This window comes from Nomascus leucogenys, chromosome 1a (assembly GCF_006542625.1).
Source record: "Nomascus leucogenys isolate Asia chromosome 1a, Asia_NLE_v1, whole genome shotgun sequence".
Taxonomy (NCBI): Eukaryota; Metazoa; Chordata; class Mammalia; order Primates; family Hylobatidae; genus Nomascus; species Nomascus leucogenys.
Window position 1 is genome coordinate 55,353,635 of NC_044381.1, and position 72,089 is coordinate 55,425,723.

At 44.6% G+C, this 72,089-nt stretch overlaps 1 protein-coding gene across 3 annotated transcripts; it reads right to left on the reverse strand.

Annotated features, from left to right (window-relative positions):
* Window positions 1-25,140: 25,140 nt before the first annotated feature.
* On the reverse strand, window positions 25,141-59,152 carry PSAT1 (phosphoserine aminotransferase 1). Of its 3 annotated transcripts, none has more exons than XM_003267445.4 (9): window positions 58,957-59,152; window positions 55,254-55,314; window positions 53,904-53,973; window positions 50,996-51,201; window positions 49,467-49,639; window positions 47,304-47,473; window positions 37,397-37,525; window positions 27,035-27,172; window positions 25,141-26,257 (listed from the first exon to the last, which is right to left on the reverse strand). In XM_003267445.4, the coding sequence occupies exons 1-9, from the start codon at window positions 59,149-59,151 to the stop codon at window positions 26,152-26,154; spliced, it is 1,248 nt and encodes a 415-aa protein (XP_003267493.2). In that variant the 5' UTR covers window position 59,152; the 3' UTR covers window positions 25,141-26,151. The 3 variants fall into 3 exon arrangements, with proteins under 3 accessions (XP_003267493.2, XP_030665474.1, XP_030665477.1); XM_030809614.1 differs by having other exon boundaries at window positions 58,999-59,077; XM_030809617.1 differs by lacking the exon at window positions 58,957-59,152 and adding an exon at window positions 58,772-58,832.
* Window positions 59,153-72,089: the final 12,937 nt, after the last annotated feature.

Genomic DNA, 72,089 nt, shown 5'->3' on the forward strand with positions numbered 1-72,089 from the left:
TGACCTGCTGGGCTTGTTCTGCCCACTTAGCCTGGCAGGCTGGACTCAGCTCACGCTACTGGCCTGGATCCCATGCCTGCCAAAGGTGAGCCGGACGCAAAGTGGCGAGGGGTGTGTGAGCATGCGTGGGGTCTGGGCCACTGTGCACAGCCAGGCATACCGGCTGCAGCAGGGCGGGCAGCTCCAGGCACTGGCACAAGCGCCAGCTCCCTGCGAAGCTGCGGCCGAACCAGGCATACCACAAGCAGCTTCCATAGCTGACACCAGGGAACATGGTGGCACCCAGAAGCTTGGAGACTCCAGGAACCGCAGAGCCTTAAAGAGGGTGTCACATCCCTGGCTCAAGGAGCTCCTAGGTCTGGGCTCCTGGAAAAGCCGCAGCTCTTCTCTCCTTCTCTCTTCTCTCCTTGTCACCCTCAATGTGGTGAACAAGGGGTGTATTTCAGCCTTGTTTGTGTTACAGCTCTTTCATTCCCGCCATTTGGCGGGTCCCAAGTTCTTGTCCTGCATCCAGGAAGAATGAGGTACAAAGACAAGTGGGGATGAGCAAGACGAAGAGGAGCTTTATTGAATGATAGAGCAGCTCAGAGGAGACCTGCAGTGGGTAGTTCTTCTCTGTAGCCAGGGTGTCCAGACAAGTATTCAGCTCTCAGCAGAGACGGTAGCTCCTCTCTGCAGGCAGGTCATCCCATCATCTCTTCAGCACTCAACAGAGAGAAGACCCTGGGGTAGATAGTTCCTCTCTGCAGCTGGTTGGCCCAGCATCTCTTCTGGTCTGACTGAATCTGGGGCTTTTTATGGGCTTCAGAGGGGAGGAAGTGTGTGCTGATTGGTCCATGGGAGGCCATGGTCGTGCCTGGGAAAAGCACCACACGTTCCCGCTCTTGTTCGAGGGACCAGCAGCCAGGCCTCCAGGCTTCAGGCACTCCCCAGCTTGAAGGTGGGACTTCCCTGGGGACCCGCTCCCTTCCCCCCAGGAGCCATCTGCCTCCCGCCACCGTTCATGGCGCCCAGGCTGTTCGTGCCAAGGGGCGCCTGCAGGCCCACACCAAACTGCCCTCAGCCCTTGCTAGGCCTTCCTCCCATGCTAGTTGGTGCCCAAAATCTGGAGGGGGCCAAGGTGGCAGGGGGCTGGCATGTCAGCGCTGCCTCAATACTGTGCACACCCGGCCAGGCTGCAACAGTGCCCAGTCTTGGGCCCAGCCTTGCTCTGAGATTGGAGCAGGCACCAGGAGTGGGGAGGGGCCAGGCACCTCGGAGCCTGTTGGGGGAAACGGGGGCCCTTTCCAGACCCTCGAGAGTGCAGAGATGCCTGGGTCCACAGCCGTGACTTGGGTGGCTGCAGCTGCACCTGGGAGGGTGGGGCTACTGCCTGCTCCTGGCTCGTACCGGCTCGGTGGAGTGTAGCACTGCTCTGGGCCCAGCTCCACCTCGGGGCCCCTCACTGCCCACCCCTCCATGCTCGACCACGCTGCTCCCACAGCCACTCCTGCCGTCACTGCCTGTGCCTCCCTGCTGCAGCCAGTGTGATGGTAGTGGCCGCTCTGGATGGGTTGCCACTGCCATCAAGAGTACCCAAAATATGAATGTGAAAGGAGGCCTAGATTAGCTAACACCTATGTGGTGTTTACTACATGCCAAAAGCTGCTCTGGATACATCACATGTATTAACTCAATCCCCACCAAAACCATATGACATGGGCACTATTGTAATCAACCCCATTTTACAGATGAGAAAACAGGCACAGAGAGTTTCAGTGAACAGGCCATGCATCTGGCAAGTGGAAAAGCTGGGACTGAAACCCAGTCACCAGCTGGAGAATTCTCTGTTGTGTCTCAAAATTACTGCCCCGTGCCCCAGTTGATTATCCACAAAACCTTCCAAAACGGGTCTTGGAGGCAATGTGGAAGGCAAATCTGAGGATACTCTGTCCCGCTCTTCAGAGTCAAGGAATCACAAGTTGGGAAGGTTTGGAAAGACAAGGAAAGCCGGTTCATCTCAGAGGCCACAGGATGAAAAGAAGAGACACCCGAGCCTGATGAACTGAGGTCCCCAGGACAGGAAGCCTTTTCCCAGGATGGCTGCCACCCTGATCCTCCGCCCTGCCAGGGACATGGGCCTGTTGTCAGGTGGCCTTATGTTCCTCTGGGCATGTTGGCCCCTGCAGGCACTTAGGGTGCGCCATGGGCTGCTAAGGCATAATCTGTCAGAAATGGTTCACATCCTCTCCAGCAGTCATTTATCCAGGACAAGCAGAGAAGAGATGTCAGACTGAGACACAGAGAACCTTGCCTTTATCCTCTGGACCAGAGCTTCTCCACCTCAGCACTAGTGTCATTGTGCGCTGGGTAATTCTTTGTCGTGGGAGGTTGCCGTTCACACTGTAGGATGCTTCATAGCATCCCCAGCCTCTACCAACTAGATGCAAGAAGCACATTGCCTACTTGTGACACCAAAAATGTCTCTAGACATGGCCAAATGTCCCCTAGGGGACAAAATAACTCCTGTTGAGAAACACTCTTCTACATTATAAGAGAAACAGAAGAAAAAATACTACTTTAAGACATTTATTTCCATCTGTCAGAAAGTTATAAGATTTGTAAACATTCCTTGTTGTTTTTTTTGAGACAGGGTCTTGTTCTGTCACCCAGGCTGGAGTGCAGTGGCATGACCTCATTGCACTCATTGCAACCTCGGCATCCCAGGTTCAACTGATCCTCCCACCTCAGCCTCCAGAGTAGTTGGGACTACAGGCACACAACACCACGCCCGGCTAATTTTTGTATTTTTTGTAGAGACAGGGTTTCTTCATGTTGCCCAGGCTGGTCTCAAACTCCTGAGCTCAAGCAATCCACCTGCCTTGGCCTCCCAAAGTGCTGGGATTACAGGCGTGAACCACCATGCCTGGCAAGATATGTAAACATTCTACATCTATGGTACAAATTCGGCTGTCTTAGAGGCACCCCCCCAACCCCCCTGCCCTTGCACAGTGCACAACCTGCCCAATTGTATGCGGCAGTCCTCCCCTTCTCTCTCTCCTCAAGCCTGAAAGGAGAATGAGGCTAATTTGCCCTGCCTTTGATCATTTCTTTCTGCTTCACAAATTTCTAAGATGCGAAAGGAAACCCAGGAGCTGACAATACCATCAAAATTCAAGCCTCCTTGGGGTTTGGTTTGGGATTGACCTTTCTCCACTCTGGGGTAAAGATCCAGAAAATAAATCCCATACTGATCCTTCTGATTTTCTAGTCCAGCCACAAATGTGTGACAGGCGTGAGATACTAATAACATTTTTTTCTCCCTCATTGCTGAAGCAATAGATAAAACAATTTTATAGCTGTGTTCTGCTATCCCTAAAGCAGGCAATATTAATTAGGAAATAAAGCAGTGACAGGGTGTGCGTTAATGGGCTATTAATGCCTGCCATGGGTGCCCCGCACGGCCTGAAGCCAAAGGTCGAGTGATTTCCACCACCCAGTAAGTGCTCTAATAGCCAATTAAAGCCTATCCTGAACTGGCTCCTTTCTCTTGGTCAGGAATTTTTTCAATTTAAAAAGTCATGAAGTTTCCAAGTAAGCATAGATTTAGTTTTAATGCAAGTTCCTTCTCTCTTCCTGCAATAAAAGGGAAATCCACCCACAGAGGATAAAGGAGAGAAATCAAAAGGAAGGCCTGGGGTGACAGGGACTGACATACCTGCCCTTGTAGCAATGCTTAGACCCTGTTTGCTGGAGGCAAGAGGTCCCTAGTGTGGGGTTATTTACTCCAGCCATTCCCTTCCTGTTTGTGCAAGCTTCAGGAAGAAAGGAGACTGATATTTTTGTAGGAGCTTTTGTTTTAGAGTATATTTAGTCCTGTTTACACTGTATCTTCTAACAATACCTGTCTCCTAATAAAAATAAGAGCTGAGATAACATACACTGGATGCTTACTTTGTTCTGGTGCTGCTACGGGCATGCATCTATTATCTCACTTAATTTCAATAATCCAGCCTCCTGGGGGAAGGCCTATTATTATGCCCATGCTGCTGATGGAGAGAAAGGCACAGAAAGGTTAAATAACTTACCCAAGATCACACAGCTGGCAATTGGGAGAATCAGTTTTTAAACCCAGATCATCTACCTCTAATTCTAGCAGCCTGGAGCTGGAGTCAAGGCCTGCAGAGCTCTTCTGCTTACCTTGACTTTGTAGTACAGGCCAATGCTCATGAAGCAAGTGGATTATAGTATTCACATTGCAGATATTTTCTGCTCCTGGGGTCAGAATGCAAAATCAACACACAAAAATCAGTTGCATTTCTATACACTAACAATGAACAATCTGAAAAAGGAAATTAAGAAAATAAAGCCATCTATAATTACATCAAAAAGAACAAAACACCTAGGATTAACCAAGGAGACAAAACTCTTGTATTCTAAAAACTACAAAACAAAGCTGAATGAAATTAAAGAAGACACAAATAAGTGGAAAGATATCCCATGTTCACAAATTGAAAGACTTAATATTGCTAAAATATCCATATTACCCAAAGCAACCTGTAGATCTAACACAACTCCTACGAAAACCTCAATGGCATTTTTTTTTGGCATTAATGGGGGAATATTGTTAAAATTCATCTGGAATCCCAAAGAACCCTGAATAATCAAAACAATCTTGAGAAAGAAAAACAACCCAGAGGCCAGACATTTCATGATTTCAAAACATATTACAAATCTACAGTAATCAAAACAGTATGGTACTAGAATAAGGACAAATACATAGACCAATGGAACAGAATAAAGAATCCAAAAATAAGCCCTCACATATATGGTGAAATGATCTTCCACAATGGTGCCAAACTACATAATGCAGAAAGGATAGTCTCTTTAACAAATGATGTTGTAAAAATGGAATATTCCCATGCAAAAGAATGAAAGTGAACGCTTATCTTATACCATATGCAAAAATTAACTTAAAATTAAAGTCCTGGCTGGGCGCGGTGGCTCATGCCTGTAATCCCAGCACTTTGGGAGGTCGAGGAGGGCAGATCACAAGGTCAGGAGTTCGGGACCAGCCTGGCCAATACAGTGAAACACAGTCTCTACTAAAAATACAAAAATTAGCCAGGCGTGGTGGTGGGATCCTGTAATCCCAGCTACTCAGGAGGATGAGGCAGGAGAATCGCTTGAACCCTGGGAGTGGAGGTTGCAGTGAGCTGAGATTGTGCCACTGCACTCCAGCCTGGGCGACAAGAGTGAGATTCCGTCTCAAAAAAAAAAAAAAATTAAAGTCCTAAGTATAAGATGTGAAACTATAAAACTTCTAGAAGAAAACATAGGAGAAAGGACTCATGACATTGGATTTGGTTTGGCATAATTTTTTGTATACAACACCAAAAGCACAGGCAACAAAAGCAAAATAGATAAATGTGATTACATAAACTTTAAAACTTCTGCCCATCAAAATAAACAGCAAAAAGGCAGTACAAAATGGTAAGAAATATTTGCAAACCATATAATATGGTAAATAACTGGATTAATATCCAGATTACTTAAACTATAACTGAGCAACAAGAACAAAAATAACCTGGCTGGGCATGGTGGTTCACGCCTGTAATCCCAACACTGTGGGAGGCCAAGGCAGGTGGATCACCTGAGGTCAGGAGTTCGAGACCAGCCTGGCCAACATGGTGAAACCCCATCTCTACTGAAAATACAAAACTTAGCTGGGCATGTGGTGGCACATGCCTGTAATCCCAGCTACTTGGGAGGCTGAGGCAGGAGAACTGCTTGAACCTGGTAGGCGGAGGTTGCAGTGAGCCGAGATCATGCCACTGCACTCCAGCCTGAGCGACAAGAATGAAACTCTGTCTCAAAAATAAAAATTAAAAAAAAACAAAACATTTTAACAATGAACAAACAACTTACATAGATATTTTTCCAAATAAAATATACAAATGAACAGCAAGCATATGAAAAAATGCTAAATATCCCTAACAATCCAGGAAATGCAAAGGTAAACCACAATGAGATATAACTTCACACAAACACAAAAAAAAAAAAAAAAAAGAAACAGAAAAACAGAAAACAACAAGTATTGGAGAGGATGCACAAAAACTGGAACCCTTGTGAACTATTAGTGGGAATGTAAAATGGTGCAGTTGATATAGAAAACAGTATGAACGTTCCTAGGAAAATTAAAAATAGAATTACTATATGATCCAACAATCCCAGTTCTGGAATATATCCAAGAGTTAAAAGCAGGGTTTTGAAGAGACGTTTTACACCCATGTTCATAGCAGCATTATTCATAATAGCCAAGATGTGGAAGCAACCCAAATGTTATTGAGGGATGAATGGATAAACAAAATGGGGTCTCTACATACAATGGAATATTATTTTGCCTTTAAAAGGAAGAAAATTCTATCACATGCAACAACATGGATGAAACTTGAGGACATTTTGCTAAGTGAAATAAGCAGATCATTAAAAACAAATACCGCATATGAAGTACCTAACACAGTCAAACTCTTAGAAACAGGAAGTAGGGTGGTGGTTGCCAGGGGTTGAGAGGGAAGGGAAGAAGGATGGTGGTTGTTCGATGGGCATAGAGTTTCAGTTTAGCAAGATGAAAAAGTTCTAGAGATCTGTAGTACAGCACTGTGCGTATAGTTAACCCTACTATTCGAGACACTTAAAAATAGTTACGATGGTAAATTTTGTTATGTGTTTTTTACCACAATAAAAAAACTGACATTAAAAAAGAGCACAAGGCAAATGTGAGAAATGAATTCATATTGTGGAGTCTCTGAATTTGGAGACTTAAAGAAAAAGGAATCTGTTTTTCTGGGTTGCTTAAAACACAGTACCACCAGGTGTAGTAGGGAGTGAACAGAGGGCATCTCAAGGTCCCTTCTGGACTTAGGATTTAATGCCCATTTATTGAGAACCTCTTGGTGCGTTTGCTCAGTACTACATCAAGATGGAGTTGTTCTATGTGCCCTAAAAGCTTATGATCTAAAAAGGCCAGAGAAACGGGGGAGACATAAAAAATGCCAGAACAATGCAACAACCTTAATCAGACTGTCTTTGCTTTTCTTTGCTTCTAAGTCCCTGGCTTTAAATTTAATATTGTGTCATGTCTTTATTTTTCTTGAGTTTTCTTAAAAGATCATATAAAGATTTTCTTCCATGCTAAGGCTTTTATATTGTATTTTTCTTAAAATGGAGTATGGTACATTTACCCTTCATCCAAGGATTGCTTATAACTCAACTTGCTTTATTAAGAATGCTGCTAGAGGCTTCTATGCCCCTAGTAATAAAAATGCATTTTCAGGCCCATTCAAACCAATGAAATTCTGAGTTTTCAGAGCACAAGATAATGAAAATTCTCTAGATCGGTGTCTTTTAGTACTTTTAATCTGTTAAAAGACCCTGAGTGTCTCGGATGAAAGGGACACTAGCGTGAATTGCTATCATTAATAGCATTCCATCCAGGTAACTCTTGATTATTCCAATTTCTCACAAATTTGGACACTTTTACTGTCTCTATAACATCTCTAGGGGGTGAGAAAGAAAAGGGACCAGTGCAATTTATTTCTCAAAATATACACAGAAATATAATTGCACATACATACAGGAAAGCATTATAAATAATGGATGAGTAGCAAGGGAATGCCAATAATAGAACTACTCATGTAGCAAGACAACACTCATCACTAAATGTCCCCTCACAAAAATGGACTGAGAATTCTTAGGGGCCACCAAGCCAGAGATGGAGATTTATAGAAGTCTGGGATGTTTGAAAAGTGAGAGGTTGTGTGACCTCCTTGAATAAGATAGCAGTTATCTTCCAAAATTTCAAAAATGGTTCCAACTAGTCTCCTCCTTATATCCTTCCCTTTAGCAATGTGACTTTACAGCTTCTCCCATCAAGGGGTGGAGTCTGTTTCCCCATCCTGTGAATCTGGGTTGACTCTGACTTGCTTTGGCCAATAGAATGCAGCAGAAATGGCCAGGTGTAGTGGCTTACATCTGTAGTCCCAGCATTTTGGGAGGCTGAGGCGGGCAGCTGGCTTGAGCCCAAGCGGTCAAGACCAGCCTGGGCAACATGACAAAACCCCATATCTAGAAAAAATACAAAAAAAAAAAAAAATAGCAGGGCATGGTGGCACGCACCTGTAGTCCCAGCTGCTTGGGATGCTGAGGTGGAAGGATCCCTTGAGCCGGGGAGGTCGAGGCTGCAGTGAGCTGAGATCACACCATTTCACTCTAGCCTGGGTGACAGCGAGATCCTGTCTCAAAAAAGAAAAAAAAAAAAAAAGAATGTAGCAGAAATGATGGTGGGCCACTTGGGAGCCTAGGCCTTTGGAAGACTTGCATCTTCTCCTCTCCCACCTGGAGCCCTGCTGCAGCCACAAGCACAAGCCCCTGCGACCTGCTGGATGATGACAGACATGTGGCTCATCAGCCCCATGAGCTGCGCTGACAGCCAACCCCTAGCTGACCCCACAGATGCAGAAGCAATTCCAGCCAGAATCAGCTAGGTTTTGGGAAAGAATTAAGAATTCACTCTGTGGCCGGGTGCGGTGGCTCACGCCTGTTAATCCCAGCACTTTGGGAGGCCGAGGCAGGTGGATCACGAGGTCAGGAGATCAAGACCATTCTGGCTAACACGGTGAAACTCTGTCTTTACTAAAAATACAAAAAATTAGCCCACCGTGGTGGCAGGCACCTGTAGTCCCAGCTACTCCGGAGGCTGAGGCAGGAGAATGGCATGAACCCGGGAGGCGGAGGTTGCAGTGAGCCGAGATCGCGCCACTGCACTCCAGCCTGGGCGACAGAGTGAGACTCTGTCTCAAAAAAAAAAAAAACAAAAAGAATTCACTCTTGTATGTGAATATGCTGTATGAGCTCCTCTGCAAACAGACTATTTTTCAAAAGCATTTTTGTTATTGTGAATCCCTGTATGAACATAACAAAAATAGCACTTCAATGATTATTAGAGAGTAATGATGTAAATTGAAATTGAGGGTGAAATATAATGATCTATCCAAACTCACAAAATTTTGCATATATTTATATAAATATATATAAATTTTCTTCAGACAATCATCTGAAGAAAAACAGACTTGGATGAAAAAACAGTCCAAAGAATAAGAGCAGTAAAGAAACAAGTTAATTTAACCCAACTGGTGCCTCTAGAGTATAATGGGAAGTATATGTTTGGTTCTTTGTATAATTTTGATCACACATGCATTTTATGAGTTGTAGATATTCAGAAGAAAACACAGCATTAAGATCATCAATAAAAAAGGATGCCAGGAAGGTAGCCTAGGGCAGGAAGTCACTCCCCATGTTAAACTGATTGACAGGGCAACCCAAGGAGGTGGATATGAAGTTTAACTAGGGCTTGGCAGTAGGAAGAATCAGGGGACTATCCCTGGGCTGGTACTGACCTTCCTAAGAAACGAAAGGACAGAAACCTGACTGGAGTCAAAACAGAGAACCGCAAAGGGCAAGGCTGGGTGTGTAACATGTGGATCCCAGCATGTGTGTCTCTACACCTCTGAGGCTCTGTGTGGCTGCTAATTTTTCCATCCTCCATGATGCCCATCAGTATAAATAACTCAGGGTTGGCTCACTCGGGTGGCCTCATCACTTCCACCTATCCATGGAGTTGACAGCCACTTGCTCAAAGTCCATCTCCCTGGGCTTACAGCCACCAGGGAGGGATGAGACCACCACAAGTCAGGGAGAAACACAGATTGTCACCAACAACCAGATGAGAAGGAGGAAGACACGCTCAGTGGAGCAGCTGGGTGGACTGATGACATGGGGTTGAGTTCTGAAGGCCCAGAGGAGGTGGACGTAGGAAAAGAACAAGGGAAGGGCGATCATGAGGATACAGACAAGCCCCATAATATGGATATTTAATTTATATATCTTATATAAACTCAATTAAATTTGTTCTGAATTAAAAAGAGAGAAAATGATCATTGAAACCATGTCCATGATTTCACTCACCAATCTGCTCAATGAGTTCAGAGCCTAGAGTCAGAGGGAAATGGGAAGTGTCAATCTGCTCTTTTCTCAAGAAGTCCCAGTCCTCTGAATGTCTCATACGGACACTTGAAACTCAACTCACCCATATTAGTCAATGTTTGGTCAGAAAAACAGCCCACGAAAGGTCGTTCAATGAAGCATATTTCACCTGATGACGGAAAAGCCAAAAGGCCAAACGGGAGGTCGAGACAACCCAAAGAGTCACAACAGCTGGAAGCCACAGCCACCCCATGGCTGGGGATGAACAAAGGAGATGGTGTGGCCAGAGCCCTAGCACAGAGCTGCCCGGTGAGGTAGGGACTCCAGAGATAGAGCAGCCAGTAGCCTGCGGCAGGTGCAGCTGCTGGAACAGCCTGAGTAGACAGAGAGGAAGAAACACTCTGGCTTCTTCTCTCTTGCTCCTGTTCTCCAGCGTCCTGCCAATGCTTTCCATTGGCTGAACCTACCTGGAAGAGTTGACAAAGAGCTCTGGGAGGTGACATTTTCAGGGCCAGCCCCCTGTGACACTGAGCAGAGCAGTGGAAAGCCAGGGAGTGCATCTGAATCAAACAGGCAAATGATGCACAATACCCACTTCTTCCTTTGTCCCCTATTCCAGTGAATGGACCATCTTACAGTTGCATGGTGTTAATATTTCATTTTGTGAATGTACCATAGTTTGTTGAACCCATTTCCTCTGTTTGAGCATTTTGGGTAGTTTCTAATGTGTGGCAAGTATCAATAATGCTGCAGTCAAATAACTTTTTGTGCATAAGTATTTTCATATTGTTAGAATTATATCTTTAGGATAAGTTCCTAGACATGGGATTGCCAGGTCAAATGTTAAATACACATATATTTGTTAAGATATTGCCAAATTGTCTTTCATCAGAGTTATACCTTTTTGTATTCCCATCAACAATATATGAGAGTGCTTGTTCTGTGGCCACTTGCAAGAATGTCAGCCTCTGGAGGGTACCATATTGCTTGTATATTTTGAGTATCACATACCAACTCTCTTAAGAGAAAGTCAAATGAAAAATGTCCTTTCAAAGATTCCCAAATTGCTCATCTCTCCTTAATCGCTTTTCAAAAAAATTAACTCCTGCTCTACCGTTCAGATCTTAGCTCAGATGTTACCTCCCACATCCCAGTTTGGATGGTGCCCCTCTGACATACAGTCTCACAGCTCTGTATTGCTTTACTTCGTATTTTACATCCAATTGTTTACTTGTTAATGTCTGGCTCCCCAACTAGGCTGTAAGCTCTAAGAGAGCAAAAGAAAGCAGAGTTTATTTGGCAAACTACCCAGGCTTCCATATGGTTTAAGTGTGCTTGACTCCACACCCAGCTACAAGGTGGGCCCTGATTTTTATTCCTGCCAATTAGCATAGCCCTTCCTCATTGGTTTAGAAATGAGAACCTGACCTAAGACGGTCCAATCAGAATGAGCCTCGACATCATCACTGGGAAGGCTGAGATACCCGTTTTCGTCACCTGGGCAACCTCATATGAAGAGGCAATGTCAGGAATGTCTGTGCCCTGTGGTTAGAATAAAACAAGACATGAAGAAGGGCAAAGTCACTGAGCCCTAAAAAAGCAGGCCCTTTGGAGCGAACCATACCTGGGGCTGGCCCTGAGTTCTGATTTAGATATGGTGTGTCTTTGCAAAATTCATGTTGAAATTTAATTGCCAGTGTAAATGTGTTGAGAGGTGGTGGGATCTTTTTGGTTAGTTTGTTTGTTTGTTTGTTTAGATCCAGGGACAAACTGGAAAAGAGGCATTTGAGTCTTGAAGGATCCACCCTCATGAGGGATTAATTCAGTCTCTCCAGAGAGTGAGTTCTTGCTCTTGTGGGACTGGATCATTGACCGCAAGAGCAGATTATATCAATCAACAATTTTTCTTCTTCTTTTTTTGGCTTTAGGTAGTTTGGATCAAGTTTTCTATTTATTGTGAACATCAAATCCTAATTGATACAAAACATTCATTGTTTTGCTTGTCCCTGTATCCACAAGAACCCTGCTCATGGAAGATGCTGAGTAACTACTGTATCTGTTGTATAATGTGCAGCCAGGAGAATTTGGGGTGGCTTAACACAGGGGGTGACAGCTGAAGCCTTCATTTGAACCTATTTCCTTAGAAAGTGTGTAACATTGCCCTAGATTTAAATGCATCTGAAATCCTAAAGTGTTTCCCTGTGTATTTTATAGCAGAATGTTTGCTACCTGAGATTAACCTGCTCACCTGTCGTTTCCCAATAACTCCTGAATATATTTCTGCTTCAGCCCTGGACTTTCAACCTCAAGAAACTAGGCTTTTAAACTTGGGGAAGGGAGCAGAAAGGAATGATTTGGCTCTATCTGCTGTTCACTCTGCTGGATAAGATAATCTTTTTTTTTCTCCCCCAAAATGACCTGTAAATTCTTAGATTTCAACTTCAAGTCTCATTTGTCAGGCATTTAAGATGCCTTGGGCTTTTTACCCGGCTAGATGGAAGCCAAGATTTTATTATTCTCTTGGGGACTATTCTGCTGAGCCAGAGCCATCAGAGGCAGCTTTAACTTTAGGCTGTTATATGATACCTTTCAAAGTATAATCAGGCTGTATGGCTCATGATCTGGCTATTCAATTAAAGGTATGTGTTGCCAAAGGGCTGCACTTCTGAAAATACTGAGAGATAAACAAACTTGACCAGATGGGGAATGAAAATTCTACAAGTTGAGTCCCTATATTTTGATCAGGGAATTCTTTTCCTCCTTTCCTGGTTCACCAAAAACCACACTTGCCCAGAATATTTACATTCTCAAATGCATTTGTTACTCTCAGGGTTGCTGGAATATATATCCTATAACTACCGATTTTTTACTTCCCAATGTATCTTTTGCACACTTTTGCTTCTACTTTAAGGTGTTTTTTTTGGGAGGAGGAAGAATAGGTTGCAAGAAATACTGGTAGAAAAGCAGTAATAAATCACTTCACCTTTCCCGTCAAATAATTCCTCTTGTATTATCCTTTTTGTGGGACGTCTATGCAATTTGTTTGGTGACTATCAGGATATTTAGAGTCTTAAAACATCTCCTTATAATCACTTATTAATTACAAAGAGACAAGTAATACCTTGATAGTGGAGAAACCTCATGGACACCACATGAACCAAGACACCAGGGACTATATCACCAATAAGACGAACCAACATCAGGTGCCTCCTCCCAGGATGCACTGAGGAGGACACAGTATTGCTTCCATGGTAACCCTGCCAAAAATGCTTAACCTGAAACAGTCATGAAGAACTAAATTTGAACAAACCCAAACTGAGAGATGCCACAACTTGCCTATACTTTTTCTTTTCTTTTCTTCTTCACTTTTTTTTTCTTTTCTTTCTTTCTTTTTTTTTTTTTTTTTTTTTTTTAAGACGGAGTCTCACTCTGTCACCCAGGCTGGAGTGCAGTGGAGCAATATGCAGCCCCAACCTCCTGGGCTCAGGTAATCCTCCAACCTCAGCCTCCAGAGTAGCTGGGACTACGGGCACACGCCACACCTAAGCCCAGCTAATTTTTTTTTTTGGAGAGATGGGATCTCATTATGTTGCCCAAGCCAGTCTCAAACTCCTGGGCTCAAGGAATCCTGCCACCTTGGCCTCCCAAAGCGCTGGGATTACAGGTGTGAGCCACTGTGCCCAGCCTGGCCTATACTTTTCAAAAATCGTCAATAAAATGAAGAGTGAAGAAGGTGATGAACTAATTCATATTTAGATTAAGAGACATGAGAGGTAGGTGCAACGCATGACTGTGAACTGCATACTGAGCTGAAAAAATAGCTACAAAAGATGTTACTAGGATAATTGGCTAGTTTTGAATATGGACTGTAGATTAGTTAAATGTATCAATGTTAAATTTCTCATTTAGATAATTGTGCTGTAATTACATAGGAGAATGTCCTTGTTCTTAGGAAAAAAACACTATTTGGAGATAAAAGGCCACAATGTCTTCAACTTATCCTTAAACAGTTCAGGAAAAAAATATATATATATGAAAAGAGTAAATGCAAAAGGCAATGAAGCTAGATGTTAATAATTGGTGAATATGGGTGAAGTAAACAATAAGAGGTATTTGCACTAATCTTGCAAATTTTCTCTAAGTTTGAAATTATATCTGTATAATATATAGAGATACAGATAGCTGCAAATATGTAATATACACACCATTCAAAATAAGTTGATAACCCAGTGCGTCAACCTAAAATCCAACCTAGTCCTCAGGTTAAGATATTCTTTTTTAAAAAACAATTTTTTAAAATTATTATACTTTAAGTTCTAGGGTACATGTGCACAACTTGCAGGTTTGATACATAGGTATACATGTGCCATGTTGGTTTCCTGCACCCACCAACTCATCATTTTCATTAGGTATTTCTCCTAATGCTATCCCTCCCCCAGCCTCCCACCCCATGACAGGCCCTGGTGTGTGATGTTCCCCACTCCGTGTCCAAGTGATCTCATTGTTCAATTCCCACCTATGAGTGAGAACATGCGGTGTTTGGTTTTCGGTCCTTGTGATAGATTGCTGAGAATGATGGTTTCCAGCTTCATTCACGTCCCTGCAAAGTACATGAACTCATCCTTTTTTATGGCTGCATAGTAATCCCTGGTGTATAAGTGCCACATTTTCTTTGTACAGTCTATCATTGATGGACATTTGGGTTGGTTCCAAGTCTTTGCTGTTGTGAATAGCGCTGCAATAAACATACGTGTGCATGTGTCTTTACAGTAGCATGCTTTATAGTCCTTTGGGTATATACCCAGTAATGGGATCGCTGGGTCAAATGGTAATTCTATTTCTAGATCGTTGAGGAATTGCCACACTGTCTTCCACAATGGTTGAACTAATTTACACTCCCACCAACAGTGTAAAAGCATTCTTATTTCTCCACATCCTCTCCAGCATCTGTTGTTTCCTGACTTTTTAATGATTGCCATTCTACTGGCGTGAGATGGTATCTCATTGTGGTTTTGATTTGCATTTCTCTGATGACCAGTGATGATGAGCATTTTTTCATCTGTCTGTTGGCTACACAGATGTCTTCTTTTGAAAAGTGTATTCATGTCCTTTGCCCACTTTTTGATGGGGTTATTTGGTTTTCTCCTTGTAAATTTGTCTGAGTTCTTTGTAGATTCCGGATATTAGCCCTTTGTCAGATGAGTAGATTGCAAAAATTTTCTCCCATTCTGTAGGTTGCCTGTTCACTCTGATGGTAGTTTCTTTTGCTGTGCAGAAACTCTTTAGTTTAATTAGATCCCATTTGTCTATTTTGGTTTTTGTTGCCATTGTTTTTGGTGTTTTAGTCATGAAGTCCTTGCCCATGCCTATGTCCTGAATGGTATTGCCTAGGTTTTCTTCCAGGGTTTTTATGGTTTTAGGTCTAACATGTAAGTCTTTAATCCATCTTGAATTAATTTTTGTATAAGGTGTAAGGAAGGGATCCAGTTTCACCTTTCTACATATGGCTAGCCAGTTTTCCCAGCACCATTTATTAAATAGAGAATCCTTTCCCCATTTCTTGTTTTTGTCAGGTTTGTCAAAGATCAGATGATTGTAGACGTGTGGCATTATTTCTGAGACCTCTGTTCTGTTCCATTGGTCTATATCTGTCTTTTGGTACAAGTACCATGCTGTTTTGGTTACTGTAGCCTTGTAGTATAATTTGAAGTCAGGTAGTATGATGCCTCCCACTTTGTTCTTTTGGCTTAGGATTGTCTTGGCAATGTGGGCTCTTTTTTGGTTCCATATGAACTTTCAAGTAGTTTTTTCCAATTCTGTGAAGAAAGTCATTGGTAGCTTGATGGGGATGGCATTGAATCTATAAGTTACTTTGGGCAGTATGGCCATTTTCATGATATTGATTCTTCCTATCCATGAGCATGGAATATTCTTCCATTTGTTTGTGTCCTCTTTTATTTCACTGAGAAGTGGTTTGTAGTTCTCCTTGAAGAGGTCCTTTACATCCCTTATAAGTTAGATTCCTAGGTATTTTATTCTCTTTGTAGTAATTGTGAATGGGAGTTCACTCATGATTTGGCTCTCTGTCTGTTAATGGTGTATAGGAATGCTTGTCATTTTTGCACATTGATTTTATATCCTGAGACTGCTGAAGTTGCTTATCAGCTCAAGGAGATTTTGGGCTGAGACAATGGGGTTTTCTAAATATACAATCATGTCATCTGCAAACAGGGACAATTTAACTTCCTCGTTTCCTAATTGAATATCCTTTATTTCTTTCTCTTACCTGATTGCCCTGGCCAGAACTTCCAACACTATATTGAATAGGAGTGGTGAGAGATGGCATCCTTGTCTTGTGCCAGTTTTCAAAGGGAATGCTTCCAGTTTTTGCCCATTCAGTATGATATTGGCTGTGGGCTTGTCATAAATAGCTCTTATTATTTTGAGATATGTTCCATCAATACCTAATTTATTGAGAGTTTTTAGCATGAAAGGCTGTTGAATTTTGATGAAGACCTTTTCTGCCTCTAGTGAGATAATCATGTGGTTTTTGTCGTTGGTTCTGTTTATGTGATGGATTACCTTTGTTGATTTGCATATGTTGAACCAGCCTTGCATTCCAGGGATGAAGCCAACTTGATCATCGTGGATAAGCCTTTTGATGTGCTGCTGGATTCAGTTTACCAGTATTTTATTGAGGATTTTTGCATCAATGTTCATCAGGGATATTGGTCTAAAATTCTCTCTCTTTTTTGTTATGTCTCTAGGTAGGCTTTGGTATCAGGATGATGTTGGCCTCATAAAATGAGTTAGGGAGGATTCCCTCTTTTACTCTTGATTGGAATAGTTTCAGAAGGAATGGTACCAGCTCCTCTTTGTACCTCTGGTAGAATTCAGCTGTGAATCCACCTGGTCCTGGACTTTTTTTGGTTGGTAGGCTATTAATTATTGCCTCAGTTTCAGAGCCTGTTATTCGTCTATTCAGAGATTCAGCTTCTTCCTGGTTTAGTCTTGGGAGAGTATATGTGTCCAGGAATTTACTCATTTCTTCTAGATTTTCTAGTTTATTTGTGTAGAGGTGTTTATAGTATTCTCTGATGGTAGTTTGTATTGCTGTGGGATTGGTGGTGATATGCCCTTCCGCATTTTTTATTGCATCTATTTGATTCTTCTCTCTTTTCTTCTTTATTAGTCTTGCTAGCTGTCTATCAATTTTGTTGATCTTTTCAAAAGACCAGCTCCTGGATTCATTGATTTTTTTGAAGGGTTTTTTGTGTTTCTATCTCCTTCAATTCTGCTCTGATCTTAGTTATTTCTTGTCTTCTGCTAGCTTTTGAATTTGTTTTCTCTTGCTTCTCTAGTTCTTTTAATTGTGATGTTAAGGTGTTGATTTCAGATCTTTCCTGCTTTCTCTTGTGGGCATTTAGTGCTATAAATTTCCCTCTACACACTGCTTTAAATGTGTCCCAGAGATTCTGGTACGTTGTGTCTTTGTTCTCACTGGTTTCAAAGAACATCTTTTTTTTTTTTTTTTTTTTTGAGACGGAGTCTTTCTCTGTCCCCCAGGCTGGAGTGCAGTGGCACGATCTCGGCTCACTGCAAGCGCCACCTCCCGGGTTCAAAGAACATCTTTATTTCTGCCTTCATTTCATTATTTACCGAGTAGTCATTCGGGAGCAAGTTTTTCAGTTTCCATGTAGTTGTGCAGTTTTGAGTGAATTTCTTAATCCTGAGTTCTAATTTGATTGCACTGTGGTCTGAAAGACAGTTTATTGAAATTTCTATTCTTTTACATTTGCTGATGAGTGCTTTACTTCCAATTATGTGGTCAATTTTAGAATAAGTGCAATGTGGTGCTGACAAGAATGTATATTCTGTTGATTGGAGTGGGGAACTCTGTAGATGTCTGTTAGGTCTGCTTGTTGCAGAGCTGAGTTCAGGTCCTGAATATCTTTGTTAACCTTCTGTCTCGTTGATCTGTCTAATATTGACAGTGGGGTGTTAAAGTCTCCCATTATTATTGTGTTGGAGTCTAAGTCTTTGTGTAGTTCTCTAAGGACTTGCTTTACGAATCTGGGTGCTCCTGTATTGGGTATATATATATTTATGATAGTTAGCTCTTCTTGTTGAATTGATCCCTTTACCATTATGTAATGGCCTTCTTTGTCTCTTTGATCTTTGTTGGTTTAAAGTCTGTTTTATCAGAGACTAGGATTGCAACCCCTGCTTCTTTTTGCTTTCCATTTTCTTGGTAGGTCTTCCTCCACCCCTTTATTTTTGAGCCTATGTGGTCTTTGCACATGAGATGGGTCTTGACTCTTTATCCAATTTACCAGTCTGTGTCTTTTAATTGGGGCATTTAGCCGATTTACATTTAAAGTTAATATTGTTATTTGTGAATTTGATCCTGTCATTATGATGTTCACTGGTTATTTTGCCCATTAATTGATGAGGTTTCTTCATAGCATTGATGGTCTTTACAATTTGGCATGTTTTTGCAGTGGCTGGTACCAGTTGTTTCTTTCCATGGTTAGTGCTTCCTTCAGGAGCTCCTGTAAGGCAGGCCTGGTGGTGACAAAATCTCTCAGCATTTGCTTGTCTGTATAGGATTTTATTTATCCTTCACTTGTGAACTTAGTTTGGTGAGATATGAAATTCTGGGTTGAAAATTCTTTTCTTTAAGAACATTGAGCTGGGTGCAGTGGCTTATGCCTGTAATCCCAGCACTTTGGGAGGCTGAGGCAGGTGGATCACGAGGTCAGGAGATCGAGACCATCCTAGCAAACACAGTGAAACCCCATCTCTACTAAAAAATACAAAAAAAAAAAAATTAGCTGGGCATGGTGGCAGGTGCCTGTAGCCCCAGCTACTTGGGAGGCTGAGGCAGGAGAATGGTGTGAACCTGGGAGGCAGAGCTTGCAGTGAGCAGAGATCACACCACCGTACTCCAGCCTGGATGACAGAGTGAGACTCTGTCTCAAAAAAAAAAAAAAAGAATGTTGAATATTGGTACCCACTCTCTTCTGGCTTGTAGGGTTTCTGCTGAGATATCTGAACTTAGTCTGATGGGCTTCTCTCTGTGGGTAACTCGACCTTTCTCTCTGGCTGCCCTTAACACTTTTTCCTTCGTTTCAACCTTAGTGAATCTGACAATTATGTGTCTTGGGGTTGCTCTTCTCGAGGAGTATCTTTGTGGTGTTCTCTGTATTTCCTGAATTTGAATGTTGTCCTGCCTTGCTAGCTTGGGGAAGCTTTCCTGGATAATATCCTGAAGGGTGTTTTCCAACTTGGTTCCATTCTCCCCACCAATTTCAGGTACACCAATCAAACGTAGATTTGGTATTTTCACATAGTCCCATATTTATTGGAGGCTTTGTTCATTTCTTTTTACTCTTTTTTCTCTAACCTTGTCTTCTCACTTTATTTCATTAATTTCATCTTCAGTCACTGATATCCTTTCTTCCACCTGATCCAATCAGGTATTGAAGCTTGTGCATGTGTCATGAAGTTCTCATGCCATGGTTTTCAGCTCCATCAGGTCATTTAAGGTCTTCTCTACACTGTTTATTCTAGTTAGCCATTTCATCTAATCTTTTTTCAACGTTTTTAGCTTCCTTGCAATGGGTTCAAACATCCTCCTTTAGCTCAGAGAAGTTTGTAATTACTGACCTTCTGACCTACTTCTGTCAACTCGTCAAAGCCATTCTCCATCCAGCTTTGTTCCATTGCTGTCGAGGAGCTGCAATCCTTTGGAGGAGAAGTGGTGCTCTGATTTTTAGAATTTTTAGCTTTTCTGCTTGATTTCTCCCCATCTTTGTGATTTTTATCTACCTTTGGTCTTTGATGTTGGTGACCTACAGATGGGTTTTTGGTGTAGATGAACTTTTTGTTGATGTTGATGCTGTTCCTTTCTGTTCATTAGTTTTCCTTCTAATAGTCAGGTCCCTCAGCTGCAGGTCTGTTGGAGTTTGCTCGAGTTCCACTCCAGACCCTGTTTGCCTGGGTATCACCAGCGGAGGCTGCAGAGCAGCAAATATTGCAGAAGAGCAAATATTGCTGCCTGATCCTTCCTCTGGAAGCTTCATCCCAGAGGGGCAGCCACTTATATGAGGTGTCTGTCATTCCCTACTGGGAGGTGTCTCCCTGTTAGGCTACACAGGGTTCAGGGACCCACTTGAGGAGGCAGTCTGTCCGTTCTCAGAGCTCAAATGCGGTGCTGGGAGAGCCACTGCTCTCTTTAGAGCTGTCAGACAGGGATGTTTAAGTCTGCAGAAGTTGTCTGCTGCCTTTTGTTCAGCTGTGCCCTGCCCATGGAGGTGGAGTCTAGAGGCAGTAGGCCTTGTTGAGCTGTGGTGGTCTCCACCCAGTTTGAGCTTCCTGGCCACTTTTTTTACCTACTCAAGCCTCAGCAATGGCGGACGCCTCTCCCCTAGCCAGGCTGCCGCCTCACAGATTGATCTCAGACTGCTGCACTAGCAGTGAGCAAGGCTCTGTGGGCATGGGACCCACCAAGCCAGGCATGGGAGAGAATAGTTTTGTCTGCTGGTTGCTAAGACCTTGGGGAAAGTGCAGTATTTGGGTGGGGAGTGTCTCATTTTCCCAAGCAGTCTGTCATGGCTTCCCTTGGCTAGGAAAGGGAAATCCCCCGACCTCTTGTGCTTCCCAGGTGAGGTAATGCCCTGCCCTGCTTCAGCTCACCCTCCATGGGCTGCATGCACTGTCCAACCAGTCCCAATGAGATGAACCAAGTACCTCAGTTGGAAATGCAGAAATCACCCGTCTTCTGCGTCAATCATACTGGGAGCAGCAGACCAGAGCTGTTCCTATTAGGCCATCTTGGAACACCCCCCAGGTTCAGTTATTCTTAGGCAATGTATATAGAAACAAAGGCAGGCTACCCATAGAGACAGGGTCAGTGGATACATTAATCAGGGCCCTGCCTATATTCCTATTAACTTATTTTGTCACTAGTCTAAAACATTTTACACTTCCTTAAACCTAATGCAGATTTCTTATATGTTTAAACACTCAAAGCACAAATTCCATACTTGTCCGTAAGTGAAGTCTAAGTTTGTTAATATTCTTGTGTGTGCTAACAAATAAGCAGAGCTTTCTGCATAACCTAACTTTTGCAAACATAAACTTCTTCTAATATGCCCTATTTCCTATTTTCTTAGAAAATCCAATCAACATCTCTAGGATTTCAGATACCACGGGCTCTTATTTCTGTCACATCAAATGAACAATTTTATTCTTTAGCTTCTTAAAATAAATTCAATAAGCCTTTGCTCATTGCTAGCTTTTCTCTCTTCCAATCTCTTTGATCAGGATCAAGATCAAGATTCTGTCCACTCTGGAATAATAATCCAGGGGTAATTAGAACTTCTTACCTTCTTTAGCCCAAAAGAAGCCAATTTATCACAAACTGTCAGGAATTCCATCTTTAAATTACCAAGAGCCCAATTACTGACAGAAACCAGGAATATCTTCCTCCCAATTAAAATGATTGATTTCTTAGCAGACTCAGTAGCATTTCACTTTTTAATTATACTCATTCCCATCAAATGTGAAAAACTTCTTCCTCGTTTTATTTTCCTTCCAAAGAATGTGATACAACAAACATTAATCATGGGGGGCAAGGCCAGACCTGGTAATGCCTTTGGCAGAATTGGACAACATCTAATGTTTTGTCCATTTTTATGCGTCTTCAGCTTGTAGAGCCCCTTCAGCTCTAAAAGGAGGGAGGAGGGACTACTTCTTTGTTACCTCACATAATTCACTTAAGTGCTTGCCAAACCTACCAGCTTCGGGTAAGTTATGATGAGACAGCATTAGGCATTTCAATCAATGGGCTCTAGCAGGGGATTCAGGCCTTAGGGACAGAAGATGATTTTATTTCTCATGCAAAGAACAGAATTGCAGTATTGGAGACAAAGCAGTGCATAGAGGTAAACACAAGGAACACAAGAAAAAAATTTGTTTTTTCTTGGTTGTATGGCATTATAATGATTACATGTTGTAAATGGTTGTATTTTATTTAATTAATTTATTTTTTTGAGACAGAGTTTCGCTCTTCTTGCTCAGGCTAGAGTGTAACGGCACAATCTTGGCTCACTGCAACCTCTGCCTCCCAAGTTCAAGTGATTCTCTTGTCTCAGCCTCCTGAGTAGCTGGGATTATAGGCATGTGCCACCACCCCAACTAATTTTGTATTTTTAGTAGAGACGGGGTTTCACCATGTTGGTCAGGCTGGTCTCGAACTCCTGACCTCAGGTGATCCGCCCACCTCAGCCTCCCAAAGTGCTGGGATTACAGGCGTGGGCCACTGCACCCAGCCTTAACCAATTTTAAAAGAAAAAAAAATTTCCAAGTTCCTTTTGGGGAAGAAGTACAATTTAGAGGCTCCAAAGGAACATGAGGCAGCCCCTCTCCCAGCCTCTGCAAGGCTGCAAAGACACCTGTCAGTCTACCTTGCTTTCCATTTTAATCTTCAAGGAAAGACCAACCAGTTCTGGCTCCTGCAGCTTGCTGACCTAGAAGCCTGTATGTTTATTTCCCCTTTTCACCCCTCTCTGCGTGATCAGCAGGTTGGCATCAGTTCATTCCCTCGAGACATACAAAGGTCAAGTTTTTTGCTCTGATGAATATTTTCCAGCAATATCTATTCCAGAACCTCCCTGTTTGGCCAGACACCAGTGATTACCCCTTGTCCATATGTGGTAGTTAACCATTTTCCAAAAGCTTTCAGATTTATAAAGATGGTTCTGGGGGAACTCACAAGATACTAAATTTCCTCATTCAACCACAGAATCATATTTGACCATTTTAGTAGAAAATGAAATTGGGTACTAAGCTCTTGAAAAAAAATATATATTAAAAGTCCATGTATGTGATGGTGGCTCATGCCTGTAATCACAGCACTTTGGGAGGACAAAGCAGGTGGATCACTTGAGATCAGGAGTTCGAGACCAGCCTGGCCAACAGGGTAAAACCCTGTCTCTACTAGAAATACAAAAGTTAGCAAGGCGTCGTGGCAAGTGCCTGTAATCCTAGCTACTTGGGAGGCTGAGGCTGGAGAATCACTTGAGCCCAGGAGGCAGAGGTTGCAGTGAGCCAAGATCACACCACTGTACTCTCTAGCCTGCGCAACAGAGACAGACTCCATCAAAAAAAAAAAAAAGGTCCATGTTATGTGACAGATCATACCTCTCTGCCTTTATTCCAAGCTCAGTTTACAATACTCAGGAAGACCAACGTGACCTACATTAAGATTTTTCATTCAGTCAGATGCAGTGGTTCTTGCCTGTAATCCCAGCACTTTGGGAGGCCAAGATAAAAGGATCGCTTGAAGCCAGGAATTCAAGACTAGTCTGGGTAACACAGCGAGACCCTGTCTCTACCAAAAATTTAAAAAGTTAGCCGGGCACAGTGACATACACCTGTAGTCCTAGCTACTGGGGAGGCTGAGGCAGGAGGATCACTTGAGCCTAGGAGGTTGAAGCTGCAGTGAGCTAGTATCACATCACTGTACTCCAGCCTGGGTGACAAAGTGAGACCCTGTCTCTAAAAAGAACAGACTTCACTGGGTGAATAGGCCTTACTGAGCACCTTGCAGGGCAAGGCAGGACACTAGGTGCCGGAGGTAGGGAACCATCGTTCTTTCCATGCTGCTCTATGGGGAAGGATTATATGCAGCCACCTTGGCACAGTAAAGACCAAAACAGAGATGGTATAATGGGAGAAAAGGATCCCCCTGGTGAGAACAAAGGAAAAGAACATTGTCCCAATGGAAAGGACGCAAATGAGTTTAGGAAGAGATTGGCGGGTGTCATCTGGTTTTCCTGAGCGGGCACAGAAACTCCAGGCTTATGTCATAGTGTGGGCAAATGCATGCCACTTTCCAAGAATCACAAACACAGGAGAGGTGCAAGAGGCCAGGTCCCATGCTACAAAGTCCTGACTGCCAGGCTAGGAGTACTGGACTTTGTATGCATCAACAAAGAGCACAAGGGGAAGTCATAGTTCAACTGGCTGTGGTGGGAGGGGAATATGGGGGCAGAGAAGAGGCTGCTGAATAATCCACTGAGGGCTGACATAGCAGAGCTAATGTGGCAATGGAATGAAAATAAGCAGATATTTAAGAAGCACAGGTGTGATACAGATGACAGGGATGTGCAACCACATATGAAAGGGTGAGGAAGGAGGGGAGGCTGACTCTGAGCATGACTTTTACGTGTGAACACTTAGTTGGATTCCATGGACTGCCTGGCTTTTGTTACTTAAGACTTCACTGTGGTTATTATTCACATCCTGAATCGAGCCCTTGTTTTAAACTTTTAAACATCCTTAAGTGGGGAAGTTATTTCAACCTTCCTATTACGGATGACAGAACCAAGCCTTGGAGGCTGTGACCTGAACAGAGGAGCCAACTAACCAGTGCAGAGATGGGACAAGACACTGGTGGAATCCTCATTATGCAATCAAATAAACCAGGAAGATAGCTCAAAACAGTCCTAGTGGCATGTTTCTGGGGCAAATGGGACAGAGCTCACAGAACTTTACACCTTCACAGCCAGGCACGGTGGCTCACGCCTGTAATCCCAGCACTTCGGGAGGCTGAGGCGGGCAGATCACCTAAAGTCGGGAGTTTGAGACCAGCGTGACCAACATGGTGAAACCCTGTCTCTACTAAAAATACAAAAATTAGCCAGGCATGGTGGCCGGCACCTGTAGTCCCAGCTACACGGGAGGCTGAGGCAGGAGAATTGCTTGAACCCGGGAGGGGAGGTTGCAGTGAGTTGAGATTGTGCCACTGCACTCCAGCCTGGGCGACAGAGTGAGACTCCATCTAAAAAAAAAAAAAAAAACCAAGAACTTCACACCTTCAGCTGCAATGGAAGGTGGTTTGCTGATAATGCCCATTCCAAAAGCAAATGGAAAGCTCCCACACTGTGTTGAATTTTTTTAAATGGATGCGCAAGAATTAAGTCTTAGATCTTTGGTTGAACTAAATTACCCTTAGCAGGTGCTATTTTTAGACCTCAAGCTTTCCCATCATAAAGTTTTTAAAAGAACAATTTGTCTAAAAAGCAGGTAGAGAAATTCATCGAAAAGGGCTTAGACGTTATAGGACTTTAATGTTCTTTACATATTCAACATACAATACTGACAATAGATAAACAATAGGGGAAAGACTCTTCAGCAAAGTATCACTCTCGTCGTCAAACATTACAAAGAAAACAGTCAAGAGAACAAAGGATAGGGTAATTTAACAGAAATGTTTAGTTCAATGGCATAATTGAAAAACAACCAACCAATCACCTTTCTCTTCTACCTATGGAAAGAACGGTAAAAATGAATCAAGAAGTTCTAGACCTTTTTCATAAAACAGCTTAAAAAGAGGAAGGGGAAGACTGGGGAAGGGGGTACAACTGTTGCTAATGGAATGCTATAATGCACAAGGCCAAGGATTTAATAAATTCTAAAAGTGTCTACATATATCAGTGATAACTGGATTATTAGAAATATAAATGTATAGAAATATAAAGTATATGGTATTAAAAACAGACCTTGCTAATATAAACATATATAAAGTATGTCACTTCTCTTGCAATAACAGTATAAAGATCGATCTACAGTTTGCCCTTTGCCTGGCACTCTTAAACCACTCCTCCAGTGGTCAATGTTGACCTTGAATCAACAGCCGCTGAACCCAGGAGACCCCACAGATGTCTAGATTCAGCACCTAGAGGGCCCCACCTACCCTCTATGCTGTGTGTTCCCATGACTTCAGAAATAATTAATTGCAACTTGCATTATTAAGTCCACAGGCAAGTTTGAAATCTAACTAGAAAAAGTAGCAGCAAAGGCAAAATAAGCAGGAATTTGTTAGAAAAGCAACAAGATTTCTTAAAATGCTTCCAGTTCAAGTCAGAATTAAGGTGACATTAGGTCCCACCAGCTTTACAGAGTTGTAGATGTTTTGCTGTTGTTCTTTCAAAAAAGAAGAATCTACAATAAACATGTTCATTTGAGAAAAATACTGTGTTAACTTTTTGTAGCCATCCCCAAGTTACTTTAAACTTTGTATGTTGTTCAAGAACAGAGTATATCCTGGTTAGGATGTGTTCATAGCTGATGCATCTCCAAAAATTTTTTCATGAAGGCAGCCAGCTTCTGAACATCTTCAATTGTGACAGCATTATAGAGAGAGGCCCGGATGCCTCCCACAGACCTAGAATGACCAAAGATCCAGGCATTGAGAACAAAAACATCTAATTTAGCATCAAAACGACTTTTTCTAGCCACTAGCTCCTGAGAGTTGCAGCACCTGAGACCATCATTTCCGGTCTCCTACCTAAAAACTCCTGACACCTGGCACAGAGCTTCACACGTCTCAGTCATCAGAAAATTCTCCCTTAAGCTGTGAAGGTTCACCATGTTCACATTTAGAGTCATTAGAACTATTCACTCTTGGCAAAGAAAGAAAACAAGATGGGGGGAAGAGAAGGTAAGTTGGAAGAAAATAGCAATTCTGTTCACCATTCATGAGCCTGCCGTGACAGTGCCAGCAAGATGGAGGCTGGGCATCTCCCTGCTGCTATTCTCATGTGAGGACATTTATTTTTCATAGAGCATGCAAGACTAGCTACTAATTTGATGTTCACTTGGAATAATAATGATGCTCTACCTCCAGAACAGAGTGGTGCTGGCCTCATCAGAGATGGAATGGCAACCTCTATGCTATACGAGCAGTGTAAGAGATTTTCAAAGGTAATTTTGCCAAAACCCTCATGGAAGATGGAGCTCCATTATACTCTCAGCTGGGGAATTATGCAAAGGGTTCCATAAACAACAGGAAGAAGGCACATCCTTATAACAGCTAGGTTGGCCCAACAAATTACATAACTGCTACTCCAAGCTAAGCAGGCTCCTATAAGATTTGTTTTATTCTGCATTTGAAAAACTAAGCTAATTCTTTGCCAAGCTGGTGCATTGCAGATGTACTCACCTATGCCCTTTCAAGGACAACATATTGAGTTCAAGAGCTTTATCAAGAAATCTTTTTTCTAAAGCATCATCTCCTTTGGCATTGCCAATGCGGAATGGAATATTCATCTTGCTTCTATTTTGGGGCTCCACTGGACATCTGAAAAACATGTTTATTATTCCACCTACTTTTCTGAAATGTACGGGTTGTCATAAACAAATCGACAGATTTTTTTTCTTAACACTTCCTAGATGCAAGCAGAAGATTTTTTAAAAAACAAAAAATCTGCCCCAGCACATTTATTGTTTACTTAGGGAAAACAAACTCTTGCATATGGAACAGTGGGTTATCATCCCCTGGTATGACTTGTACTTAATTTCCATCAGCCTCAGTTTCCTCACCTGAATACTGGGAATAATAACATCTCCATTTCAGACTAGTTGTGATGGTTTAGTGGTACTACATATATGAAGCTTCCAACACATGGCAGCTGCACGGCAAATGTGACTGACCTCTTTCTCTGCAAGGCTGCAGAGAAATAATAAGTTGGTCCTATAGTGGCTGTAAGGCAAAAATAATGAGCAGCAACTTCCAAAGGACTTACCATGGTGTATTGCCCCAAGCTGTGTGACCCTGAGCAAGTTACTTAACCTCTCTGCTATGCCTCACCTTCCTCATCTGAACAGTGGGAGTAATAGAGGAACCTACCTCAACCACCTCAAGTTGTTGTAAGCATTAAATAAGTCAGTCTTTATAGAGAATTTTTGCGGCCCATTTAAAAATAAGAAGAGGTGGAATCTAGTTTTCCATCTTTTGAATCTGGGCTGGCCTTTTGACTGGCTTTGGCCAAGAGATTTACAACAGACTCTTTGCACCGTCCAAGCCGAGGCCTCAAAAGACCTTACAGCCTCTCTTCCCGCTCTCTTAAAATATCACTGTCATGGCCAAGCGCAGTGGCTCACATCTGTAATCCCGGCACTTTGGGAGGCCGAGGCAGGTGGATCACGAGGTCAGGAGTTTGAGATCAGCCTGACCAACATCGTGAAACCCCATCTTGATTAAAAAAAAAATACAAAAATTAGCTGGGCATGGTGGCACACGCCTGTAATCCCAGCTACTCAGGAGGCTGAGGCAGGAGAATTGCTTGAACTCGGGAGGCGGAGATTGCAGTGAGCCAAGATTGCACCACAGCACTCTAGCCTGGGCAACAGAGCAAGACTCTGTCTCGAAAAAGTAAATAAATAAATAAATAAATATTGCTGTCACTTAAGCATGTCTGAGCTAGAGTGCTGGAGATAAGTGTCCCAGCCAACAGCCAGCACCAATTGCCAGATATGTGAAACCACTGTGGACCATCTGGCTCCAAATGAATAACCAGATGATGACTTCAGTAGAATGAGGCATCCCAAGACCAGGAGAAGAACCCGCTAGCTGAGCTCAGCCTAACCTGCTGACCCAAAAAACTATGAGCAAGCGAATGGTGGTTGTTTTCAGTCACTTAAGTTTTAAGGTGTTCTATGACGCAGAAATAAACAACTGACACAATTTAAAACTATGTCTGCAACATATTAAATGCTATATAAGTACCTGTTAATACATCTGTCTTTTTAAAAATTTTTATTTTAAATTTTTCTGGGTACATAGTAGGTATATGTATTTATGGGAATAAATTCATCTTTTTATTCCCAGCACTTTGCATAAGGTACATATCGACTCTCAAAAATGATTATGAGTGAATTTTTGTCTAGTAAAGTTTCGTGCTTGACTTCAGTTTCTGCTTTGGAAAATAAGCAGCCAAAATTATTTTTCACTGGCAACCAAAGGAGACAAATGGAAGAATAGCTGACATTACTCTGCAATTTTTTTAAAAAAAGGTACAATGTGTAATAACCCTCTCTTTCCCTTTGCTCAAGTATATCCTCTTTTTTTCTTAAACTTCGACGGGTAGAATTCATTAAAATTACAGCAAATAAAGGCAGTGTGAAAGGCCCCCTGAGGGCACATCCGTAATTCTTGTTAAAGTTAATGAGGGTCTAGTACACAGCTTCAAGCAAAAGAGAGGCCAAAGGGGGAAACAAACATGGGGAAAAGACTTCGAGCCTGAATTCCAGGCCCCACTATTTGAAGTGGTAGGTTTCATGGCTGACATTGAAATTAAACATTCAGCGGCTACCCCGTTTTGATATTCCACTGCCTCAGGCTCCCAATGTGAGGCCCCAATTAGAGAGGTGGAGCAACAAAAAGCACATTTAAGAGAAAAAAATTGAAAGCAGGAAGAATTAAGCATCTGTATTTACAGTTCCTCCCCCTCCAATTTACCCATCCTATCATGAAAGTAGAAGATATCACAAAGCAATAATGTCATAAAAGTGAGAAATTAAAGACTAAGTTGTCATGCAACAAATATTTATGCACTACCCATGGGAGAGCGTCTCTAGTATGGGGCTGCGGGGAGAAAAGATTAAGGGAAATTAACTGCTCCCAATCTACAGAGAGATGGCTCCAGAGGGAATCACAATTACACGTAAAAAGTGCTGTAACAGCCAAGGGCTGCAAAGGCAGACAAGCCAGATAAGGAATCCTGCAGAGGCAAGGTTGACAGGTTTCAGGGGAGGGGACGAGGCGTGGTTACAACAGATGAGAAGGAAGGGCATCTGGCAGACAGCTGCATCTGCAAAGGCACAAAGGCTTCCGGCAAGTCCGCTGACTTAACTGGAGCACTGGCTTCCTGGCTGGGGTGGCTGGAAGAACTACACGGCCGGGACTGTGGAGTGCCCTGCTGGGAACTGGACTGGATCCTCGAGCAATGAGGAGTAATCCAGTTTGTACAACAAAATGTGGTCTGTGTTTTAGAAAAATAATTATAGCACACAGAGGAGAGACTGGGGGGTGAAGAAACTGGGAACCCACAGACCTGCTGGAAAGCTCTTACGAAGAACTTTCTAGGGTTCCAGTATCTAATATGGCCACAGTAGTCTTGACGACCAAAATCATTTTTTTTCATCTTTAGGAAGCTACATGGGAACACCCAAATCATACAGCCCTGAAGCTACTGTGCAGGTGAATGAACCTGTCTTCTGCTTCATTCCTGAAGGCTGCACATCTATTTTGGATTGTATATTGCGTTTGTGTATTTACACTTTGATTCATAGTAACGTCTCATGCTATGGGTTTGCACTGAACGCAAACTGTAAATTAAACAAAGGAAATGGCTGGAAACAAAAAAAAACTTTCTAGGTCAAAAGAGCTAGGGCCTGTACCAAGGTGCCGGCACTGAGGAGCTTCAAGCATGGGCGGCAAACTCTAAGCCAGCAGGTCCCCACACCACTCACATAAATGAGTAGGACAGGCCGGTGTGGAAGGTGCAAACAAGCTCTCTCACATTTTAAATGTGGAGGACTAGTCTGAAAAAGAGGCTCTCCCCTTTTTTTTTCCTGAAACATATGGCTGTCCCTGTCAAAGTTTCTTTTTCCCATTTTCACAGGCACACGGATTACGGAATAAGAAACCAGATCTCTAAGTATCTTCCAAGAGCCCAATATTGGCTCAAATTGTGTTTTTAAACATGGGTGACCCCCGTCAAGCACCACTGTGGGCTGGATCTAGCCCCTGCTCCCCAGTGAGCGATCAATCCCTGGAGTTAACACCAAATTTCAGAGGTGACCAGGTCTGTTGTTTGAATGGGTTGAGGGGCGAGGTAGGAGAAGGGGCCAAGGCAGACTGAGAGGCTACGTGGGCTATGGATGGGCATGGAACCAACTGGTAATGCCAGGGCTGCAAAGATTTAAGGAGAAAGTCGAAGTGGGAACCAGGGAAAGAGCCGCGCTTCCCAACGTCTTGGTGGAGCACGGAGAAGATGTCAACAGGCATTCTGGGAAAGCAGTTCCATGGCCAGAGAAACTTAGGAAAGCTGCATTCACAGAGCTAGGCAGGCCTCCTCACTCCTGACTTCCTGAAGCCTCTCAACAGCTCACCGACCACGTAAATGAGGAACCCCAGGAGGTCAGACAGGAACGCAGTGTTCCCCCATGACTGAAAAACCCTCCCTATTGTGGGGATGAGAGTTCCAGACAGTCCCCTCGGAGACACGCTGCTCAGGGACACACAGGACTTCCCAAGGTACTGGAGGAGGGGAACATGGCGGAGGTACACCTTCAGCCAGGGACACCCATCCCACGAAGGTGGTAAGGCTCAGAAGGGAACACAAGAAAGTCACGGGAGATGAGCAGGCGGTGAAGAAACTTCACTCCACAGTCAGGCCCCTCTGAAAGGATGTGTCAGATACACAGGGAACGCGAAAGAAGTGTGAAGAGAAGCCTACCAAATGCAACCCTACGCAGGCCTCTCCTTACTGCCTGGTTTTGTCAACAAAAAATTAATTTTAAATTTGTACATGATTATGAAAATCTAGAATAAAAATATGAAGATCTGCCACCCCTCTTCCCACAAGAGATGGCTACCCTAATGGTCTGCTGTGCATTCCTCAAGATCCTTTTAGATATACACATGTACGTCTGTGTGTATATGCGTGTATACATGTATACGTGTCTATATATATATATGTATGTATATATAACTGTTGTAGGTTTTTTGTTTTTGTTTTTGTTTGAGACAGGGTCTCACTCTGTCACCCAGGCTGGAGTGCAGTGGTCCAATCTCAGCTTACTGCAGCCTTGACCTCCTGGGATCAAGCGATCCCCCTGCCTCAGCTTCCCAAGTAGCTGGCACTACAGGAGTGCACACCACACCCAGCTAATTTATTATTATTATTATTTGTAGAGACGAGGTCTCACTATGTTGCCCAGGCTGGTCTCGAACTCCTTGGGGTCAAACAATTCTCTCACCTTGGCCTCCCAAAGTGCTAGGATTACAAGCATCAGCCACTGCGCCTGGCTTTGTTGTAGTTTTTAAAGACTAATAGATTTGTCTTTTTCTACACTTGCTCTTGCTCCTTTTGGTCTGATGACATAACACAGTCATCTTCCCATGTCTGCTAAGAGACCCGCTTCATCCTTCTCAATGCAGTTATTCCATATTACCCACAGATCCCAATTTTTTTCATCAGACCCCTACTGATGGGCACATCTCCATATTTTCACCACTATATCCTACATTGGACTTGTTGGTCCCTAATTTTGTGCACATCACTGTACCCAGGCAGAGTGCTGGGGAAGGGTAAATGTGTAGACTTAAAAATCCTTGGTCAAAGCGCATGTAAGTTTTGAATTATAATGAGTGCTGCAATCTTTGCTCCAAATTTGTCCAGATTTATACTCTCACCAAAAGTGCATTCCCTTGCTGGCACCAGATGTTATCAATCCTTTTAATGTCTGCAGATCAAAGGCAAAACATATCTCATGGGTTTAATCTGCATTTCCTAAGGAACTAATGAAGGTGGCATCTTTCCATTTGTCTATGAGGCAGCTTGCATTTCTTCTGAGTTGTTTCCTCATACTGTTAGCAACCACTACATCCCCACTTTTATGTCCTTATCCTTTTTCATTCATCGGTGGGTTCTTGCCTATATTAAGGATAGTAACGTTTATGTTTTATATACTACAAAATCTTTCTCATTCTGTCATTTTTAATTCTGTTTATGATGTCTTAAGCCATATACAATTTTAAAATTTTCATGTAATTAAATATGTCATTCTTTTACTTTATGGCTTGAGTTGTATGGCCTCTTTAAGGCCTTCTGCACTCTTAGACATAGACAGCAGCAGAGGTTCTGGAATGAGCCTTCCACCCCCATGTTCGTAGCCTGGCTGGTCCCACTTCCCAGCTGCATCCTTGTCCTATCTGTGCTTCTGCTGCATAGGCTCAACGTCTACTTCACAGGGTTGTGATGACAACAAAATGCATTCACATGTGTAAGGTGCCTAGGATTCTGCCTGCTTCATTTTATTTTAGCGTCTTCACTAGACCCATCACGTGCCTCCTTCTCTTTCCTAAGGCCTGGTACCCACATAAGGTGATAAAGGTGACCTCAGATCCAGACATGGAATCTGTCACTTGGACATCCCTATATAATAAAATTAATATCTATTATATACCTATATAATTAATTATATTACATAAGCTTATATTATATAAGCACTGTGTGTCAGGAATATCATAATTGCTTTACATAACAATAGCCACAAATAATGATATTAAGAGCTAACATGCAAGGAATGCTTCCTATGTGCCAACCACTGTTTCTAGCACTTTATACAAATTAACCAGCACAAGAGTCCTCAATCCTTAATGTAAAAATGCTCTCAATCCTTATATTATATACTCTTGACTCAGAAGCATTTCCTTTAAATTCTCTTGACAATTTTAAGAAGTATGTATCATTGTACAGATGAGAAAACTGTGGCTTAGAGCAGTTAGGTCATTTGCACGAGGTCACATGCACCACAGTGGCAAAATGGGGCTTCTAAGCCCAAGGTGCTAAACTGCCCACGTGGGCTCAACATGGGGTCAGTCAGCACAGTGTGGGTGACTGGGCTATGGAATCAACTCGGAGGCTTTGATGGTTGTCTTATCTAGTCCCAGAATTCCCTGCCAAGGTCACTGGCAGGGCTGGTGAAACCCCCAGCAAACAACCTGGAACTATGTTAAGTAAAGGGGCTGGCTTACGAGTCAGGGGGCATGGAAGTGGGGAGGAGGTGTATCTTCTCAGAGACAAAAATGAGGAGCAAAGGTGGTGGTAAATTGCAAATTCTAATTCTAGGTATTCCTCTTTAAAAGTGCCCACCTCCCGTGGGGCCATGTTGCTCAATTATTTCCATAGTTCCAAAGAAAAGAAGAATTTCCTGAAAATCTAAGTGAGTTCAGGCACAGCCTGGGAGTCTCCAGCTATAAACAGAGAAGAGACAGAGTATAGCCTCCTCTCTACTCCAGTAACAAGGTCCCACAGGACACCAAGCGCCTGGGATGACACTTTCCAGGCAGGCAATCGAGGGGGTGGTGGGAGTTCCTAGAAAGAGGTTTATTCTTAAAAGGACTGGAAGTCCTGGGTCAAGGCAGTTCATAAATGAGTGAAGAGCTCTGGCGGTGAAGGGTGACCAGATTCCCCAGGAGATGACCCACCTGCCACATTAGTTTGGCAGGCTGCCTTCTGGGAGAGGCCCAGGTTTAGTGCTTGGAGTTAAAGGACCTAGGGGCAGCAGGGGGGATTCAGAGAGTCCCAGAATTCCTTCTATGCTTTCTTATTTTGTTCCTGATGCCCTTAATTTTCTTCCCAGTGGTATCACCATTCTTTCTGTCCTCTAACATCATGTCTACACATCTCCTGAGAAATATATAGAGCTAAAAGCTAAAAGAAAAATTGGTCTCCCGTCCACTGTACCCACCAAGTGCTTTTACTCACATTGTTTCTCAGCACTTTTTAGGGAGCCAGGGAAGACGATTTATTCTTCTCAGTCTTCCAGGAGCCTAGGACAAGGCTAGTCTATGGAGCAGGTCCTCAGGAGCCATTTTATGAATGGATGGACGGTTGGACGGATGGATGGATGGATAGGTGGATGGGTGGGTAGGTGGGAGAATGGATGAGTGGATGGATAGATGGATGGATGGATGGATGGATGGATGGATGGATGGATGGACAAGTGGGTAGATAGATGGGTAGATAGGTGGAAGGGTGAATGGACAGATGAGTGGGTGGGTGGGTGGATGAATGAGTGGATGGATGGATGGATGGATAGATAGATGGGTAGATAGGTGGAAGGGTGAATGAATAGATGGGTGGGTGATGGATGGATAGATGGATGGGCAGGTGGGTAGGTAGATGGATAGATAGGTGGGTGTGTGGATGGGTGGGTGGGTGAATGGATGGATGGGTGGGCAGATGGATGGATGGATGGATGGATGGATAGTTAGATGGATGGATGGATGATTGATGGATGAGTGGATGGGTAGATGAATGGATGGATGGATGAATGGGTGGACAGATGGATGTATGGATGAGTGGATGGGTGAATGAATGGGCAGGTGGATAGATGGGTGGATGGGTGAATGGGTAGATGGGTGAATAGGTGGGTGGAAGGACGGGTGGGTAATGGATGGATAGATAGATGAGTGAGTGGGTAGATGGATGGATAGGTAGGCAGGTGGTAGAGGAATAGATGGATGGGTGGGTCAGTGGTGGATGGATGAGTGGATGAATGTATAGGTGAATGGGTAGACAGATGGATGAATGAATGAATGAGTGAATGAGTGGATGGATAGATGGGTAGGTGGGTGGATGGGTGGGTGAATAGACGAATGAATGAATAAATAGGTGGACTAAACACGCCCTCACACACTTCCACAGACCTTCTTCCCAATCCCAGCATAAACCATCCCCTTCAAGCAGCCCATGCTCTGCTCCCCAAACACACTGTACACTCTTCCCTCAGTGCCTTTGCGGGGATGATTCTAACCTTTCTAAAAGTACTTCTGCCCTCTTCTCTGCCTAATTCCACTCATGACCAGGGCTCATAATAAGCTCATGCAAAAGCCCTCTCTCCACCTCCAACCAAAGAGAATCCTCCTTTTCCAGGCTCATGCCACATTCTTTAGCCCTTGGCTATGAAATCTTTGGATACCTACTGCTAATCGTGCACGTTAAATGGCTTCAGTGAGCACAGGCAGGGTATCCTGGCCTCCCAACTCACACATCAAGGTCTAGTGTGGAGGCTTCCCCAGCACCGAGCCCCCAGCCTGCACTTGCTTCTCTGTTGCACAGAACCAGAGAACAGGCAGTAATGCAGAGTGTGTACCCCTTCCCTGAGATGGTGCCTGGGAAAGGAGCCCAAAGGCCAAGGCATCCTGCCAAGCCTAACTCCCCCTGGGCTTGCAGCTGGAGGAGGGCCACTGCATGTCAAGAGCTCACAGAAGCAGGCAACAAGCATTGCAAGAACAAAGGTGGCAGCAGCATGCCATCTAAAAAGTACACCAGCACTGCCTGCCCATGGGTGGTTATGGAGATGTGTTAGTTAAGTCTTGGCTAAAAAGTACAATTCTAAGTTAGGATTGAGGCATCGTTTTGTTGGTCACATGTGGCCACTGAATTATCTGAGAGAGGGCAAATTTCCAACTTACCATCAAGCAGATATTTTTGTTACAATAGACTGAACCTCAAAGAGTAATGACCACTAAGAAGGGGGTTCTCAGTTTGGTGAGTTTAAGCATTTATGTATATGTATAGGTGCACACACATGTACACAGCACAAAGTCTGGTCTTTTTATACCTGTACCCACCTTAAGGGAAAGGGAAAAGCAAATGAAGATACCACCTGTTACACTTCTCTGCATCCAAGGAACTGCAGTAGGTGCTTCCCATCTGGCATTTTGGTGAAGGGCCTATTGTTGTGGATTGAATGGTGACCCTGAAAAGGTATGCGCATGTCCTAACCCCCAGAATCTGTGAATATGACCTATTTGGAAAAAAAGGCCTTTGCAGATGTCATTATGTGAAGGATCTCAAGATGAGATGATCCTGGATTATCTGGACAGGCCCTAAATCCAAAGACCTCTCTTTTTAAGAGACAGAAGGGAAGACACGGCAGAAAGGAGGCCATGTGAAGGCAGATGTGGAGGCTGGAGTGATGCAGCCACAAACCAAGGACCACCCGGAGCCACTAGAATCTGAAGGAGGCAAGGCATGGCTCTCTGGAGGGAGCAACACCCTGCCGACACTTTGATTTTGAACTTCTGGCCCCAGAAGAGTGAGAATAAGTTTTCTGATGTTTTGAGCCACTAAGTCTGTAGTACTTTGTTACACCAGCCCCAGGAAACTAATACAAGACCCACACATTTTCTGCAGAATTCCCAGGTGCAGGGGCAGTGGTTAAAACATACTCATTAATCATTTGGTCATGGGAATATTTAAACTGGAGTCAGCCCATGCCAAAGCCAATTCCATTCACAGACTCTGGGATAACAGCATCTGTCTTATAATAAGGAAAGGAGTGAACTTTCTTAAAAAGGGAGATAACGCAGAAGAGGAGGCCAGGAGTGAGTATTTATCCCAAAGATCTCTAACAGGAGTCCTTAAATTGACACATTTCAGAAAGTACATTTGTTTTTTTTCCCAGAAAATATACAAAGGACGGAGTAGACGGGACCTACCCCAGGGGGTGAGCTGAGATTCTTCCCCAGGGCAATGTCTTTGGTGTGAGAAACATCACCACCCACTGGGACACAGGTCCCAAAGCCTGAGAGCCCCGGGGTGGGGTACAGGAGGGAAGAACTCACCACCCATTCCCCTGCTCCTGGGGCCCAGGACCACCCACACTCACCAGTATTTTAATGTCTCAGAGAAAGGTGAATATGTCCACTTTTCAAAGGTACACAGTATATATACGGTTTTAAATTCACAAGAGGCAAAAAAGGAGATAAAATCCATTGACTTACACGTAGAATCCTTGAGAATTATCAATAATCTCATAAATCGTTTGAGATTTGATGGAGCTAAGCTTCTCCATGGCTGCGGCACCTCCATTGTTTTTAATCCACTCCAGAACCAAGCCCATGACGTAGATGCTAAAATGAAGATTTTTTAAAAATCCGTTTAGCTCATCTTTGCAAAAGTAGAACTATATTCAAGCAAACTGCTGTTTAAGGTGCATTAAAACAGACTTAAGCACATTATTTGAAATAGACAAGATAGTCAGGTGCAGTGGCTCATGCCCGCAATCCCAACAATTTGGAAGGCCGAGGCGGAAGGATCGCTTGAAGCCAGGAGTTGGAAACCAGCCTAAGCAACACAGCAAGACCCATCTCCATAAAAATTGAAAAATTAGTCGGGCGTGATAGCATGTGCCTATAGTCCCAGCTACTCGGGAGGCAGAGCAGGGAGGAATGCTTGAGCCCAGGGGTTCGAGGCTGCAGTGAGTTATGATCACACCAATGCACTCTAGCCTGGGTGACGGAGCGAGACCCTGTCTCCAAAAAACATAAACCAGGGCCCATGTGAACAAGAGCATGTCATCAAGCAAGGACTAGGGTCAATCCAATTCTAGACCCCTGAGGGCCATTCAGAAAAAGGTTTAATGAGATTTTTCACTAAACGTCATATCAGTCCCTCCTAGTCCAGCTCAAGCCCTAATGTAAACTCTTCTTGACAGCCAGAACACACTTCCTTATCTCCACCAGAAGGCATCAGCAGACCCCAATCCCGCCCCTACCCACAGCGAGCTCTTCACTTTCTGAACTCCCAGAGCGCCTTGCCCCTATTATCTGCATAGTTTTTTTCCACTTGCTCTTTTATTTTAAGTTTCTGTGTGCCTGTGGTTTGGCCTCTGTGGTCTTGGAAGGCTAGAAGCCCACACTGTTCATCTTTTCTACCCACAGCCTTAGCACAGCGCCTTCCAGCCAGCAGAGAGCACTGTGGCCAGGTGGTTAAAAGGATGGGCTCCCCCCGAGTCCTGACTCCCATTGCAGGGCAGCCACTCACTAACAGACCACACAGAATTAGTCACCTCGGCTTTCCCATCTGGAACTGGGAGATCCACCTACCTGTGGTGGACACCTGGCATTTTATCCACCCTGCTCTTCCCAACTCCACCCTCCAGCCAGTATGCAGATCCAGCAAGGCCCCTGGCTCCCTGGTCTCAGAGTTCAGCATAGGACCTGACTAGGCCAATCAAGGCCTTCCCTGAGATTTTCTGAATTGGGTGTGGGGAGAAAGAGTGGGGAGAGCAGAAAAAGAGGCAGAATACTAGTGCAACTGCGAGACAGGAGATGAGAGCCCTAGGGGATCATGTTTCTAGGAAACATCTGAAGAAGGCCCATCTGAAAATGAAGCCAACATTCCCGCTGAGAGAAGCCAGGATCAGAAGTGGAGAGCAGATGGAGGAGGATTTGTGTCCCTGCTTCCAGGAAGTCCAGCTGCACCTGGGCCCTTCCCGCAGCTCAGGACCGTCCCTTTCTGAACCAAGTATTTCAACTTCTTCCTGCCAGACCAATGCTTAGCACAGGGCCTGGCACGTGGCAGGTGGGCCACACAAATGGCAGTCAGTAGTCCCTTCAAACTTAAGCTGAAAATATGAAACACTGAGGAGTGATGCATGGTTTTCCCCAGTCTGAAAGCCCCTCTCCTTAAAAAGATGCTAAAGGCTCCACGTGTACTCAGTAAAAGCCCAGGGCACAGGAGGAGAGGTTGCCCAGGGAAGACACCATCTCCCTTAAGCTTGGAGTCTGGAGGTCAGCTGCCAACTATGCCCTCTCCAGAGGTGTGAATCAAAGGTCCCCTATGGGAATTGTGCAAAAATTTACTGGGAGTCAATGCTCAGCTAAGATCTAGGGTGGGGACACCCAGCTGCTTCCTCCTTTATTAACAGGAGGGGACATTATGGGGTCTGGAAAATGCTCTAACAGCCAGCAGCTTGTCACAGGGAAGCCCCCTATACCAACTGGCTCATTCACTGTCTCAAGTGGGAGCCAAGGCCTGGGTGCGGTGGCTCATGCCAGCTCATGTTGGCAAAACCCAACACTGGGCTGCCCAGAGGGGCCTTAGGCAGGGAGAAGCCAGCACCCACAAACATCCAACAACGTCTCCTGAAGCTTCCCCAGCCTACTTCCCCAGACAGCACTGGGAAGAAAGAGCAAGAGTGGCTGCTGGCAGAAAGGGAAGGCATGGAGGAAGAGAAAACAGCCCCTGAGAAATCCACAGCCTCAGCGGTAGCTCTCTGGCTAACGTCCAAGAAGTCAGAGGGACAAAAGAGAAAGAAGAAAGAAAGAGAAGGGAATGAGTACTTCCTGAAGTCTACTGTGGCCTCAGCCTATTTTTATTGATCACACTAATCTTCGGGTTAGAGCCACCATCATCCCATTTTCCAGATGAGGAAACTGAGGCCCAGAGAGCTTAACTTGCCTCAAGTCATCCAGGGAGCAGCTTAAAGCCCGAATCCCAACTCTAGCCTGTCTGACTCCAAGAGTGCAAGCTCTTCCCACAAGTATCCAGGCCCTCTGCTTTGCCAGGGGCTGCAGGGCTCCAGCCACTAGCTCCCCTGTGAGTGGGACTGTAGGGCTATCACCACACACGTCACAGTGGCCAAGACCAGCACACAGCACACATGCATGTGGGTGTGCATTCCAGACACGAGGCTGCCCAGCCCTCTGTTCAGCAGATGCTCTGCAATTCCCACTTCACTTCCAACTGCTCCTCTCCCACACCTGCAGCCCGCTCACACCCCACCTCCACACAGAACCACAGAAACACACCCTGCCATGTGACTGAATCCGAGTAGAGCCCAGGTCACCAACAATACTTCCAGGTGACCAAGCTTCCCTTTTGCCTGCAGCTCTGTGTTAGCTCAGGGTTTCAAAGCTGACATGGGCCCTTGCTGCACTGTGGATTTGGTTTCTCTAAATCCAAAGTGCAGCAAGGGCCCATGTCAGGTCCACCGTCCTAGCCAGACCTCAGTACCAACGCCTGAACCTCTAGCTGGCTGCTGCGCTGACACTCGCCACCCATGCCCTCTGGCTTTCTCAATGGGATCTGAGGAGGCAAGGCCAGCAGAAAGCTCACCCACTTTTAGGGGCTGCCTGGAGCCAGCACCCGTAACTTGGCTCTATGAAGCCTCAACAAGAGGCAGACAACTCAGAAGCAAGCAGGCTGTCCTGAAGACTGAAGACATCCCTGGGGTAGGAGGTCCTGCCTCCCCTCCCACCCAGCCCTCTGCAGAACGCTGATGTCTAGCCCCTGTGACTCTACTTAACACAAGACCCTTGCGGCTTCCAGTTCTTTATTAACTCATGTTTCAACTCCCGTACCATCTAAAATCTTGAAAACACAAGGGCTCTAAAATGCTTACACAGCTTACAGTGTGGTCTCAATTCTTCCCACTACCAGTGTGACATTTTTAACAGATTTATGCCTTCATTTCTAAAATGCCACCTGCAAACACATAGGATAGGGTTCCTAACTCTGCCTATTAAATGATTAAATAAATCGAGGTATGTCCATTCTACAGGACACCATATATATTTTAAAACAAAAAAGGGCCAGGTGTGGTGGCTCATGCCTGTAATCCCAACACTTTGCGAGGCCAGTGTGGGAGGATAGCTTGAGGCCAGGAGTTTGAGACCAGCCTGGACAACATATTGAGACCCCGTCACCATAATTTTTTTTTTTTTTTTTAATGTAGCCAGGCATAGTGGCACTTGCCTGTAGTCCTAGCTACTTAGGAGGCTGAGGTGGGAGGATCACTTGAGCCCAGGAGTTTGCAGTTTCTGAGAGCTATCATCACACTGCTGCACTCCAGCCTGGGCAACAGGGCAAGACCCTGTCTCTAACAAAAATAAAATTTAAAAGTAAAAAATAAAAATAGGCATTTGAGCTGACATAGCAGAATGCCCATGGTATATTAGGAAATAGAAAAATAGAATTCACAGAACAGTTTGTATGGTAAAGTTCAAGTTCCATTTGCATGATTAAATATATGACTGTATATTTGCATAAGCCCAGTTAAGGGTCTGTTAGGATACAAAGCAAGCAGTGAATAGTGGCTATCTTGGTGACTCTGCCCACTTGCAAGTGTTTGCTAAGAGTTTGTTACTGTTTGTTTGTTCATTTCTTTGTTGGTTTGTTTTTTGAGGCAGAGTTTTGCTGTCACCCCGGCTGGAGTGCAGTGGCACGATCTCAGCTCACTGCAACCTCCGCCTCCCAGGTTCAAGTGATCTCCCGCCTCAGCTTCCAGAGTAGCTGGGATTACAGGTGCACGCTACCACGCCCAGCTAATTTGTGTATTTTTAGTAGAGACAGGGTTTCACCATGTTGGCCAGGCTGGTCTCGAACTCCTGACCTCAGGTGATCTGCCCGCTTCAGCCTCCTGAAGTGCTGGGATTACAGACGTGAGCCACCACACCCAGCCTAAGAGTATGTTACTGTTATAAATTTTTTAAAGCAATACAAAATAGTCCCTGTGCACCAGGGCTTAGAAAAGGAAACCAGAAAATCCCCTGGAAAACTCCCTGGCTGTTCTAAGACTCCAACTCTGCAGATGAGGTTCTGAAGTTGATGTTATGGCACAGTTTTCTCAGGAACTGGTGAATGTAGCCACTGAGTTGAGCACTTTTCCCAGAGGAAAACTCCCCAAACTGGCTGTACTACACACCCCTCTGTGAATTCCAGGATTCCAGGCATCCCCATCCCACTGGGAGAAGGTAGTGGGATGGGACCAGTGAAGCCTTCCAAACAGGCCCACAGACTTAATTTGCATGCTCCCATTCTTTTATTTATTTATTATTATTATTATTTTTGAGATGGAGTTTTGCTCTTGTTGCCCAGGCTGGAGTGCAATGGCGCAATCTTGGCTCACTGCAACTTCTGCCTCCTGGATTCAAGCGATTCTCCTGCTTCAGCCTCCCAAGTAGCTTGGATTACAGGCATGTGCCACCATGCCTGGCTAATTTTTGTATTTTTAGTAGAGACGGGGTTTGTCCATGTTGGTCAGGGTGGTCTCCAACTCCCGACCTCAGATGATCCACCCGCCTCGACCTCCCAAAGTGCTGGGATTACAGACGTGAGCCACCGCACCCGGCCTGTTCCCATTCTTTTAACAGGCGGCCTAAAATTAATGGTCTATTTGTTTTGTATTTTTATCAGTTACTTCACCTCATACTGCAGCTAAAACAAATGTATGCTTGTGTATTCAGTTAGTCATGGTAAGTAAAAAATATTTTGTGCAGTCAGAAGGGAAGTTTAGGGATCTTCTTCTCTATCCACTAATTGGGGTTAGTATGTTCTACTGAAGGGTTAAAGAGAACAGCAGCGTGTTCTTTATTCCACTCCAGTTCATCACTCAGGGCTACGGAGCAACGATTTGAAGGCAGTTTTATCCAGCACAATTAAATCAAAGTTCCCAGGGCCTATGGTCATTAGACTCTGTGGGAAGAAAAAAAAAAATGGCATCTTTTCAAAAGTGAGGCCTTTTCAAGAACTCTACTATGTGATACAAAGTTCTGAAGGGCTCCAGGTACCCCATCAGCCTCACATCATGGAATGGGGAGGGGATTTTGCACACATCTTGATGTCTCCATTTGCAGCTTGTTCTCATTGGGTGAGCAATGATTTTCTAACCTTGCATGGTTTTTGTTTTGTTTTGTTTTTGTTTGAGATAGAGTCTCACTCTGTCACCTAAGCTGGAGTGCACTGGCATAATCTCGGCTCACTGCAACCTCTGCCTCCCGGGTTCAAGGGATTCTCCTGCCTCAGCCTCCTGAGTAGCTGGGACTACAGGTGCCCGCCTCCATGCCCGGCTACTTCTTGTATTTTTAGTAGAGATGGGGTTTCACCATGTTGGTCCGGCTGGTCTTGATCTCCTGACCTTGTGATCTACCCGCCTCGGCCTCCCAAAGTGCTGGGATTACAGGCATGAGCCACCATCCCTGGCCTAAACTTGCATTTTTAAGTACTGCAAATGAAATCCATTTAAAGTCATAGATTTATGGTTAATCTTCAATCACACAGAATTAGACAGAACATCTTTTTTTCTTCCTATGGGGTAAAAAGAAAGCAAAGCAACTTCCAGAGAGCACCTTGGAGTCAGAATACATTACTTTGGTATCTTTCATCTTCTCTATTTATAAATTCTCATCATATTATTAACAATCCTGACTGGCCCTGAAATGCTCTCAATGATCACTGTTCTGATCTGTCTAGGGGAGAAACTTGGTCCCTTTTCTGCCCTTGTTTCTGGCTCTGTCCTTCCTCAGGCAGGAAAGCTCTGGGAGGGGAGTTCCTGCCCTCCCCCTACCCCACACCCCCACCCCAGTGGGCCAGAGGAGCCGAACCACTGGTCAAGGTCAGGCCAAGGCCCGCACAGGAGGTGGTAGGGGAGTCACCACATGAGAAACTCTCTTCTACGACAACTTTCTGTGTCTCCGGGTCTGACTCCAGCCATCTTCATCTCCCATTAGAAAGACTGGCCTGCTTTCTCACTGTTCCCCTAGTGGTCTCTGCCCCTAATATTAACAAACACCATGTGTTAATCTGTTCATTTCTTCTTTTTTTGAGACGGAGTCTTGCTCTGTTGCCCAGGCTGGAGTGCAGTGGTGCAATCTCGGCTCACTGCAAGCTCCGCCTCCCGGGTTCACGCCATTCTCCTGCCTCAGCCTCTCCGAGTAGCTGGGACCACAGGCACCCGCCTCCACGCCTGGCTAATTTTTTGTATTTTTTAGTAGAGATGGGGTTTCACCATGTTAGCCAGGATGGTCTCGATCTGACCTCGTGATCCGCCTGCCTCGGCCTCCCAAAGTGCTGGATTACAGGCGTGAGCCACCACGCCCGGCCGTGTTCATTCCTTTTTTAAAAAATGCTCTTCAAGGTAACCCTTGGAGAAGGTACCAGGGAGTGACTGTCTGCCCTGCCCCAAGCGGTACCCTGATCACAACTTGCTGGCCTACAGGCTGTGGGACAGTTCAGGAACAGCACTCTTTCCCTGCCCCCTCCCACCTTCTCACTTCTGAAATGGGTGATGGTCTTGGTCTCCTCTGAAAGCCTCCTCTAGCTGCAAGGCAGGCCCTGGCCCCATCTCCAAACAGGTAAGGACAGCCTCCTCTACCTCCACCTGCCATGTGCAGCCTGGCATCTCGGCCCCTTCTCTAGGAGGCTAGGACTTGAGGTCCCCAACTGCACCTCACCGCTCAGCCTGCCCAGTTCTTGTGTCCCAGTTGGCCAGCGACCACTGGTGCTTCCCCAGAGGTAAGACGGGTGAGTGAGAGGTAGGACTCAGCCCCACCCCCATCCCTACCATGAATTTTAGAAACATTTCAACCAAGGTGAAAGACAGTAGGGTTTAGAGGTGACCAGGAGAGTGCATCCCAGAACACGCCCCTGAAGAAAGTGGGAGACACAATGTGAGGAGCTGCTGCTCTGCATCGTGTGACCAAGCAGAAATCCAGTGGAATTTTCACCAGAATTCTAACACTGAAAAAAATTCCGGCAGTAGCTCACGCCTGTAATCCCAACACTTTGGGAGGCCGAGGCAGGTGGATCACCTGAGGTCAGGAGTTTGACAGCAGCCTGGCCAACATGGTGGAACCCTGTCTCTACTAAAAATATGAAAAGTAGCCGGGCATGGTGGTGGGCACTTGTAGTCCCAGCTACTCGGGAGGCTGAGACAGGAGAATTGCTTGAACCCAGGAGGCGGAAGTTGTAGAGAGCCGAGATCGCGCCACTGCACTCCAACCTGGGTGACAAAGCGAAATTCCATCTTAAAAAAAATTTAAAAAAATTCTTTCCTTTCTATAGTAAATTATGTAGAAGACATTTTCCCTAAGCAGCACCTGGAGGAGGGGAAGCTCTGACAAAATCCTGGCCCAGATGGAACCACTAACTGCACCAGCCTGAGCCCCCTCTTTCCTACGCTCCTTTAAGAGACTTCCACCAAGACAGGAAAATCCTGTTGAGGGAAGAGCTGGACTCCAACAGTGACCTATTCTCCTAAGGCAGAATCCTGCAAACACACACAAATCCACACTCATCCTTTTGCTGGTGAAGAGAGAGCAATAATGGCAGAATGTACATACCCAGTATCTAGAGTCAGACGGCCTGGGTTCACACCCCAGCCAAGCCACTTCCTAAAATATGACCTCGGCTTCCTCACTTGCAAAATGGGAATCATGATCATAACACTGGCTACCTACTAGGGTGGTCGGGAGGATTAAACAATCATATACATAAAGCATCATGGTCCTGCATTATAGTGGCCCTGGAAAGATAAATCTACAAACTCCAGCTCTTCCCTTGTGTCTGCTCCTGCTGAGGCTCTGAGAACTCACAACAACAATAATAATATAGCAGCTAATATTTATCAATCACCAAGTGCCAGGTACTCAGTGAAAAATTTAAAATGTTTATATATATACACGTTTATTTATATGTATATATATACACCCACATGCATATAAATAAATATGTATATATATAAATAAAATATATGCATATCTCAACTCATTTAATCTTCACAGCAACCCAATGAAAGGAGTACTATTATCACTTCTAGAACCTACTACACAGACATGTTAAGTGACTTGCCTAAGGTCACACAGCTAGTAAATTCTAGATTGTCTTAGGCAATTGTAAGTCTTAAGAGTCATGAAGATTTTCTCAAAATACCCAAGTTTGGGAGTTACAGGATCCTGAGGCAGGGCAACCTTGCTCTTCCTGAAGTGCTGCAACACAGCTCCCACTCAGCAAATGAGAGCCAGGCTAAAAGGACCCCTTCAGATTAGTCTAAAAAACGAAAGATGTTGGCTGGTTGTGGTGGCTCACGCCTGTAATCCCAACGCTTTAGGAGGCCAAAGCCGGCAGATCACCTGAGGTCAGGAGTTCAACAGCAGCCTGGCCAACATGGTGAAAGCCCGTCTCTACTAAAAATACAAAAATTAGCTGGGCCTGGTGGCACGTGCCTGTAATCCCAGCTACTCTGGAGGCTGAGGCAGGAGAATCACTTGAACCTGGGAGGCGGAGGTTGCAGTGAGCCGAGATCGTGCCACTGCACTCCAGCCTGGTGACAGAGTGAGACTCCGTCTCAAAAAAAAAAAAAAAAAAAACCCAAAAAGGTATTTAAGCCAGTATGTTCTCTGTCAGGCAGCCAGCTTCCCGCAGGCCCAGCAGAGAAAGAAATGAAGGCAGGGGAAGCCCAGCCTTTGAAAGTTCTTCTCCAAAGCCGCACTGGCTGTTTGAGATGCAGGCCACAGCACCTCATGTATAGAGAGCTTTTGGGTTAATGGTGAACCACCAGGTCCTGGATTACAAGACTAAACAAAAAACATCCCCCAAAAAGAGCAACAGGGAAAGCTGATCAAATGGTAGGGGGTGCAGAGGGAGAGGTGAGCTGGGCAGAGAATCTGATAGGATATCTGGGGCATTTGGTCACCAGCTCCTGGAAACATGCTTTACTTTATTTTATTTATTATTTGTTTGTTTGTTTGTTTATTTTGAGATGGAGTCTCCCTCTGTCGCCCAGGCTAGAGTGCAATGGTGCCATCTCAGCTCACTGCAACCTCCACCTCCTCGGTTCAAGCGATTCTCCTGCCTCAGCCTCCTTAATAGCTGGGATTATAGGCATGTGCCACCACGCCTGGATAATTTTGTATTTTTGGTAGAGACAGGGTTTCATCATGTTGGTCAGGCTGGTCTCTAGCTCCTGACCTCAAGTGGTCCATCCACCTCGGCCTCCCAAATTGCTAGGATTACAGGTGTGAGCCACTGCGCCCAGCCTTACATGCTTTACTTTAAAATGTAAGCTCTGCTTTGATGAAAAATAGTGAGACCCCTCCCTGGGTCCACAAGACTGACTCCCAGAGTTACCTGAAACATGGAGGCGTGTTGTACAAGGAGCTGTTTCCAGCCTGCACCTTGTATTCCAGGACCGAGGGGCACTCTTGGAGGGCAAATCCCAGCAGGTCATCACGGACAATCACCACGGTGACCCCAGCAGAGCCAACATTCTTCTGGGCACCAGCAAAAATCACACCAAACTTAAAAAGAGAAAGACATGCTGTTTAAGAAGGATTTGGCCATTTTTCATACATGTATGCAAACTTCCCAACTCTTCCCAAAGCACAGTTTTTTTAAGGAAATGACTCTATCCTGTGTAGGGAGCAGTTCATACTCTAAAGCAATCTCCATGTGGACAGCAAACCCATACTCAGAGTTCCAAAGCCTGAGGATGATCCGTCGGCCTGGTCCTCACCTGGATGGGGCTAACCCAAGCCCATCACTGCAAAGTCCTGGCACATACTCACATTCACTCTGCATACCTCCCTTCTACCCCCAAATCAGTCTTTAAAGTGGGGCCTCTAACTCTCCCAGGTAACCAAGAGAAGAAACTTTTTTTTTTTTTTTTTTTGAGATGGAGTCTTGCTCTGGCACCCAGGCTGGAGTGCAGTGGTGCAATCTCGGCTCACTGCAACCTCCGCCTCCCGGGTTCAAGTGATTCTCCTGCCTCAGCTGCCGAGTAGCTGGGATTACAGCGTGCACCACCATGGCCAGTGAATTTTTGTATTTTTAGTAGAGACGGGGTTTCACCATGTTGGCCAGGCTGCTCTTGAACTCCCGATCTCATGACCCGCCCTCCTCGGCCTCCCAAAGTGCTGGGATTACAGGCCTCAGCCACTGTGCCTGGCTGAAACAGATTTTTTAATCTATTTACATCTGTATAAAAGAACAGTCAGAAGGTGCTGAGAAAGGGACTGCTATGACAAAGAGAAGGGATGGGACAAGCTGCCTGAGGGAGAAGAAATTATAGAAAACAGAGGCTTAAAGTTACTTTAGGTAATTCTGTTGTGCAAGATACAGAACCCTCTCCCATGCCTCTCTCCATGAAACCCTTAGGAATGAGCGTCGGCAGGAAGTTGGGGGTAGGGGAAAGTAATTTATAGTTATTTAAAATTGCCAGTGCCTGGCGATAATAAAAAGCAGACCATAAACCAAATACAGCATCTCTAAACAATTACTATTCAGCCTTAAAAAAGAAAGGAAGTTCTGACACACACTACAACATGGATGAACCTTGAAGACATTCTGCTAAGTGCAGTAAGCCAGACACAAAAGGACAAATAGTACATGATTCGCTTCTGGGAGGTACCTAGAGTAGTCAAATTCACAGAGACAGAAAGTAGAATGGAAGCTGCCAGGGCCTGGAGGGTGGGAAGAGAGGGAGTTAGTGTTTAATGTACAGACTTTCATTTGGGAAGATGTAAAAGTTCTGGAAATGGATGGTGGTGATGCCTGCACAATAGTGTGAATGTTCTCAATGCCACTGAACACTATACTTAAAAATAGTAAAAATGGTACATTTTATATTAAATGGTAAAATTTATTATAAGTATATTTTATCCCAATTAAAAACGCAGAATACCATTCAGTCAGTTCAACTGTTGTTCTTAGATTCTTTTTTTTGACCAAATTAATAAGTTTTTAATTGTTTTTTTTGACCAAATTAGTAAGTTTTTAATATATATATTTTTTTATACTATTGTTCTTAGATTCTTTACCCACATCGCCCCCTGCGGCATGTACCTAGAGCACTGATCCCACTGCCCTGCCTTGGCCAGCCACTCATAAAACAGTATCCTGTTGATACTTTTGGAGGTGGGTACCAGGCAAAGGGAAGCTCCCTCACATAGGTCCCCTGGGCTCGAGATAATCTGCATCTGCCCTTGAAGACAAGTCTTTCCTCGTCTGTTGACCAAACAAATTTCTAAGAACCACTCTCAAAAGCAGGTAGGTCCCCAAGGACTCGAGTGGGACCCTGTGAGTCAAACATCACCACGAGGCTGGGAACAGCAGGACTCAGGCACTGCAACAGCTGGGAATTCGCACCTGGCAGCCTGCTCACTGGCAGCTGCCCTGGCTCAAGGGTTCTGCAGGCCCCAAACACCCATGGTTCTTCCCGCTCTTGTATATATTAAGATGTCCCTGCAGAAACCGAGTCAGTGGGTTCCCCCCACCCTGCCTTTTATACTCTACCTTGGAAACATCCACTGGCTTGGACAGGAAGTTTGAGGACATGTCACAAACCAGTACTGCTCCCTTGACATCAGGTATAAAGTCAAACTCCACACCATGCACCGTCTCATTTGCACAATAATACACGTAGGAGGCATCTGGGTTGAGGTTCCAGGTGCTTGGATCTGGAATTTCTATCACAGAAGACAAGTTTGAGACTTTGTACTTTTCACTCTCCTCTTTCCTTACATAGATGGGAGTCAACCAGGAGACTGACAGGCCTCCCCTAGCAGGGAAAGACTAACTGACTCCAAAGCATTGCACAAGTGAAGGCACCCTCCCAGCCTCATCCTTTGTTACCATCGTTACCAACATCCTGAGAGGATGAGTGATCCAACCTTTCGACTTTTATTGGGAACAAATCATCTTTAAAAATGGCATGGGAAGGTGGCCATGGTGGTATGTGCCCATAGTGCCAGATATTTAGGAGGCTAAGGTGGGAGGATCACTTGAGCCCAGGAGCTGGAGGCTACGGTGTGCTATGATCGAGCCTGTGAAGAGCCACTGTACTCCAACCTGGGCAACATAGAAAGATTCTGTCTCAACAAAATAAAATAAAGTAAATTTTTTCAAAAGGCATGGGAGATATCTGAGTTTTTACTTGTCACCCAGGATCCATCTATCCTACATCCACTGATGGACTAGTAGCTTCTTCTGGGAACCCCAGCCCTCACCCACTCTCAGCCCATGTAGTTCAGGGGAGCCAATGAAACCCACAGCCCAGAGGTAGAATGCAACTCAGGCATGGCCACAGGGACTGATTCAGAATGGGGCACAGGACATAAGACCATTACTGGGAATGCTCCATAAAGGCATTGAAACTTGGGAGAATATAAGGTCAGGAGCAGCTGCAGCCACCTTTCAAAAAAGGGACAGCTTTTTCTGTCTGTGGAGCCACCAGGTCCTGGAGACATTGTTGGGGTCCCTGATCAAGCCATATCTAAAGCCAAACCAGCCCCTGGACTTTTTCAGCTAATTAGCTGAAAAACTACTACTAACTACTGACTAGTTTCTGCAAGAAGAGTATGCATAGGCCAGGCACAGTGGCTCACGCCTGTAATCCCAGCACTTTGGGATGTTGAGGCAGGCGGATCACCTGAGGTCAGGAGTTCAAGAGCAGCCTGGCCAACACAGTTAAACTCTGTCTCTACTAAAAATACAAAAATTAGCCAGACGTGGTGGCGGGCACCTGTAATCCCAGCTACTCGGGAGGCTGAGGCAGGAGAATCGCCTGAACCTGGGAGGTGGAGGTTGCGCCACTGCACTCCAGCCTGGGTGACAGAGCAAAACTCTGTCTAGAAAAAAATAGAAAATAAAATAAAGTAAGAGTATGCATAGGCTCTAGTCTTAGCTAGTACACCCACCCAATCTAAATGGTAATGAACTAACAACTGTCAAGGGGAGAAAATAATTGAAAACTACAGATTGCCCTGGGTCGGGGTAACCCACCATTCAGCATGTCACCACCCAGCTCAGCTCCCAGAACTTACTTGTATAACTCCCAAGTTTAGGGTGAACGATATTTATAGTCCCAAACTTCTTGGCTTCTTCTGCGGCCTTAGCTGACCAAGCTCCTGTCACCACATAGTCTGCACACCTTCCTGCTTTCAAGCCAATCAGGTTTAAGGGTACAGCACTGAACTGGCCGGACCCACCTCCTTGCAAAAAAATCACCTTATAGTTGTCTGGAACGGCTCTGGGCAGAAGCACAGGTAACAGTAAATACATAAACTCATGTGGTCAAAGATTGAGAACAAGTGATGCTCTACCAAGTGCTTTACCTTGGGTGGATTTACTACAAGAAATATGGTAATGTTCCAATACGACTTTGTCTTCCCTAATTCACTCATTTATTTATGCAATCCTTGGACAACTATTTACTGGAGACTGTGTTGAAAGCCTAGGGTTACTGTTTGACCTGAAGCTCTTCCTCCTCTTCCTAGTGACAACAGCCTGATGTTCCTTTAGGAAACTACCCTTCTGCCACTCTCAGTCGACATGGTTCAACTGTGGTCAACCCTGGCTCAAGGGGATGAGCACCTGCCCCAAGCTGGCCAATGGAATTTGGTATTGAGACCTTTACTCAAACTTCTGGGTAAGGAAAGCTGTTTCTATTGAGGGAAAGAAGAAACTTGTAGGAGCTAATCCTGCAACCAATGGTGGCCACCCAGTGAAGAGAACACATAAGAAAGCAGAGCCAGAAGATGGGGGAAAATCACCTTCCTGCAATCATTTAGAAGCACCTAAATCCTCCTGCATTTATCTGTTAGGTGAGACAATACATTTCTTTTTTACTTAAGCCAGTGAGTTGGGAGTCCTAAAACTTGCAACCAATAATCCTGTGTTATGCACCATGCTATGAATCAGGTGGATGTTGGGCAGGGGGTTTTGATAACGTTTTAGGCCTAGCCATGAAATCATATATCTATTATATATCAAAATAAAAAGCAAAATTCTTTGACTCCAGGATGAAAAATTAAGATAATGATGAGAATGGCTACAGGCAGTAGAAATAAGCCCAGCTCCAAAAGGACAAGGCCATGGAAACTGGACCCAAGCCTTTGAGTAAGGTCAGAGCCTGCGAATAGGTGTACAGAAGCCAGATGGCCAGGGAACAGAGCTCCAGCAAAGATATAGAGGTAAATTAATAAAAGGCAGGGCAATGTGGCAGGGTCTTGCGGAATGGGGTGGTAGGAGTGTAAATATCTTGTCCTAAAAGATGCATGACCTACATTCAGTGCTTAGCAGGATAGCAAGCAACCAGCAGGTCTTAGGAGACTCTAGCCATGAGGTTCTTAGCAGCTGGGAAGACTGATAACCCAAGACAGAGTTCCAGGTTCACATTATTCAGATGCAGGGCAGTTAACAAGGCCAAGAATTAGATGGAAAGAAACCAGGCCGAGGTCTACGTACAGGTATACAAGGTAGGAACCAGGTTAGGAGAAGAAAAGATAGGCCCTTAAATTGAACTGGGACCGCAATCAGAGGAATTTCATAGCCATGTGGTCAAATGCCATCTCTCCCAGGCTAATGTTCCAAATACCCACTCCATGAAGGACAGGATTGTCCTGTGAATGTGACATGATACTCAGCAGGCCAATGGACGAGAGAAACCAAGCAGATGGCTACCAGCTCTGAACATTCACATTGCAATTAGCGTCTACGGCTCCGCACAGAAATATCACCAAGCCTGCCCCATCTGAATCATTTTATCAAGCAATTTGAAAAAGAAAACTTGAAATAATCAGTATAATTCCGATTTTGTTAATGTAATAATGCAAGAATGGGTCCTAACATATTAGTGATTATCCCTGATTAGTGGGGTTAAAGTTAATTCCAGTTTAGTTGTGAGCTACAGTGTTTTTCCTACCATAAATGTGCATTATTTCTGTGAGCAGGAAAAAAAAATGGTATGCTTTCAAACTTGCTATATTCGTAGGTTTATGTGAACGTGTTTATATAATATATAAAAATCTCTCCTTTAAATAGCAATCTATTTAAGAATAAGGTATTCTCTGGATAGGAAAGGCAGTACAGATAACCCAGGAGACTTCGTCTAAGCAGCAGTTCCTACAGTTCAGAACTCTTAAAATTACCCAAAGAGCCTGTTAAAAATAAAGTCTCTCCAGAGATTCTGATTCAGCAGGACTAAGTGGTGCCCGCCACTTTTTTTTTTTTTTTTTTTTTTGAGACGGAGTCTCGCTTTGTCACCTAAGCTGGAGTGTAGTGGCACGGTCTCGGCTCACTGCAAACTCCACCTGCCTGGTTCAAGCAATTCTCCTGCCTCAGCCTCCCGAATAGCTGGGACTACAGGTATGCGCCACCATGCCCAGCTAATTTTTTCTTTTTTTGTATTTTTAGTAGACGGGGTTTCACTGTGGTAGCCAGCATGGTCTTGATCTCCTGATCTCATGATCCACCCGCCTTGGCCTCCCAAAGTGCTGGGATCACAGGCATGAGCCACCTTGCCCCGCCCCACTTGAATTTTTTAATATTCCCCCTAACCAAGTGACTCTGACAGATGGTATGAGACTCAAACTTCGAGAACACCTGAACTAGTTTATAGTCAATTATGCTGACAAAGATGACCATTTCTTTGTTATTTACATCTCTTTCACACCAGTTTAACTGCCACAGTGCTGAAAAATCTTTCCTAGATACAATGATTTCAAATCTTTGGAAATATCACATAAAATAAAAACAAAAACGTACAAACACAGGATGGGAAACAAGTAAAAAGCATTAGGTACTAATAGTGAATTGGAGAGAATCTTAAAAGGATTATTTTAAATTATGAAATATTCTGAACAAACAATAGAGTGTAGAAAATATTGGAAGACATCTAGGTTTAGGAAGTATCTAACAAAAGTCACATGATTTGGTCTTTTTTAAACTTACAGCAATTCCCGCACAAGATTCTCTGTATTGTTAATAATCTTGGCAAAATCTGATGACCTGTGACTCATTTCTGTGAAAGATAAACAACAATATTAAAAATTCCAGCTCAAAACCAAATGAATGGAAATACCTATGAAATTTGCAAGTAAACAACAATACAGGGAAATCTGAGTTATTCTGCATTCAAATTGTGGGCCAAGGCTCACTTAGTTTAGGGGACCATCCAAACTGATTTTCAAATTGCAAACATTTTAGCTTTATAGTCATGGCAGGAGGATTTTTCAAGTGGTACATTCATTGAGCAAGCTATTTATTAATTCATCACTCTGTGATGCTCTCTGTGATTCTTCTTACCATCTCTTTCTCACAAATAGGAATCCATGTGCAATAGTTGCCCTTTAGGTCTAGAGCACAAAATTCCATGCTGTGATCTCACTTCACAGAAATCTAAGTATATGTCCCAAATCAACAGGAACAAAAGTTAACAGAAATAAGCAATACAGTTAACCCTGTGGTCTCTTAATACCATGCAGTCTTCAGAACCACCAAAAATAAAAGAAAATAAGTTTTAGAACGCAGAGGTCCTCTTCCCAAAAAATATAGGGGAAACTTAATAAGATTATCAATGTTCGAGGTCTTCATAAAAGGCTTATGTACTTTTAAACTTTAATGAGGTTGTATTTAAGTACAATAAAAACTGTAAATTGAATGTAAAGCAATATTATAAATGTTTGGAGGCACTGTTATGCAAATATACAGTATCTTCCGATCCTAAATCCTATAATTAGCAAAAACCAATTATGACAGGGTAAGCTGAGATGTCAGAACCTCTCACCAGCATTTATGCTATTTTCAAAATGGTTTCTATCAGACACGCAACCCAAGCTATTAAAGTTTAAAAATGTATCTATAAAGGCCTATAGGAAGACCCTATAGGCCCTGTAATTCTATATTTGATGCATTTAAATTAGTTCCCTTTGAGCCAGGGCTCAGTGGCTCAAGCCTGTAATCCCAAAACTTTGGGAGGCCAATGTGGGAGGATTACTTGAGGCCATGAATTTCAGATCAGCCTGGACAGCAAAGTGAGATCCCATCTCATGGGATCTTTAAAAAATGTTTTAAACATTTTAAAAAAATTAGCCAGGTGTGGTGACGTGTACCTATAGTCCTAGCTACTCAGAAGGCTGAGGCAGGAGGGTCACTTGAGCCCAGGAGTTGGAGGCTGCAGTGAACTATGATCATGCCACTGTTCTCCAGCCTGGGTGACAGAGCAGGACCCTGCCTCTAAAAAAAAAAAAAAAAGCTTCCTTTGAAACATGGACATTCACAGAATTCAAAAGTAAATCTTACCAAGAACACTAATGCCAACTCCTTTGTAGTCTAATAACTCCTTTTGTATCTCTAACAACACCTAGAAAAAAATAAAGGAAAATAGGGTTATTTCAATATGCTCTGCACTGCTTTCCCTGTGCAAATACAAACCTGAGGAGGGGACAAGGAAGGGTCTACAGTGAGGTCCCCAGGCATCCATCCCCACCCACAGCCAGTCTCCTTCCTCCTCATGTCCACAATGCCAGCGATGACGCAACTTACACACAAGGTAAGCATGAAATTAGGCAATGTGACCGATGTTGATACACTTTTTCCAAAGGCCTGAATTTACCGATACCCTAGAAAATGTCCCCTTCACAAATCTCATTCACCACCCTCCTAAAGCTAAAGTACAGAATGCACAAAGTTCTGGGTTAAAGGGACAACAATAAAAAAATTATGCCCAGATGCGCGGTGGCTCACGCTTGTAATCCCAGCACTTTGGGAGGCCGAGGCGGGCGGATCACGAGGTCAGGAGATCGAGACCACGGTGAAACCCCGTCTCTACTAAAAATACAAAAAAATTAGCTGGGCGTGGTGGCGGGCGCCTGTAGTCCCAGCTACTCGGAGAGGCTGAGGCAGGAGAATGGCGTGAACCCGGGAGGCGGAGCTTGCAGTGAGCCGAGATTGCGCCACTGCACTCCAGCCTGGGCTACAGAGCGAGACTCCTTCTCAAAAAAAAAAACAAAACAAAAACAAACAAACAAAACAAAACAAAACAAAAAAATTATGCCCAGATTATACAGGTAACTCAATTTTCCAATCTCTTTTGGTCTAAGGTGCTAGACTGGGAAGCGTGGGGTGGGCAGGAAGAAGGAAGAGCCTGCTGTGAATAAGATTTGTCCCAGGGTGCTGCAACAAGACTGGCACAATGTTGATAGTTGTTGAGTCTCAGAGATGGGTCCTTGGAGGTTCATTACACACTTTTATCTTTGTGTATGTGAGGATTCCCATAACAAAAAATAAAGAGAAAAAGCAAAGCTTTAAAAATGAACATAGAATAAGTGCAAAAGCAACCAGCCAGAGAAGGTCTACAAACAGGAGGCGCTTTTTTTTCTTAAGATGCTTGCTAAGGAGGGCATCATTAAAACACAGCTATAACCTAAACTGGATTGCAACTTGTCTCAAAAAACAGTATTTTAACAATAAAGAATTAGACAAGGCCGGGCGCGGTGGCTCACGCCTGTAATCCCAGCACTTTGGGAGGCCAAGGCCAGCAGATCACGAGGTCAAGAGATTGAGACCATCTTGGCCAACATGGTGAAACCCCGTCTCTACTAAAAATACAAAAATTAGCTGGGCTTGGTGGTGGGTGCCTGTATCCCAGCTACTCGGGAGGCTGAGGCAGAAGAATCGCTGGAACCCGGGAGGTGGAGGTTTCAGTTAGCTGAGATCACGCCACTACACTCCAGCCTCGTGACACAGCAAGACTCTTCTCAAAAAAAAAAAAAAAAAAAGAATTAGATTTTAAAAAGACTGCCTTGATGACTGGGTCTAAGAATGTGTTATTGTTTTCTGAAATGTTGGATGCTTGTTAGCACTAACTGATCAAATAAAATAGAGTGAATCTTTTCTTTTAGTAAAGAGAAACATTCATCTGTGAATAATCTTTGAACTTGTTCTTGAGACTGTTTCTTTCTTATAGACAGCATTCGCTGAAAATAGTTCTATAAAATTTTATAACCAAAATAATTACAAGGAGTTTTAAGGACTCCTACTGAAAAATCACACCTCCCTAATCCAGTAGGTTTTTTTTTTTCCAGTTGAAGAATGCATTGCTTTTGTGGATCATAACCAATTTTTTTGTGGTTGTTGTTAAGAGACAGGGTCTTGCTCTGTCACCCAGCCTGGAATGCAGTGGGACAATCACAGTTCACTACAGCCTCAAACTCCTGGGCTCAAAAGATCCTCCCACCTTAGCCTCCTGAGTTTCTTGGATTATAGGCGTGTGCCACCACACCCAGCTCACCACTAATTTTTTTAATGAAACAGAACAGACTAGTGCAGGATAGAATACAACACAGTGTATGTCACAGGTAATTAGGCTACACATCATTTCATAAGGCATTTATTTTTGTTTGAATATGTATACTTTGTCATCTTGTAAACATGTTTTTTACTGTAGGTTACAGTCAAAAAATGTTTGAAAGCTTCTCTAATCTTTACAATTCAACTAAATCAAGGAAACACATAAAAAGCAACATCTGCCCGCCCCCTCACCCTCCTGCCCCCCAGGTTACATGCAATCCAAGGGCAAAAATCCTCCCAGCAAAATTAATAATACATAATTGTATTACTGATGACAATTGCCATTACAATTATAGTAATAAATTAATAACGAATTACATAGGGAACAAACATTGGGAACACTCCAAAACATGGGGGGTGGAGGAGGAGGCTACAGGAAATCTCCACAGCTGGAGCAGGGAATCTCGCCTAAAATGAACTGTAACCACTGAGAAAAAATAAGCCCTGTCCTCTAAGCTACTGTGAGCGCTGCCCCTAGAAAAGTAAGAAGTCCTTTCCCCTTTAAAATTGGATTCTCTGTTCTTAGCACAACACAGAGGAGGCTCTGTCCCAGGGAGATTTCTACTCTGCTCAACAATTGATAATTGTAAAATACTTGGCTATGCCTCATGCTGCTCCAACATATTATCAGCTCTATCCTGGTTAGAAAAATAAAAATCTAACAGCAGCGGCAGCCGCCTGACAATGGGCTCAAGGCACATCGAAGACTTTGCCTTCTTCACTGCGGATGGGGCTGGGGACGGTGTGTTTGGCGGGGGAGGGGAGGAGCCGGGCTGGGGCCTGGGAAGGCAGAGAGTGAGTTCCACCAGCAAGATCTGACTGTGGCCCGGGAGAGAATTCAATCATTTGGTTTACTCCAGAATGAAATGAACAGAGAATTGAGTTAAGCAGCCCAAAGCCTACCAGAGTTCGAATACTCGAAAGCCTTTAGGGGACAAGCAGGTTAAAAAAAGGAGGGGGGTGGGGAGAAAGGCTTTAGGAAAGGGTAGGTTCTATGGGGGACAAGGAGGGGAAAGTTGGACTGAAGGTTTTCAAATTTACATTTCTGAAAAGCAGTGTTCCTAAGTGCTGGCTAAAGCAAACACGGGTGTAAGGGGTAGGGGGGCACCCACAGGCGGACCTTTAAGTTTGCAATCCCTTTCAGCTAACGTGATCCACTGCAATATGCAGAACCTGTCATCGGTTCATTCCCATTCACCACTCATTCACACTATGTCCATTCATGCATCCGCTCCACACTGCCCGGGCTCGCCGCACAGCTGCGCGAGGCGAACGCAGAGATCAGAGCTTTTTCTTTTTCGCCCCGCCCCAGCCCCCGGACCGGCCCAGGAGATGGCACAGCCTGGGCGTCTGCAGGTGCGTAGCACCGGCGGGACAGCAGGCCCCGGCCAGCTGAGTCGTGCACTGCCTCGCACCAGCAGTCAGGGCCAGGGGCAGCTGCACGGGCACGCCTCGCCGAGCTTCCTCACCAACTGCATTCTTCCCGAAGCCCGCTTGCCAGAGCTGCTGATCCCGCTGTGCACGCTGATGCAAAGCGCCTAGGGGACTCAAGGCAGGGAGCGGGAATCCGAGTGCCACACGCAGGGATGCAAACCCACCCGCGTACGTGCTCCCGCCTGAACCTCACTCCCGGCGCGCGCTCACGGGGACTTACTGAGTGCGGCAGCTTGGCGGGACCAGGCCCAAAGTTAACCACCTGCCTGGGGGCGTCCATGGTGCGGCGGCGAGGGCGGTGAGTCAGCCAAGGAGGACCGAACGCGTGAACGGCTGGCGTTCCCGGCCGCTGCGGTGAGAGTCTGCAGCCGGCTCCGAACCCCCGCCTTGCTCCAGCGCCGAGTCGGCGCCCCATTGGCCCGTGCTGTCGGAGGCCCTGCGCTGATTGGCTCGCGCGAAGGAGCTCGCATCCCCATTGGTCGCGCTTCTGAGCCGAGTCGGAGCAGTTGCTCCTCCTCGCGTTTACCGTTTCAACCCCCATTTTTGATCAATGCAAGGAGCGCGCGAGATTGCGCCAGCCAGCCGAGCCGGCTCGGCTGCGCGCTCGCCCGAGGATTGTGGGCGGCGGGAAGAGGCTGCCCCTGCCAACCTGCCTTCGCCCCTTGAGCCCTCAATCAGGCCGGTTCCAGTCCTCCAACCCCAGAGGACCTCAGCTCCTCTCTCTTGGCCGAAAGGGCAGTTGCCGAGCAGATTTGTAGCCCCCATCCACCCACCTCTCCACCACCAGCCCCCAGTTTGGGCTGTGATGTATTTGTTCCAGAACCAGCAGTCACTAATCTACCAAACTTTTCAAAGCACCCCCACGGGCGTCAGATACCCCAGTGGAGAGAGAGGACCCCCCAAGATTGGAAGCGCAGGATGAAGAAGGGCCGGGGGTGGGTGGATACGGTTCTTTGTATTTGCACGTGGGTCCCGAGTTCCTGCAGGATTAAAGAACGGAGGTGGCCAAGGACGCAGGGAGGAGCTATAGCCTGGGAAGCGCGGATGCCCGCCAGGCAAGTCCTTTAAAGTCGCTGATTCTCCATTTCCTCCCTTGTGAAACGAGTGAGCTGGAACCCTGCGACAGCTCTCAGGTTGCGCCCGCGCTGACAAGCTGTGAGTTTAGAAACGTGAGGAGATATTAACAAGAACGCGATACCCATAGGGCGCTGCAGCCCAAACCAGAGGAAGGTGGCCGCTAGCCAGGCCAGGCGCAGGGCCAGAGCTGCACAAACTTTTCCACGGAAGTGTCCTTCTCAAAAGAACTCCAGTGGAGACCCGCATGGGGTTCTGAAACAGAAAACCCTTCCCCCTACCCTGCAAGAAAGAAGTTCATTTGAAGTCTGGAATTTCATCATTTTTAAACTGTGAATTTTGCATTCTCTGCCATAATTTAACCTAGTTTCTTTTAATGTAAAAATATTTTCCCTGAGTAACATTGATGCGCCAGGAATATATACAGTCCAACTGCCCCGTTTAGAGAAGGCTTGTAACTGGACAGGGCTTTGGCTTTTGTTTGCTTTTCCTGATGAAAATGTGGGCGGTATGGGGCTGAGAGCAGAGGCACCGCTCTGGATCTGGGAATTGGAGGGCAAAGTTTCCAGAAAAAGGCAAAATGAACAAGGCCCCTGCGTTCCTCAGCAACTTCATTAAGAAAACCGCAACATTGAAGACAGAAATCTCAGCCCAAAAACTCAGGCATGCAAGAAGCATCACATATCCATTATTTCATGTAAATAACTCAGTTATTATATATTAGTAGCTGCCCCTAGCAGCTAATCTACTGGAGACTAAGGGAGTCAGCCTTCATCCTTCCTGGAGTTAGTTCCTAACACCAGGGATATACACAGTCCCATGTAGTGGGTTGGGAGAAGGGACGGCACATCCATTTGGTCCTCTGTTCCCAAAAGATATGGCTGAGTTGTTTCCACTGCCCAAGCTATGTGGCTGCTTGGGTTGATGAGCTCCCTATTACTTCTGTATCCCACTAGGGGCACAGGAATTTGGGGTGGGTGGCGGTGACTATTGTCTCATCTGCTAAGACATCCCCTGCAGCTATTCCTCCCAGGGGTCCTGCAGTTTCCAAGACGGTATTTCAGGGACACAAGTCACACATACCCTCAGCCTCAGGACCCACTGACCTCTGTTTGTCTTCCTCCTGCCCCTGGGCAATCTCCTTTTCAGTCTAGAGAAAATCTGTCTTTTCCATGTTTCTTCCTCACACTGTGCCCACAAACACCTTAAACCAGAGCCACAAACTCAAATGCCTCCAGGGGTCACTCAGGGATAGGAAACAAGTAGTGGGAACTGTGGCAAATTGAGTTCATTTGTCCATTTGTGGCAGAGGGGCACGCGGCCACTGCACATTTATGATTCCCCCCATCCATGGGATAGGGTTGGTGGCAGGAAGTGGCTGCTCAGACCGGCTTCATGTTTCCCAGCTCCCTTTGCATCCAGGTGAGCCACATGACTGGGTCCCCCCAGTGGAATGTGGGCCAAGTGGATGTGTGTCACTTTCGGGCCAGGGCGGTTGAGAAATGGGCGTGCTTCTCCACTTCCTTTTTCCCATTCCACAGGCTGAAAACAAAAAACTCCCTGGCCCCTAAGGACAGTGGAGAAACAGCAAACAGGGAGCCCCAAGTCCCTGAATCACCTGCACCAGACTTGTCATATGTAAGTGAGAAATCAACTTCTTTTGTGCTATGTCACTGAAATATGACAGGCGATTTGTTACAGCAGCTCACATTATCCTAATTATTATGCCATCCTAAATGCAACAGCTGAAGTTCAGATCCAGCTGGTTGTTGCCAAGTAGGCAAATGAAGTTGCTTGAGCTATCTTCACATTTTGAAAGAAAACCCAGGAACCCAGATTTTTATGTGACATCTCATTTTTAAACATCTACAAATGTAAATTTCAGCAAAACACTGTACAGATCAATATTCTGAGGGGCAAACTCCAGCTTATCTGAGGCCTTATTGAGCCTACATGTAACAAACTCTCCGAAGGACTGTTTATAGTGTTCTGCCCTCAAATTTCCTCCAGTTCAACAAGGAACACTCTCAGCTAAGTGCTTGAATAAAGAAGCAGCAAAGGAGGAAACATAATTTAATCTCAAAATATTTTGTCCTTCTTGCCTATTTTGCACTGATCTATAAAGACAGTCCAGGCCGGGCACAGTGGCTCACACCTGTAATCCCAGCACTTTGGGAGGCGGAGGCAGGTGGATCATGAGGTCAGGAGATCGAGACCATCCTGGCTAAAACGGTGAAACCCCGTCTCTACTAAAAATACAAAAAATTAGCTGGGCATGGTGGCGGGCGGCTGTGGTCCCAGCTACTTGGGAGGCTGAGGCAGGAGAATGGCATGAACCCAGGAGGCGGAGCTTGCAGTGAGCCAAGATCGCACCACTGCACTCCAGCCTGGGAGACAGAGTGAGACTCCGTCTCAAAAAAAAAAAAAAAAGAAGACAGTCCAGAGGAACCCCTGCATTGTGTGAGGGATCCTCCCCTCTTAGTAGATTCTCATTTAGCAAGTACAAAGAAGCTTCTTTATGAAATACATATTTTGTAAAAAGGCAGAAATTCAATTTTCACAAGTATTATTCACCGAGTACTTCTATATGTGAAAGATGCTGGGCTCTGCTGCGATTCCCAATCAGATCCGGCCATCCTGTTTAGAGAGGAGTGCGAAGAGAAGTAGGCAACATGAGCAGGAGAGAAAATCTATTTGGAATGAGACAAGATTATTTCTGCTGCCCTTTTTGTAGTTGGAGCTAAAGATCCTTTTCCCTTATCATTATTCCCAGAGAACGTGAGGAAGGGAAGCTGGGCATGGTGGCTGACGCTTATAATCCCAGCACTTTGGGAAGCCTAGGCAGGCGGATCACTTGAGGTTCGGAGTTTGAGACCAGCCTGGCCAACATGGTGAAACCACGTCTCTACTATAAAAAAAAAATTTAAAAATTAGCCTTGCATGGTGTCTCGCACCCATAGTCCCAGCTACTCAGGAGGCTGAGGGAGGAGAATCGCTGCCCCCAGCTCCAGCAACCACCATTCTACTTCCTGTCTCTATGAATCTGACCACTCTAAGTACCTCTTGTATGCGGAATCATACAGAATGATTGATCCTGGGAGGCGGAGGTGGCAATGAGCCAAGATTGTGCCACTGCACTCCAGCCTGGGTGACAGAGTGAGGCCCTGTCTCAAAACCAAAAAACAATTTAAAAAAGTGGGAGAGAGGCAGTAATCATAGTTTATGTAGCAAAAAGAACCCAAAAGTCAACGTCCTATTACTTTCTTTATTCTGACCCCAACAGATAGGAGAAGATATCCATCCTACTCTCTTTACCTCAATTTATTTCCTTACCTACTTTGCTTCATTTTTTTATTGTGACAAAATATGCATAACATAAAATTTACCATTTTCAAGTGTACAGTTAAGTGGCAGTAAGTACAGTCACATTTTTGTGCAATCGTCACCACCATCCACCATCAGAAACCTTTTCATCTTCCCACACTGATACTTTGTACACATTAAACCATAACTCCCGCCACTCCCCAACTCCAGCAACTACCCTTCTACTTCCTGTCTGTATGAATTTGACCACTCTAAGTACCGCCTGTAAGTGGAATCATAAAGAATTTGCCCTTTTGTGTGACTGGTTTATTTCACTTAGCATGTCTTCAAGGTTTATCCATTGTGCTTCATATTTTTTTTGTAGAGATAGGGGTCTCGCTATGTTGCCCAGGATGGTCTCGAATTCCTGCCCTCAAGTGATCCTCCCACCTTGGTCCAACAAAGTCCTGGGATTACAGGCATGAGCCATTGCACCTGGCCTCATTTTGCTTTATTTTTAAAGATTAGTATAGATCTTTAAAAGATCTGCAAGCTTTGCGCCAGTGAAATCCCTAAAGAAGTTATTTAAGAGGCATGCTCTCTGTGGACTAGTGGGCAGAATTACACAGGGGATGCACACTGCTTCTACCTCTTACATCCTAAAAAGATTCCAAAGTGGAAAAAGCATCAGAATTTATTTAACTTTTTTTTTTTTTTTTTTTAGAGAAAGGGGCACAACTCCTGGCACCATCTCTGTAACGTGTTTACACACTGGTATTCGCCACTCCCAGCCCCGCTGGCTCTGCTCATATGCGTGTGCATTTTTGGGATCAGCAATCTTCATGAGGGCTGCCTCACAGAAGGGTTCCACATGGAAGCCTGAAAACTAGCCACAGACCACTCGTTTCACCACCTGTGCAAAGTCAACACGTGCCTATTTCAGACAACCATCCAGGCTGTTTGAGAACGACTTTTGTAGAGTTAATAGTCTGTGGGTTGTTTTGTTCTTTCCTTTTTTTTATGAGGCCAGAGGAAATACTAAGGCAAAGCACAGAGACAGAAAATCCAGGGATGACGGGAGCAGAAGCCAGTTCAGGATATGAAAAGTCTTGCTTCTTCCTCTTCTTTTTCTCATGCTTCAAACTGAGTGCCAGCGCCAAAGAACCACGCACACTGCCTCAGAGATAAGCAATGACTGTCATTTAATTGTATTGTTTGGCTTATGTTTTGTACAGAAAGGCAGCAAAGATTAATTAAAAATAACAAGAATTCAAAGCTGCTGGGGGTGAGAGGCATTTCTGTAACCATCAAAACGAACTGGGCAGGGGTAAGGGGAGCAGCTGGCTGGAGGGGAGGGAGCTGGAGGGGAGGGAAGACTGGCTCAGCATGTTGTGGTGTGTGCATCTGAGGCATATCCAAGCAGGGTGTGTGTGAAGACTTTTTAATGACGTAGGAATACGCCTTGTATGAAATATCAAAATGAAAGAGAAAGCTGCTTCTCATCAGCACAACAATTAACTATCTCCAAAAACAATTTTTTTAAGCCCACCTCCTTGGAGTCACAAATTCTACTCAAACTTAGACAACAAATTATAGTCCCAAACCAGAACATCAACAGATGCGTTCAGATTCATTCATTCAACAAATACTGTCACGCATCGCTTAACAACAGGGATATGTTTTGAGAAATGCATCCTTGGGCGATTTCATCGTTGTGTGAACATCATAGAGTGTGCTTACACAAACCTAGATGGCACAGCCTGCACACACCTAGGCTATATGATACAGCCTAAGCCTATACAGCATGTTACTGTACTGAATACAGTGAAGATTTGTTGAATGAAAGAATGAGGTTACACATACTATATCTATTGTGATAATTCTGCTAAAACAAAGAGAAGTCTGTTCCAAAGTTGATGTCTTCACCCCTAGAGACAGAAAACTGCTTATTATTATTAATTATTCTGCACCCCTTTCAGCAAAGTTTCAAAGGAGGTTTCATCTTTCCTCATCCTCAAATTCAATCTGTTCTGCTTCACAACTTTTCTCCACTCTATCGACTTCTATCTCCATGCTGCCTACCTCGTCCAAGCTCCCATGATCTCTTCTAGACTCCTGGGCCTGGGCTCCTTGCATTGACATCACTGCCTTAGAATCCATTCTCCAAACTGCAACCACAGTCAACTTTTGAAAACATACGTAAGGTAGATTATGTAGCTCCTCTGCTCAAAGCCCTCTAACAGCTTCCCGTTACATTTAGAACAACCATCAGACTCCTAATGGGCCCACAAGACCACACTTAGCCTGGTTCTTGGTCGTCTCTTGGCTCAGCCCTTGCTTATTTCTCTGGAAACTCACCAGCCTCTGCAATAGTACTTGTTTGTTGTCCATTTCCATACTAGAACATAACTTCCCAGAGAAGCTGAGACTGCACCTGCCTTTTTCACCGCTGTATCCCCAGCATCAAACGTATTAGGTGCTTGATAAATATTTCTCGAGTGAATGTACAGGGCAGGAAGAAGGAAATTAATGAAAATGCTAACAGTCTGTTGCTGGGTTGATAATTCTAAAAGAGTGAGGTGAGGATAGGCATAAGACCACCAAAAACCCCTGAAGATCCTGGGACGCCACTCTGCACCCTTTGAGAGCCTGTGGTTCTCCAGGCCCATCCTCCCACAAGTCATTTCTGCCGAGGCTGAAGGCCTCATCGAGTCCTAACATGTTGCCATGCAATTAGGATTCTAGGTCAGTGTCTTCAATGCTGAGTGAAGCTGCATGTGGAAGCTTACCAAATGATATGGTTTGGCTCTGTGCCCCACTTAAATCTCATGCTGATTTGTGATTCCCAATATTGGGTGAGGGGCCTGGTGGGAGGTGATTGGATCATGGGGGCAGATTTCCCCCACGCTCTTCTCGTGCTAGTGAGTAAGTTCTCATGAGATCTGATGGTTTAAAAGTGTGTGGCACTTCCCCCTACCACCCACCACCACTTTGCCGTATTAAGACATGCTTGTTTTCCCCTTGCCTTCTGCCATGACTCTAAGTTTCCTGAGGCCTCCCAGCCATGCTTCTTGTACAGCCCATGGAACTCTACATCAACTAAAACTCTTTTCTTTATAAATTACCCAGTCTCAGGTAGTTCTCAGCAGTGCGAGAATGGACGAATACACCAAATAATTCACCTCCATTCAGCTTGCACTGGATCCAGTCACACTTGTCTGAATTTGCACGACCACTAAAAGTTCATGGCAGACAGTGGCAAGTTGCAGGTTGGTGAAGGGATGTATTTTGTGGAGGGAGAAGAGTTAGTTAGAGAGCCAGGCCCACAGGGTAGCATATGTTTGTTTCTCAAACTCACAGAACTGGAAGGAATCTTGGAATGTCATCTAGAATCATCTACCCATGCATTCTGAGAGCCAGTCTCTCCCAGCATTGTCCTGAGGCAGTGGGGAGGAAAAATTACATTGCCCTGTAAATCAGTACAAAGCCATTCCTAGATGACTGCCCAAGGATTTGGGTGGAGGCTTGCAAAACTGAGGAGTGAGATGAAAGAATTTTTAAAGTAATAACATTTATGCTGATTCTGTATATCCCAGCATACTTTAACTTTCATTGCCAAAATGGAACTCTTAGGTAACAAAGAATGACTTGGTGTCCCCAGGCTGGCCCCAGGGTCTCAAGTCGCTAAACATGCATAAACTTCCTTGGACAGCCAAAGATGATTAATGAATCCTAATCAGGTATACTAACCATGTGGAATTAAGGAGGCAAAAGGAACTCTGCAAGCATTCTAAACTGTAAGGTTAGAGATCAAAGAAAATCACCAAGTGTGCTTACGACAAATAATGTCAAGAGCACCCACTCTCTTCCAGACAACACAGGGTCATTTTCATGTATCAAAATATAAAGTATTTCCAGTATATCTTACATATATTTTGGGGTGTTTGTGATTGAATTATCCAATTTGACTTACAAATCTCAGGAGTTTAGGCCAACTCCTTCACTTTCTGATGAGAAAAATGGTACAAGGAGGTAAAGTGAGGCTGTGAGGCTGGGCCAGTTCTTCCACCTGTGGCTTCACACATGGACGTCCTGGAACCTACTGGTAACGTATTTTTCCATTTCATAGAAAGAAAAGCCGAAACCCAGATCCAGGATTTGTCCAGGATCACCAGGAGTCTGTTCCGGGCTTTGAACCACGGAGAGAACATCAAATCATTGCATTTCTATTTCAAAGAATACAACTCTTTGTGTTAGGCACACTGCCCTATTTTAAAAATGATGTAAAGGTGTCAGTAAAGTCATTTAAATTGTCCCAGAAGAGAGCAAGCTCTGAGTAATACAAACTGAACCTGAGCAATCAGATGGGATCTAAGAAGTCAAGGGTGTGAGCCGAGGAAGCTGTTGCACAAGCGTGTGACATGCCCTGCCTTGCCCTGCTGCCTGGGGATGCTGCCGCTCCCTCAATAAAATGCTGCATCCTTTCCAAACGGGAGACAAGGCACTCAAAGAGTGCTCCTGTGGCTTTTTGCTGGTGATGCCCTCCTATCCCGCCACTCCTAGATTTTATCCAGAGTCTCTTAAGCAGCCTGGGTTAAGGTTTTCCATTTTTCTCTGTACATTTCCTCTTTTCATGCTCAGCTAATTCCTACCTCTCATTGTCTAACATCAAGTTAGTTGTTGCCATTGTCCTGGACTTCGATGTTTCTGCGATTGCTGAGTGCCATAGGGAAATGTCTAACCATCCTAGGGGTATGGCTCAGAGGAGAAGCTATTGGTTTGCAATAAAAATCTTGAGATGTGTTTATGTAGAAGACCCAGTGAACGGAAGAGTCTCCTTCTCTCCTGGTTGAACTTGACATGTTTATACACTGTTTAATACCTGTTTGTTTCTTCAGGTACTAAAATACTCTGCCTTTGTTTTTCTAGATCTCCTTGTGTAGGAAAAATATTAATAGCATTTGTTGTTCCGTAACAGTTTTATCCTTTTTAAGGTTTCCTGAGGCAAATGTAACACATGATCACTTTTTTTTTTTTTTTTTTTTTGAGACAGAGTCTTGCTCTGTCTCCCAGGCTGGAGTGCAGTGGCGCGATCTCAGCTCACTGCAACCTCCGCCTCCTGGGTTCAAATGATTCTCCTGCCTCAGCCTCCTGAGCAGCTGGGATTACAGGCGTGTGCCACCACGCCCGGCTAATTTTTGTATTTTTAGTACAGACAGGGTTTCACCATCTTGGTCAGGCAGGTCTCGAACTCCTGATTTTGTGATCCACCCACCTCGGCCTCCCAAAATGCTGGGATTACAGGCGTGAGCCACCATGCCTGGCCACATGATCACTTTTAAATGTTCAAATACTACAGAAAGTTGGAGTGTAGAAAGGGAAGAACCAGAAAGTAACTCACCCAAGATTAACCACACACTAACGGTGGGAGTGGAACCAGATATCTCTCCTTTGCTCTTAGTCTAGGGTTCAAGATACTTTTCCTGCTACTCCTTGTTTTCTCATGAAAGGCAGGCAATAGCCTAGTCTCCTCCACTCTATAGGAATGCTGGGTGGCCTGTGCCTAATGAGCTGCACCCCTGGACTCTTTTAATTGAAAGTGACAGATATCCAACTCCAACCAGCTTAGGCAGAAGAGAAATGGATCCATGCATGGAACCTGAAACCAAACCTCAGGGTGGGCGGACAAGGATAAGGCTGCACTTCTAGATCAACCCAAACAGAAAACCCAAATGCGGTGAGGTATGCATCTCTGTATGTCTTTATTTTCTGTTTTGTTTGTTTAGAGACAGGGTATTGCTCTGTTGCTCAGGCTGGAGTCCAGTAGCATCACCACAGCTCAATGCAGCCTTGAACTCCTGGACTCAAGCAATCCTCCCACCTCAGCCTTCCAACTGGCAAAGATTCCAGGCACATGCCACTGCACCTGACCATCTGTGTATGTCTTTCTTTGTTTTTTTTTTTTCCTTTTCTTTTACTTTTCTTTTTTTTCTTTTTCTTTTTTTTTTTGAAACAGAGTCTTACTCTGTTGCTCAGGCTGGAGTGCAGTGGCGCAATCTCAGCTGAATGCAACCTCCGCTTCCTGAGTTCAAGTGATTCTTCTGCCGCAGCCTCCCTAGTAGCTGGGATTACAGGCGCCCGCCACTGCGCCTGGCTAATTTTTGTATTTTTAGTAGAGACAGGGTTTCACCATGTTGGCCAGGTTGGTCTTGAACTCCTGACTTCAGTGATCCGCCCGCCTCGGCCTCCCAGAGTGCAGGGACTACAGGCTTAAGCCACTGCACCCAGCCTATATCTTTCCTTTCTAACTTTGCTTCTCTCTTCGCATCATTTTATCCACTCAAACTGGCATTCTCCTCAAGCCTATAACCATGGCCAGTGATTGTATCATCTTTGCTATGAAAGAAGAAGGGACTCTCTTCCCTTGTTTCCAGGTTAAACATCACATCCCAAGGATTTCAATGCCTTTGAGTCACACACCCATCCTGTACCCAGGAAAGCAGAGCAATCAGATTGGGACCCACTGAACCACCATACTGAAGTGAGGTAGAAACAGTTCAACCCTAAAAGGGGATGCTCTTGGCAGAGGAACCACAAAGGGCTGGGAAGGCAAACGCTATATGTACCTCCCCTTCCCTCCTCCTTTACACAGCTCTGCCCAGTGACTCCATCTCAAGGGTAACACTGCACTTCTGGGTCAACCCAAACAGAAAACCCAAATGCTGTGAGGTATGCATCTCTGTATGTCTTTATTTTCTGTTTTGTTTGTTTGAGACAGGGTATTGCTCTGTTGCTCAGGCTGGAGTCCAGTAGCATCACCACAGCTCAATGCAGCCTTGAACTCCTGGACTCAAGCAATCCTCCCACCACAGCCTTCCAACTGGCAAAGATTACAGGCACATACCACTGCACCTGACCATCTGTGTATGTCTTTCTTTGGTTTTGTTTCCTTTTTCTCTTTTTCTTTTTTTTTTTTTTTTGAAACAGGGTCTTACTCTGTTGCTCAGGCTGGAGTGCAGTGGTGCAATCTCAGCTGAATGCAACCTCCGCTTCCTGGGTTCAAGTGATTCTTCTGCCGCAGCCTCCCTAGTAGCTGGGATTACAGGCATCTGCCACTGCGCCTGGCTAATTTTTGTATTTTTAGTAGAGATATGGTTTCACCATGTTGGCCAGGTTGGTCTTGAACTCCTGACTTCAGTGATCCGCCCGCCTTGGCCTCCCAGAGTGCAGGAACTACAGGCTTAAGCCACTGCACCCAGCCTATATCTTTCCTTTCTAACTTTGCTTCTCTCTTCACATCATTTTATCCACTCAAACTGGCATTCTCCTCAAGCCTATAACCATGGCCAGTGATTGTATCATCTTTGCTGTGAGAGAAGAAGGGACTCTCTTCCCTTGTTTCCAGGTTAAACATCATCTCTCAAGGATTTCAATGCTTTTGAGTCACACACCCATCCTGTACCCAGGAAAGCAGAGCAATCAGATTGGGACCCACTGAACCACCATACTGAAGTGAGGTAGAAACAGTTCAACCCTAAAAGGGGATGCTCTTGGCAGAAGAACCACAGAGGGCTGGGAAGGCAAACGCTGTATGTACCTCCCTTCCCTCCTCCTTTACACAGCTCTGCCCAGTGACTCCATCTCAATTTTCATCAATAATCTGAATCTTGAGGTGTTTTGCTGATATACACTCTCTCCCAGACAGTCCAGTTCATCATCCACACAGGAAGACTACTTAGAATGAGTTACTAGCCCAGCAGAAATCTGAGTTTCAACAGAAAATCAATGATTAACATTTTATCCCAAAGTGCTAGGTAATATTACAAAAGCAAGAAGTTTTTATTTTAAAATCACTGAATCCCTATTGCTCTGAATTGCACATGACCTCAAATGGCTGAACTCAGAAGACCATACCTCATTGAGAAATATTTACCATGCAAGAATTCTTTATCTATCCCAGAGCTTTAGCAAAAAGCCCATCTTTCCTGCACTCCCTGTCCTGTCATCTCAGATTGTACTATTGAGATTTATTAGTTTTATATCTCTGACTAGGACAACTCAAAGATAATAAATATTTCACCTCTTTCTTTTGTTAGAAAACTATGAATCTTCACTTCCATTTATGAATTGCATTGTTACAGATATTTTTCAGCCTCAGGATTCGAGCTTCCCCACATCTCACTAGTTTCAAATTATATGAAGGTCAGCAGTAGTGAACATTCAATGCTCTTCCCTCCACATGAATGGGGGCTCCTGTGTTCTGAGCTCACTGCCTGTTGGCCACAATTGGTTGCTTCAGGATGGATCTCCTGATCCAGGGAGTGTTCATCAAAAATCTTTCCCAAGATTTTTGTTATAATTGTGGTAATAAACACTTAACATTAAATTTACAACTTTAAACATTTTTCAAGTGTATAGTTCCGTTAAGAACATTTACATTGTTGTTCAATCAATCTCTAGAACTTTTTCATCTTGCAAAGCTGAAACTCATTAAACATTAAAGCTGAAACCCATTAAACACCTCTCCATTCTCCTTTCTCCAGCCCCTGGCAACCACCATTCTACTTTCTGTCTCTATGAATTTGACTACTCTAGGTACCTCCCATAAGTGGTATCATATAGTATGTGTCTTTTTGTGACTGGATTCTTTCACTTAGCATAAGGTCCTCAAGGTTCATCCACGTTGTAGCATGTGTCAGAACATCCTTCCTATTTAAGGCTGAAAAATATTTCATTGTATGTATTGTATATACCACATTTTAAAAATCCATTCATCCATCAGTGGACACCTTTGGGCTCTTGTGAATAATGCTGCTATCGACATGGGTGTACAAATATCTCTTCGAGCCCCTGCTTTCAATTCTTTTGGATATATACCCAAAAGTGGTATTACTGAATCATATGGTAGCTCTATTTTAATTTTGATTTTTTGTTTGTTTTTGCATTTAAAAAAGTTTAAATAGACATAAGGTCTCA

Coding starts and splice junctions, on each gene's coding strand:
- PSAT1 (XM_003267445.4), bottom strand. CDS start 59,151: ATGGGGCGCCGACTCGGCGCTGGAGCAAGGCGGGGGTTCGGAGCCGGC. Junction 47,474..49,466: donor AGCCAGTGGATGTTTCCAAG/GTAGAGTATAAA, acceptor TCTCTTTTTAAG/TTTGGTGTGATTTTTGCTGG. Junction 27,173..37,396: donor AATTCTCAAGGATTCTACGT/GTAAGTCAATGG, acceptor CATGTTTTTCAG/ATGTCCAGTGGAGCCCCAAA.